This window comes from Cucurbita pepo, chromosome LG03 (assembly GCF_002806865.2).
Source record: "Cucurbita pepo subsp. pepo cultivar mu-cu-16 chromosome LG03, ASM280686v2, whole genome shotgun sequence".
Lineage (NCBI taxonomy): Eukaryota > Viridiplantae > Streptophyta > Magnoliopsida > Cucurbitales > Cucurbitaceae > Cucurbita > Cucurbita pepo.
The window spans coordinates 7,690,197-7,762,285 of record NC_036640.1 but is presented as its reverse complement, the minus strand read 5'-3'; the positions used below and the strand labels follow the sequence as shown (position 1 = coordinate 7,762,285).

The window sequence follows — 72,089 nt, the reverse complement described above, 5'->3', positions numbered from 1 at the left end:
ACTAGCAGTCATGTTTTAAAAATCTTGAGGGGAAGTTCAAAGAGGTCTGTTAGCGGTGGGCTTGGGCCATTACAAATGGTATCAGAGCAAGACACGAGTGGTGTGCGAGTGAGAACGTTGAGCCACAAAGGGGGGTGGACACTAGGTGGTGTGCCAGCGAGAACGCTAGGCCCCAAAGGAGGTGGACACCAAGCAGTATGCCAATGAGGTACTGGGCCTCGAAGGGGGGTGGTCACCGAGCGGTGCGCCAATGAGAATGTTGGGCCCCTAGCGGGGGTGGATTGTTAGATACCACATCGATTGGAGAGAGGAGCGACATCGATTAGAGAGGATAATGACGCTGGACCTAAAAGGGGTGGACACCAGGCAGTATGCCAGCAAGGACGTTGAGCCACGAAGATGGGTGAATTGTGAGATCCCACATCGATTGAAAGAGGAATGACATCGATTGGATAGGGAAACGAGTGTCAATAAGGATGCTAGGGGGGGGGGCNAAATGGGAAATAAAAATGATATTGATCGGAGGGCAATCAGATTATTTTTTTTCTATGGGATAGCAACTTCAAAATAAATCAATAAAAAAATTTAATTTTGAATTCAAATGTTTGCTTAAGAAACCTTTCTTAAAAATTATTAAGTCATTTTCAAATGTTGGCAGAATGTTGTCGATTGAGGTGGAAGAATGTTTGAGAGCTACACATTTATAGATAGAAGGGGTCATACGGCAGTCAATTTTTATAATTTGAATCTTTTCTATTTATTGTTAGAATTGTATCACAATCCGATTTTCTCATTTGTAATGAATTTTAGCAATACGCCCAAAATTTGGATTTCATTTAGTATTTTACTCTATTTTTATCTTTTATTTTTATTTTCTTTTAATCTTATCTTTTTAGTCATATTCCAAGATTTGAAACATCAAAATTCGGGTCACAATAGAAATTAATTTATGTATAGTAGAAAATTTCATCATGAATCCATTATCAAAAGAGGGTTGAGATGTGACTAAAAGTTATCAAAAGTTAGTATAAAAAACTATTGTAGGAAAAAAAAATCGAAAAATATTAGCCTTGGGCCCATACCTCAAGCTCAGAATCCAAATATAAGTCGACAGTTAGGTCACCTAAATTGGAGATCCCTGATTAAACCAAGTGAAGTTGAGATCTCAACCTATCAACACTCACAGCAGATATCTGTTATTTTAAGAATAATACAATCAATTTTAGTAGTTTTAACCTCGTATTTCATGTTAATACGAGGGTAGTAAGTAAGAAAATCTTCAAATCCATGACAAGGTAATTGAATTTAGATGAGAATAGCTTTCTCAAACAGTTCGGGATGCACTCTTCAACTTCTACCTTTCAATGTCCAAATCAACATTTGCACATGGCAAGCAAGTAGAAGGCCTTATTTATTTTCAAATTCTAAAAATTGTCTTAGATCATTAAATCTTCAATTTTGTGTTTAAATGAATCCTTGAAATTTAAATGTCATGTCCATCTGAGTTCTTGAAAGGTCCTCATTTTCCTATTTGACAGACCTACCCAATACTAAATTCAAATTTAGAAGTCTTTTAAATATAAAATTTAAGTTATATCTAATAAATTAATGTTAAATATTTTAAATATTTTAGAGAAAGAAATTGAACCTGTAATGAATAAAGAACTTTGTGAATCTAAATTTGGTATTTTTACAAACATAAAGAGTAACTAAATCTTAATCAATGCATTCTTCTCTTTTTGGTTAATGGTGAATAATTTTATTTTGTTTGTTCCTATTTTTCTTTCAATTTGTTAAACTTACTGCATTGGAATTCATATTTTGATACTTTTTCTATGGATTTATACCGAGTACCCGAAAAGAAAATTTAAACTTTTGACTTTTTGTCGATTAGAGCTCAATTATTTTATTTTGGCTTTATCTTCATATAAATATATTTTCATAATTTATTAAAATCATTTTTACCAAACAAAAAGATTATCGTTGCTAAAAGTAATTTTCATTCTTCTTTTATGAAGTTTGTTGTTGGCAATATGATAAAATAATAATAATGTTTTTCTTTGAAAAAAGAACGAATGTGTATAGATTTTTAGTTGTAAGGGATAGTTAGAAAGTTCAAAGGTATTAAATTTTCTCTAAAAAAAATTAAATTCCTTGAACTCCAAATAGAGAAGAAAAAGAATATTTACCACACAAATAATTAACTTTTGCAAAGAAAGATTCATCAAAACTTAACTATTTTCCTTTTTCATATTGCCCATGGGAAATATTTATTACGCGCTCAATGGAGTAAAACAAATTTATGACCTTATAAAATAAAAATATATCGATTGATGATCACTTTTCACCATTCAATGTGACTTGATTTGATATATAGATAAAAAAGGCGAAACTATTTTTAAGAGATATGAAACAAAATGTGAGAGTTGAACACTATGCGATGTTCCACATTGGAGAGGCTAACCACATTGATTTTTTAGGGGAACGAGTGTCAACGAGGATGTTGGGCTCCGAAGGGTGATGAATTATGAGATCCCACATCGGTTGGGGAGGAGAACGAAACATTTTTTATAAGGGTGTGAAAACCTCTCACTAGCAGTCATGTTTTAAAAATCTTGAGGGGAAGTTCAAAGAGGTCTGTTAGCGGTGGGCTTGGGCCATTACAAATGGTATCAGAGCAAGACACGAGTGGTGTGCGAGTGAGAACGTTGAGCCACAAAGGGGGGTGGACACTAGGTGGTGTGCCAGCGAGAACGCTAGGCCCCAAAGGAGGTGGACACCAAGCAGTATGCCAATGAGGTACTGGGCCTCGAAGGGGGGTGGTCACCGAGCGGTGCGCCAATGAGAATGTTGGGCCCCTAGCGGGGGTGGATTGTTAGATACCACATCGATTGGAGAGAGGAGCGACATCGATTAGAGAGGATAATGACGCTGGACCTAAAAGGGGTGGACACCAGGCAGTATGCCAGCAAGGACGTTGAGCCACGAAGATGGGTGAATTGTGAGATCCCACATCGATTGAAAGAGGAATGACATCGATTGGATAGGGAAACGAGTGTCAATAAGGATGCTAGGGGGGGGGGCACTAGGCGGTATGTCAGCAAGGATCTTGGGCTCCAAACGGGAGTAGATTGTGAAAACCCACATTGGTTTAGGAGATGAAAGATATAGATTGGAGAGGAGAACGAGTGTTAGCGAGGACTCCGAGCGTGGACACTGGGTAGTGTGATAACGAGGACGCTAGGTCTCAAAAGGAGTGAATACTGGGAGGTATGCCAGCGAGGATGTCAAGCCCTAAATAGAGGTGGATTGTGAGATCCCACATCGATTGGAGAGGGGAACAACATTGATTGGATAGGGAAACGAGTGTCAGCAAGGACACTGGCCTCCAAGGGGGTGGATACTAGAAAGTATGCTTGCGAGAACGCTAGGCCACGAAGAGGGTGGATGTGGGACAATATGCTAGCAAGAACATTGGGTCTCAAAGGGGAGTGAATTTTGAGATCCCACATCTACTAGACAAGGTAGAACGTCAATTGTAGAGGGGGACGAGTGTCAACAAGGAGGCTAGAGGTAGACGCCGGGAAATGTACTAGCAAGGACATTAGGCCTCGAAGGTGGTGGACACCAGGTGTATACCAGCGAGGATGCTAGGCCTCGTAGGGGTGTGGACACCAAGCAATGTGTCAGAGAGGATGCTGGTCCCAAAAGGGGGGGTGTATACCAGGCGGTATGTCAGCAAGGTGTGGATTGTAAGATCACACATTGATTGGAGAGGAGAACGAGTGCCAGAGAGAACGCTGTGGGTGGACACCAGACGGTGTGCTAGCGAGGACACTGGGCCCTGAAGGGGTGGACATTTGGCGGTATGCAAGCGAGAACGCTGAATTTCGAACGAGAGTGGATTGTGAGATCTCACATCGGCTAAAGAGGAGAACAGCATGGATTGGAGAGGAGAATAAGTGCACGCAAGGACGCTGGGCTCAAAGTGAGTGGACACCGAGTGGTATGCACTCGAGGATGTTGGGCCTCAAAGGGGCTGGGCACCAGGCGGTATGCTAGTGAGGACGTTGTGCTCCAAAGAGAGGTGGATTTGTGGACACCTGGCAGTGTGCCAGCGAGGATGTTGTGCCCCAAACTAGAGTAGTCACCAAGTAGTATACCAGCGAGGATGCTATACCCTAAACGGTGGTAGATTGTGAGATTCCGCATCGATATGATAGGAGAACAACATCGTTTGGAGAGGAGAACAAGTGCCAGCGAGGATGCTAAGCCTCGAAGGGGGTGGATTATGAGATCGCACATCAATTTTAGAGGGGAACGGGTGCTAGCAAAGACAATGGGATGGACATCGGGTAGTATGTCAGTGAGAACGTTCATAATCCGTCCGTCCAGATTTTGAATATGATCTAAATTTAACTTGATTGAGGACCTACCAACAAGCTTTCAAGAAATTTGGGGCTTCCAACTAGCAGAAAAGCAAACTTCGAAGGGCATGCTTCATTTCAGTAAGTAACCACTTGGACTAGGACAAGCTTCGTTCTAGTAAATAACCACCTAGACTTTAGACATGTTTTCTTCTTGTTTTAAATTTAATCATATTTTTAACATCTATTTTATTTTATTTTTAATTTTATTTGTTTTCACTTTCATCTTTTAAGTCTCCATTCGATTTCTGAAGTCTCGAAAATGGGATCGTGACATCTTATATATGAGTCATAGTTAAGATATTATATCATTTGGAGGTTATTTTGACCCTAAAATATGATAAGAAAATTTTATGGGCATTTTGGCCTTTATATCCTTAATTCTTGGTCATAAGTTAATGACTTTAAATATCTCATATCCTTAAAAATATGGCATATAAAAAATATTAGGTCATTTAGTGTTTATTTGCTCCCTGAAGTAGCACATAAACATGGTAGATGCATTTTGGTCATTGTTCACTTGTCCGAGATTTAGTCCATGAACAAACTCATGTGACCACCAAACATCATATTATTCTAACATGTCTTATTAAGTCCCCATTATATTTTAATGCACAAAGGAGTTCATTAGATATGTTATTTAGAAACTTCTTAAATCTCGAGTAAAATGTTCCGTTTGGGTATTTAAATTACGGTTCTTGGTTTAATTTTTGCATAATCCATAAACTCTAACTTAAGTCAATGTTTATAATGGAATAAAAGCATATAAATATATCTTAAGAAATTTTCATCATGGTTACTTAGCTCGTCACTGAAATTTGGATCCTTGGTTCTTGAGCTTTCAATACTCGGATTGCTCCAAATTTTCTTCTACAAAACCCTCAAAAAGTTTAGTTTTGAGAACCAAAAAGAATCTGATGAGAACTCATCTAGAAGAAATTTTATTTGAAGAAAAACTAAGGTTGGGTTAAATTTGGATTGGTGAGGTTGGCTCAATTGGATTGACCACGTCATTATCTTCTTCCACAAAATAGAGGAATAAGATACCTCAAAATGACCTTTACATCCCTATAGAGTAGTTATTTGGCTCCTATTGCTTTATGAAACTTAAAAGTTTGGGTTGCTAGGAAGGAGTAAGGACTATTTTCATACATTTTTGTGGACGAGCTCAAGAGACCAACCTTGAAAAACCCAGATTTTCCTTATTTGTTGGGGTGATCTAGACCTTATCTCATCATGATTCCTTCATGAAATCTCTTCATCGTCTTCCCATCAAACTAAAAAATCTATTTTGGAAGGATGACTTTGCATGGATGCTCCAAATTATTACTCTAAGTCTTATTCTGGTTTCATAAGACTCTCTCAGCTCTCTTATTTATAGGCTTCGAGTTAAAGTGTTGCCAACTACATTTACTCGAGTTATTAAGAAAAGTCCGTAAGAAAAATCTACTCGAGTTAAGGTGTTTCCAACTACATTTTTTAACACCAAAAGTTAGATTTGAAGATATTTAAATCTTTTAGATCATATGAACTTTTTGGACCAATTCAAGGTACTCATATTTAGATATGATGAATTTTCTAGGTTGGGTCGTGTTCTAGAACAAAATATGGGCTCAAGATTTGGTGCAAGAGTAGCATTTTGTAATAAACTTATCTTGAGAAGTATTTTGGTAATTTGTCACTTTTGAATACTTTATTATAAAATTATTTACCATTTTTATTCACTTGTTCCTTCTTGATCCTTGAAATTATGTCTCCACAAGGAGTTAAATATGTAACAAGTATACTAAAAATTGAAAAACTGACCCTTCCTACGGTGTCTTAAGCTTACTTAGGGTTTTGGAGTTGAGTTCTTGAAATTTTAATATCTTGTAGATGATACCATTAACATATTTGATGTTCTATAAAACTATTGACCTACTGGATACTAAAACTTTAGAATTATATTAAATATAAATTTTAATATTATACTTAAAGTTTAAAAACTATTATATAATTTAAAAGTTTAGCGATAAGTTTGAAATTTGCAACACCTTAGAGATTGAATTTGTGGTCTAAAGCTAAATTGTTTTGACTTAATTTTCTTTATTCTTCAATGAATGTGAAAAATGCTCATTATCTAGTTTATTGGTTCTTCAGGAGTCCGGTTCATAGACTGAACTCATCAATGAAATTCAATTAAGGTTGTACTCTGCTAACAATGGGTCAAAGACCAATGGAGACCACAGAACCTAAATTTAGTATCCCTACAAACATATATAGTAACAAAATCAATGGATTCTGTCTTTGCTTTTGGTCAATGAATAATTTTATATTGTTTGTTTTTAATTTTCTTCTTATTTTCTCTACTTACTATATTCATGTTCATATTTTGTCGGTTTTCTCTCCGTTTATACTTATATTAAAAAATAGTACAATAAGTAAATAAACTTTTAATTTCAAGAGAATGAGTACATGTCAATTAGCCGATGTGGGACTTCCATTTTGGCACGACTAAGTTTAGGGCATGGCTCTGATACCATGTTAGACGAACACGACTCTCCACAATGGTATGATATTGTTCACTTTGAGCCTAAGCTCTCATGGCTTTGCTTTGGGCTTCCCCAAAATGCCTCATACCAATGAAGTTAGTATTCCTCACTTATAAACCCATGACCATTCCCTAAATTAGTCGATGTGGGACTTCCATCATCCAACAACTGTATCCATAACATCGTTGTTATGAATATAGTAAAATAATAATAATAATTTTCTCTTGAAAAAAAAAACAAATATAATTATATTATTATTGGTAGAGGTAAGTAAGTTGCTGGAAATTTCTTGAACTCCAAGTAGAGAAGGAAGAGAATATATAGACACCAATAATAAACTTGTAAAAGAAAAATTGACAAAGTATTGTTTTTGTTTTCATAAATCGAAATTTACCTCTTTTCCTCTCTTAGACATTTTTAGCGCCTTGAGTAAGGAGTTGAAAATATTTAAGAAATTCTTCAAATCACAAGTTTTTTTAACTGAAGCCAAGTCATCAGCAGGAATATGTTTGAAAACTTCCGGTGAACATTCGTTCAAATGAGAAATAGCTTTGCAACAAGAAGGATGATCACCAGTTTGAAGCTTGATCACATTTACCATACACGTTGCTACCTCTGTAATAAAAGATTCACAATTAGAAAGAGATAAATTGGAAGGAAAAGATGGACCAAGTGCTGTCGCCATTATTGATGGTGCTAAAATGACTATGCAGGCAATGAATCCAAGGGCTAACTTCACCATGGATGCGTTCAATGACTTTCCTGCCATTTTCGGTTGAAAAATGAGTATGATGGTCTAAAGAATGGGAGAAGTTTTGCTTTGTTTGGATGAGAAAGTAATAAATGGTAGAGGTTCTTATATAGGAGAAGATATAAGGAAGATATGAATCTGGAATCTTAACGTTTCTATGGCAATAGAAAACTACAAACCTGGCTGATATAACATTATTTTGCAAGGAAATCCTATCGCCATATATGTTGTCGAGCTCCGTTATTTTAAGTTACGAAATTGAAATTTAATTTCAAAATATTTTGATGCATTCTAGAATTTAAACTTAATTGCATAGACTAATTCAATCTAAAAAAAATATGGTACTCATTGCTTCACGTTTTTTTAGCTTGAAAATTTTGATAAAAGAGGATCAAATTATCAAATTTTGAGATATTATTTGCCTAACTATTCTTAATTTGGTAGGTGTTTATTACTTTCTCTAGTTAAAAGTCTGACTTTTTGCACTATTTTATATTATTTTTTTTTTATTACATATTTAGTAATAAGGAATTCAATCTCAATGTTAAGGAATAATTATATTTACATCAACTTAAAAGTATTTAAAGTATTTTACTCTAATAAGATAATAAGCAACAATTGAATATTAAACTTTCATTTCATATAAAGATTATATGTAGCATGAGAATAGATTAATATTATTTGTTTATTAGAAAAAAGTATTGTTAACGTAAATTAATTGACTAATAGGATGTGAGGGAAGAATGTAATAAAAATAATTATTTAAAGAGGTTTTTGCGATGTAAACCCAGAGATATCAATTATAGAATATACTTTAATGAAGATGCGAAGAAAATTTTAATTTAAATTATCAAAAGATATTTCGATTCATGTCACATTGAAAGTTATCGTTATAGTGTTTATTTAATGTATTTTAAAGCTTATGCACATAATCGATAGTTATGGCCATAGAATACACATAGTGACTAATTATAGTCATTAAGTATAAATGTTACCCACTCTTTAAATGTCTGATATAAGTTGAAAATTTTATTTTTAGGCTATATAAAGTCATGTATGTTATTAGTGTAAGACAGACTTGGAAATATAGTAAAACAAGCATTTGTGTTTTTCTTTAGCCAATGACTAAGTTTTTTTGCAATTATACGTAGTTTAAGTTGCATGTAGAATCATTCAAGCTACACATGATCGAAGAAATGGAAAAGAAGGCAATCAGTAATGGAAGCACTCATTCAAAATATAAAATAAAATAGTTAAAAAAGAAAGTTAAAAGTCAAAAGGGTGTATTTTAGTAATTTTTATTTTCATCCAGATTTAGTATCTGCTCTATGACTATTTCAGAAAAGAAAGAAAAAGAAGAAAAAAAAAAAAGAAACTATTTGAAAATAAAAAAAAAATGGGGACTCTAAACCACGTACACGAAGAGACTGCACCGCTCATTTTGGTGCATAACAAGTTGTGCATGGTTGCATGCGTATGACTCTTCTTGGTTGAGTGTGAGGCTCGTGCCGAGTTATTATTTTACCTCTCGTTCGACTTTTATTGGACATTTTTCAATCCAATTTTAATGCTAATCATATTATAACCGCAGTAACACTCATCACCCCAAAACTAGAAAGGAAGGAAGTTGTCTCACATCGCTTAAGTCGAGAAAGTGGGAGTTGGACTCTATTATAAAAGAGAGGTTTCTTGCTTCCCTTCATCCCACTTGAACGATTTGAAGCTAGACAGAGAATACCTTTTTTACGGCTCTAGGCCGACATTTTGGTTGATTCGGCTTGAGTCTGATACGCTCGGACCTTTTCCTACTAATTTCAACTCTTGGAAAGCAGTAAGATTGATAGGACTACTTTTAGTGAGTTTAAATCTTTGTACTCAATTTTAAATTATTTTATCGAAAATTAGATTTTGCTAGTTTATATTATTTGGAGTAAAGTTTAAATTATTTTATGAAAAAAAAATTATGTTTATCTAGTTTAAATTATTAGGATTGCGTTTAAATTATTTTATGCAAAATTATGTGAGCCAAGGGACTCTTGTAGTAGAATTAAATTTCAGAGAGCAGTCTTATGCTAGCATTAAGGGGTCGTAGTTTTTGTCTAGATCAACCATGTAAGTGGCTCTACTATCGGTTGGTTGGAAGAATTGCTTTATCTATGATGACATGTGCCCAGTGGCCCTGCACGTGTCGTATTTATGATATGTTTGATATGTTCGATTGTTAAGGATAGCTGACCGTTCATTATAAGGCAAATATCATTACAGCTTACCATATTTGTCCTTTTATTAAAGGTAAATATATTATATTCATTTATTATTCTTTCCATTTATTGTTATTTCTATATTATTTGTAATTTACCATATTTTTATATTCTGCAAATGATTATAAATAAGAGAACTCTCACCACCATTTATGTGGGGTGGATTCAGCAAACATTCACATGGTATCAAAGTTCTTTCGATTTAACAACTCTATTCTTTTCTTCTCCATGGCTTCTGAATCCTCTTATCATCTTCTTCCTTTCAACACTCTAATTCATATGATCACCATCAAATTTTCTTCCTCCAATTATCTTCTTTGGAAAACTCAACTTCTCCCTCTCCTTGAGAGTCAAGACATGCTGGGCTATGTTGATGGAAATATGGTTCCACCACCTCGTTTTGAACTAGAAACCTCCTCAACACTCAACTCTAAATATTTGGCGTGGAGAGCAGCCGATCAACGACTTCTCTGTCTCATGCTCTCCTCTCTCACCGAGGAAGCCATGGCTGTTGTCGTTGGTCTCTCTACTACACGTGATGTTTGGCTTGCGTTGGAAACTATGTTCAGCCATCATTCGAAAGCTCGTGAACTGAGACTCAAGGATGACTTGCAGCTGATGAAACGTGGCACCAAACTTGTTGCTGAGTATGCCCGTGCCTTCAAAACAATTTGTGACCAACTTCATACCATTGACAGATCCGTCGAGGACATTGATAAAGTGCACTGGTTCCTTCGTGGACTCGGCACCGAATTTTCAGCTTTTTCTACTACTCAGATGGCTCTCACCCCTATCCCCTGTTTTGCAGATTTAGTCTCTAAAGCTGAAAGTTTTGAGTTGTTCCAGCGCTCCCTTAAGTCCTCTGACTCCACTCCTACAGCATTCACAGCCACTAATCGTGGTTGCACCCATGGAAGTCACCCTACTTTCTTTAGCAACCAGCGAGGTTGTTCTTATTCCCACAAAAAACTCTTCCAATCGAGGACGAACCCACTCAGGTCAGGGTCGTTGACCACCTCACTGCCAAATATGCCGTAAAGAGGGCCATTATGCTGACCGCTGAAATCAACGGTATGTTCGACCTGATTCTTCTCATGCTCACCTTGCTGAAGCCTTTAACACGTCATGTTCTATTGCTGGACTCGATGCTGCTGATTGGTTTCTGGACACTGGGGCTTCGGCTCATATGACTGCTGACCCATCTATTTTGGATTAGTCTAAAAATTACATGGGTAAGGACTATGTGATTGTAGGAAACGGTGCATCCCTACCCATTACCCACACCGGTACTCTTCCTCCTGTTCCAAATATTCACTTTTTAGATGTCTTGGTTGTCCCTCATCTCACTAAAAATCTTCTTTCCATAAGTAAATAACGTCTGATTTTCTTCTCTCTTTTATATTTACTAATAATCTTATTACTATCCAAAATCGTCAAACAGGAAGGGTAGTGGCAACCGGTAAAAGAGATAGAGAGCTATATGTGCTGGAGCGCGACAACTCTACTTTTATTTTAGTCCTTAGAAAAAAAAATTTACGTGCTTCATATGATTTATGGCATTCTCGCCTGGGTCATGTGAATCATTCTGTTATTTCTTTTTTAAATAGAAAAGGTCATCTTTTCTCTTACGTCTTTTATTGTCTTCTCCATCATTATGTAATACTTGTCAACTTGCAAAAAGTCATCGATTGCCTTATTCCCGCAATGAACGTAGGTCGTCTCATGTGTTAGATCTTATTCATTGTGATCTTTGGGGTCCTTCTCCCGTCAAATCAAATTCGGGTTTCCTTTATTATGTTATTTTATTGATGATTATTCTCGATTCACTTGGCTTTACCCTTTAAAATTTAAATCTGATTTCTTTGATAATTTTTCTTCAATTTCAAAAATTTGTCGAAAATCAATATTCTTCTCGTATTAAGGTATTTCAAAGCAATGGAGGTACCGAATTTACTAGCACTTGTTTCAAAACTCATTTACATAATTCTGGCATCCACCATCAACTTTCTTGTCCATATACACTTGCTTAAAATGGTCGTGCTGAGAGAAGACATCGTCATGTGACTGAGACTGGCTTGACCCTTCTCTTTCACTCTCATCTTTTTCTTGTTTTTGGGTTGACGCCTTCAGCACTTCAGCTTATATTATCAACCGGTTGCCTACTCCACTTCTTGAAGGTAAGTCACCCTTTGAACTCCTTTATGGCTACACTCCACATTATGACAATTTTCATCCCTTTGGTTGTCGTGTTTATCCTTATTTGCGTGATTATATGCCTAACAAGCTTTTTCCCCGCAACATTCCTTGTACTTTTTTGGGTTACAGTCCTGCTCATAAAGGGTTCCACTGTCTTGATCCCGCCACCACTAAGCTATATATCACCCGCCATGCTCAATTTGATGAAACTCACTTTCCTGTTATCCCTAGCTCCCTGGCCCAACCTCTTTCCTCTATTCCTATTTCAAATTTCTTGGAACCACATCTTTATCATATTGATTCATCCCCCCTACCACTTCATCGCACATTCCTCGATTCAGTTCATCCCCGTATGATATTTGTTCTGACCTTGTGGATGAGTCTGTGCAGGTTGATACTTCTCTTGCAGGTTTCACTTTGCCACCCTCGACTTCTAATTCGATTTCTATTGAACCCACTGTTGATTCTTCTTCTTTGGGCACTCATCCTATGATCACATGATCCAAAGCTGGTATATTCAAGACTCGTCATCCAGCAAATCTTGGTATTTTGGGCTCATCTAGACTTCTTTCTGCTCTTCTTGCATCCACTGAGCCAAAAGAATTCAAATCTGCGGCTAAGAATCCTACTTGGGTTGCTGCCATAGATGAAGAAATTTGAGCGTTACAACAAAATGATACTTGGACTTTGGTTCCTCGCCCTGCCAACACCAACATTGTGGGCTCTAAATGGGTGTTTCGTATTAAATATTTGCCTGATGGATTCGTCGAGCGTTTCAAGGCTCATCTTGTTGCCAAAGGTTATACTCAGGTTTCTAGTCTTGACTACACTGACACTTTCAGTCCAGTTGTCAAAGCTACCACTGTCCGTGTTGTGCTTTCTATTGCAGTCACAAATAAATGGCCTCTTCGACAACTTGATGTCAAGAATGATTTTCTCAATGAAACTCTTATTGAACGTGTTCATATGGAACAACCTCCTGGGTATATTGATCATCGATTTCTCACTCATGTTTGTCTATTAAATAAAGCCCTCTATGGCTTAAAGCAAGCTCCTCGCGCCTGGTTCCAGCGTTTTAGCTCATTTCTTCTCACACTTGGGTTTTCTTGCAGACGCGCTGACACGTCCCTTTTTGTCTTTCATCAGCAATCTAACCTTATCTATTAGCTTCTTTATGTTGATGAAATTATTGTTACCGGCAACAACTCATCTCTTATTGATAGCTTTACTCGCAAGCTTCATTCTGAGTTTGCTTTCTTGGTCTTGAAGCTTCACCCACTCCTGGTGGTCTCTTTATTAGTCAGTTAAAAAATGTTCGAGATATTCTTACTCGTGCTCAGTTGCTCGATAGCAAACTAGTCCACACTCTCATGGTTGTTTCTCAACACCTGATTGCTAATGGTTCTCCTTTCTCTTATCCTACTCTCTATAGATCTCTTGTTGGCGCCCTTCAGTACTTGACTATTACGCGTCCAGATATTGCCTATGTTGTCAATTATGTCAGTCAATTCTTGCATGCCCCTATTGCAGATCACTTTCTTGCTGTCAAACTTATTCTTCGCTATGTTAAAGGAACACTCCACTTTGATCTTACCTTTCGTCCATTCACTGTTCCTAATATGCTAGTCGCTTATTTGGATGCTGACTGGGCTGGTTGTCCCGATACTCGTCGTTCTACATCCGGTTATTCTATTTATCTTGGTAACAATCTCGTTTCTTGGAGTGCCAAAAAGCAGCCTACTATCTCACGCTCCAGCCGTGAATCTGAGTATCGTTCTCTTGCCCAACTGCTGCTAAACTTCTTTGGGTTACGCATCTTTTGCATGACCTCAAGGTCTCTATTTCACAACAGCCCTTACTCTTATGTGACAACAAAAGTGCTATTTTTTTTTAGCTCTAATCTCATTTCTCACAAGCGGGCCAAACATGTTGAACTAGATTATCATTTCCTTCGAGAACTTGTTATCGCTGGCAAACTTCGCACACACTATGTACTTTCTCATCTCCAAGTTGCTGACATCTTCACAAAAAGTATTTCTCGGCCTCTCTTTGAATTTTTCAGATCCAAGTTTCACGTTCGTTCAAATCCGACGCTTAGCTTGCGGGGGGTGTTAAGGATAGTTGACCGTTCATTATAAGACAAATATCTATATATTTTTCTTACATTACGGCTTACCATATTTGCCCTTTTATTAAAGGAAAATATATTGTATTCATTTATTATTCTTTCCCTTTATTGTTATTTCTATATATATATATATATATATATATATTTTGTAATTTACCATATTTCTGTATTCGGTAAATGATTATAAATAAGAGAACTCTCACCACCATTTAGATGTGGGGGATTCAGCAAACATTCACATCGATGATATAACATGTGTTTTATATGATATGTCTAGATATGCCAAATAACATTATGTTATAAATGAAATGACAATTTATCTTACGATAAATTATTTTATGATATGAGATGTCATGATGTACTATGATATGAATATGTTTGGCCAGACACGTGATGACATGCTATGATATGTATTGAAATGAGGAATTTTACGATGCACAAACCCTAAACTATGAGTTGAAAGCAATGCTATGAATGAAATGATTTATAAATGTTACATATGCATAACATTTTTGTCTACTCTAAGTTGTGCACATTCTTGCCCTGAACTTTTGCAACGCCACATTCGTAACTTACTAATTTAGGACCACCAATTCACATTCCTCTACCTCATCCCCGCATAGTGGAGTCCTGCACTGTTTTCCATACAACGCCTCATACGGTGCCATGTCAATCATCTTCTAGAAGCTGTTATTATAGGAAAATTCCATGAGGTGATTTCAAATCCTAGCTACCTGTGAAATCTAACCACATTGACATGTAGCATATCCTCTAGAATTTGGTCCAAATGTTTCATCTAACCATCTGTTTGTGGGTGGAATGTCGTACTGAAATCTAAGAAAGTACCTAATGCTTTATGAAGTCTGTGCCAAAATGCCGATGTAAAATGTTGGTCTCAGTCTAACAATTTTCTTCATGTATAGTTGTGCCCAATTTTCTACTGTGAAGGTGGCTTTACCAAGAAGAAAATGAGCTGACTTTGCCAATTTGTCTATAATCACCCATATGATTAGGTAACCTTTCAACGTTCTTGGTACGTTCTTGGTACTCCTACTATGACTATATTCTCTCATTTTCGTTCTCATACATTGAGGGGCTACAATAATCCCGATGGTCTTTGTCTAGTTTCCTTAACTTGCTCGCATACCAAGCATTTACTTACAAATTTTGTTATATTCTTCTTCATACCACGCCACCAAAAAAGTGTGGCTTTAAGTTTTTATACATCTTGGTACTACCAGGCTGCATGACGAATGGGGAGTTATGCATCTCGCGTAATATCTCATTTCTCAGCTCTTCTACCATCGATACACACAAACGACCTTAGTACAACAATCTGCCAATAGACAAATCTAAATATTCGTTAACTAGCTCTGTCGCCAACTCATTAAGTATCTTTTCTAGTATAGGGTCTCCTACTTGAGCATCAATGATTCTCTATCGAAGTGTTGGTTGGACCGTTAATTGGACTAGTTGTGCTCTAATTCCTTCCATTGCCACCGTTATTTTGGCTTGTTCGAAATCTTTCTATACTCGAGGCTCTCTCGTGATTAATACTGATGAATGGGTCGTCTTTCTACTTAGGGAATCTGCAACCAGATTCGCCTTTTTAGGGTGGCATTGGATGTCAATGTCATAAGTTTTTACTAGTTCCAACCACCCCCACTGTCTCATATTCAATTCCTTCTTAGTGAAGAAATACTTTAGCTTTTGTGGTTAGTGTAAATTTGAGTTTTCTCCCCATATAAGTAGTGTCGCCATATCTTTAATAGAAAAACTATCGCCGCTAGCTCCAAGTCATGCATGGGGTAGTTCTTTTCATAATCCTTCAGTTGTCGGGATACGTACGCAATGATTTGGAAGCATCACTATAAATCACATAGTTTTCTTTGCCGTCGGGCATTGTGAGTATTGATGCAGTCACCAACTTATCTTTTAGATCCTAAAAACTCACCTCGCAATCGTCAACCCATACAAATGGACACCCGTTCGAGTCAATTGTGTAACCAGTGAGGCTATTTGGGAACAATTTTGTACGAAGCGTCGGTAGTAACATGCAAGACCCAAGAAGCTATGTACCTCAATAACACTAGTTGGACAAGCACATTTAGTAACTGCTTCCACCATGGCAAGACCTCCACGACATCCAAGAACAACAAAAGTAGCTCTCGAGGAAGATAACAGTTAGTATAGTGTCCGCAGAGCATCCACTTCCCTTTCCACTGTACTACGATATTGTTGAACTAAGTATGATGCTTGTTAGGGATATATGACTTGAAAGATTCTTAGATTACCCAGCAAAGTGGATCCATCAAGTGTGTGGAAGTTTATCATGCGGATAGTTAGTCGTTACCTTACACGGTGGATCCATCTTGTGGGTGGACATTGATCATGCGGGTAGTCAATTGTTACTCTACACGGTTGATCCATTCGGTGGGAGGACATTGATCATAGGGTTAGTTAGTTGAGCTAGCATGTATAGAGGGTAGCACCCTCAACCATTGGCGACTACATGGCCTTTTGGATAAGTTTACAAGCTACCTCTCATGAGTGGCGAGAAGGCTAGCACTCACCATGTTCTCCCCACCTGATAGAGATAGTTCGTTAAGATAGCACCTCAATATCATATACTAGTTACAGGTGCCTAGGCTAAACAATCTACCTTAAGTCAAAGAACAAAAGAGTAGTTCAGCCCAAGATGAAATTTGTCGTTCGAAAAATCCACGACGCTAGAAAAGGGTGAACCACCTCCTTCTAACCAAAACTGGGTTCGTGAGCAGCTTCAGCGCAACTCAAAACTTCGAGGCACCCAAAATGCTTATCTAGTAGTAGAGGCCAGACCCAAAACTACTTAAAATCCAAAGGAAAGCCTATGGATAACTATGATGTTAAGGATTAGATGGGAGACTACAAGTAGATTATTTACTCGGTATATTTCTATACTTGCCCTTTTCACTTTTTTTTAGGTGTTCGCAGATTATCGATCAAGGTAGAGGAAGGTTGAGAGCTCTGTGGTGATAAAGGGTTTGTATTTTATTGTGATGGTTTTTTTTTTTTTTTTTTTTTTTTTTTTTTTTTTTTTTTTTTTTNATTTTACTTTCTTTTTTTATTTGTTTTCGCCTTGTCTTTTTAATTTCGATCCAAATTTTGAGACCTCAAATTTTTTTATCGTGACATTATCGATATAGTGCATCAAAGCAACTAGTTTCCCAACCGTGTATAGTGCCAAGGCACTAAACTCATCCTGAGAGAGGGCGTAAAACTACACAGGATGACTTAGTAGCTAGCTGCACACTAGGGTCGCACCCCCCAAACTAGGGTGTCTTTATGGTCATGTGAAAAAGGTTGGCCAAATAATCTTCTATGGATGACATGCCGACTAACAATCACCATACTATCCCACGGGAACTTTATGAGGTAGCGTCTCAACCTATGAAACTTGTCTTTCACTGTAAGGTAGCGTCTCAACCCATGAAACTTGTCTTTCACCGTACCTAAGTCAAAGAACAAAAAGGTTGAAAACCTTAGCAATCCCCTAAGGGGTAGAATTTAGATTGGAGACTTATTCGAAACTTTGAAGCATCCTATATGTTGAGATAGCAGTAGAGAGCCCAAAGAAAAATCTGAAAAATACTTACTAGTTAGGATGCCATAAGTACCTATAAATACGTTACATATTAAGAAATCGTAGCTAAAACATTACACAAAGAGTTGTACAACATGACTTTTAGGCATCATTGATAGTAGATTTAGAAAGAAGAAACACAAAACAACATGTAAGGATGAAAAAGATGATATCTTGCCTCCAATTTTTTCCAGACCATATATATTAATTGAATTAATTGATTTAATAATACAATAAACATATTTTTTTTAATATACCTAATATAAATTAATTTGAACTCTTCTAATTAATATTTCTTTTTATAAATCTAATTAATATATTTTTTTATATTTATATTTTTAACCTCTTTAGCATATTAAATATTAATTTGAATACTTTAAATTAAATATATTGTTATCTCTTTATTTAATATATCTAATATATTAAATATTAATTGGAATATTTACCATTAAATTTTTTTCTCTTTTTTATTTAACATATCCAATATATTAAATATTAATTTGAAACTTTCAAATTTTTCTTAATTGAACATTTTGGTGTTACTAAGAGCTAGTAAGGAGACCTTATAGACCTACCAATTATAAATCTCATTGATACAAAATTAATTAATCTTTAATTAATCAATGAACCTTGTGGTTATTTATTAACTATACGCCACTCCATTATAGACTTAGTGTTCAGTTATATCCATTGATATAATCATTACAAACAAGTCAATCCTTCACGAGTTGTTCATAATTATAGATGGATCAAAAGTCCGTTTTACTCCTGAAATTACATCTTTCACCTTCATTCTCATTGATTCTCTAATGAACAATTTGTTTATGATTCAATCAGAAACCAAGTCTCTCTCGGGTTAATGAAAAGGTGGGGCCTCATTGTTTAAGTCATCAAATCAGTACTTAAGAGAACAAATGTTATTATGTTCCCAACTTTGTTAAGTCCCCAAAATGGTAGGTATATTGAATCGACTACAAGAGTCATTCTGACCCATGCAAATTAAAGAACAAGCCCTCATAAATAAGATTTCATAACCAACTCAAGATTAAGATCGAGTCGCGTATGATCATCATGTGTAATATTAATCTTCTAAATTAACGGACATAGAAAGAGATATTAAATATTTTTTGTTCAGTTTTATACAAATTCATTGTATAGGATACCCCATTCACATGTCTCCACATAAACAATTTGGATCAAATCATTTGTAACTATTGCAAATTTGGCCGTATCAATACTGTTACCAAGATAAGGCACCCAGCCTTATCCATATACTATAGACCCTTTAGGTTATTACTTTAGGTTATTATTTGAACATGATTCTCTTGTATGTCAACCACATAGTGTTCAAGATTACATTAATAATTTTGAATTTTCATACCATGGATAATATTGAATTGTAAATAAAATATTAAATTTTAAATAATTAATTACATGGCTTTAGAACATAAATCCTAACATGGTTAGCTACTACCAAGTATTTAGTTATATTTTCTTTGTATGTACGCCTAGCCATCTATGTAGCAAGTTTGACAAGAAACAATTGAGATGTATATTTGTTAGATACATAATTAATGAAAAGAGTGAAAGTGTTGTGATCGAAACAAGTGAAAGATACTACACTTCAAAGGACGATGTTTTTTATAAAGCATCTTTTGTGGTGGACATTAGAGACTCTTACCAATCTTAAACAATATTGAATAATTTTTACATAAAAAAAAAAAAAAATGAGGGAGCAAACTGCACACATTTTATGAAATGTTGGTGCACTTGAAGATCCAAGTGACATTGATTTTAGTGAGCAAGAAGTGACTCAATCAAGTAAACCTAATGAAAAGAAAATGGCACATCAACAATTGAGATGTGTTAGGATTAGATTACATTAGATTTGGTTATTTGGATTAGATTTGATTTGGTTATTTGGATTAGATTTGATTTAGTTATTTGAATTAGATTTAGTCAAACGAGATTTAGTCATATCGGGATTTGATTCTGTAACGCTATATAATAGCCAATTTTATTCTTGAAGAGTATGTGAGATTTCTCCCAATCCTTTTGATATTTCTAGTTTTCCTTTTCGGTTCCTAACATTTGGTATCAGAGTCATGCCCTAAACTAGTTAAAACTAGAAGCAGCAGTCTTCTACGTGTGTCATAATAAAAGTATGTCGATGGAGAGTCCAGTTGTGCAGTCTGCTGGAGGAAGGAGTCAAGGTCGTGGAAGCTTTAGAGGCAGAGGAAGGGGACGAGACAAACAAACCTTCAACAAGGCCACAGTGGAGTGTTGTAACTGTCACAAGCTAGGACATTTTCAATGGGAATATCAAAGCAATACCAGACGAGGTAGACAAACCTTCAATAAGGCCACAGTGGAGTGCTATAACTATCACAAGTTAGGACATTTTCAATGGGAATGTCAAAGCAAGGAGGAGACAAACTATGCAGAGACTCAAGAAGAGATGTCGTTGATGACTTACGTGAATATGAATAAGGTCAATAGATAAGATATATGGTTCCTTGACTCGGGATGTAGCAATCATATGTGTGGGAAGAAGGAATATTTTTCAGATTTTGATGGAAGTTTCAGAGATTCAGTGAAGCTGGGCAACAACTCAAGCATGGATGTAATGGGAAAGGGTAATGTACGGCTCCAAGTGAATGGAGAATCATACTGATAATCACAGGAGTGTTCTATGTGCCAAAGCTGAAGAACAATCTGCTGAGTATTGGGAAATTGCAAGCAAATGGGCTTAGCATTTTATTTCAAAATGAAACATGCAAGATGTTTCATCCTAAGAGAGGCTTAATCATGGAGACGAAGATGTCTTTGAATCGAATGTTCGTATTGCATGCTATATCTCAGCCTGTAGCAGCTGTTCAAACTCAATTGAAACTTAGGGGAGAAGTGGTTCAAGGTCTCTGTCGTACACTCACCGCTCCAATTCCTATCGCCATAGTCGGAGAAGTAGAAGGGATCCAAGTCCTTCACCCTATCATTCCACTACCCATTCCAGGAGAAGCAGCCGTTCAAGTTCCCTCAGCCGCCAATGCAGAAAGAAGCTTAAGAGAGAGGAAGAAGAGAAGAAAAGGCGTGATGCAGCTAGGAGGATGGAAGAAATAATTCAGAAGAATGTTGAAGAAAGGCTAAACTCTGAAGAGACTAAATTAGAAATACATATTCAAATAGAGGAAGGTCGCAAGAAGTTGTTTGATGATGTTGATGTGCAGCTTGAGAAAGAGAAAGAAGCTGCTCTTACTGCTACAAGACAAAAAGAAGAACAAGCACGAAAAGAGAGAGAAGAACTAGATAAAATGCTGGAAGAGAATAGGAGAAGGGTAGAAAAAGCTCAGCAATGATTAGTTCTGGAGTTGCAGTGGAAGGAAGAAAAACAATATTGTGAGCTCGAGTTGATTCAGAGACAAAAGAAGGAGGCAACTCGGAGAACTAAGCTAGATGATAAGAGTTTGAGTTATGTTTNACACAAAACAACATGTAAGGATGAAAAAGATGATATCTTGCCTCCAATTTTTTCCAGACCATATATATTAATTGAATTAATTGATTTAATAATACAATAAACATATTTTTTTTAATATACCTAATATAAATTAATTTGAACTCTTCTAATTAATATTTCTTTTTATAAATCTAATTAATATATTTTTTTATATTTATATTTTTAACCTCTTTAGCATATTAAATATTAATTTGAATACTTTAAATTAAATATATTGTTATCTCTTTATTTAATATATCTAATATATTAAATATTAATTGGAATATTTACCATTAAATTTTTTTCTCTTTTTTATTTAACATATCCAATATATTAAATATTAATTTGAAACTTTCAAATTTTTCTTAATTGAACATTTTGGTGTTACTAAGAGCTAGTAAGGAGACCTTATAGACCTACCAATTATAAATCTCATTGATACAAAATTAATTAATCTTTAATTAATCAATGAACCTTGTGGTTATTTATTAACTATACGCCACTCCATTATAGACTTAGTGTTCAGTTATATCCATTGATATAATCATTACAAACAAGTCAATCCTTCACGAGTTGTTCATAATTATAGATGGATCAAAAGTCCGTTTTACTCCTGAAATTACATCTTTCACCTTCATTCTCATTGATTCTCTAATGAACAATTTGTTTATGATTCAATCAGAAACCAAGTCTCTCTCGGGTTAATGAAAAGGTGGGGCCTCATTGTTTAAGTCATCAAATCAGTACTTAAGAGAACAAATGTTATTATGTTCCCAACTTTGTTAAGTCCCCAAAATGGTAGGTATATTGAATCGACTACAAGAGTCATTCTGACCCATGCAAATTAAAGAACAAGCCCTCATAAATAAGATTTCATAACCAACTCAAGATTAAGATCGAGTCGCGTATGATCATCATGTGTAATATTAATCTTCTAAATTAACGGACATAGAAAGAGATATTAAATATTTTTTGTTCAGTTTTATACAAATTCATTGTATAGGATACCCCATTCACATGTCTCCACATAAACAATTTGGATCAAATCATTTGTAACTATTGCAAATTTGGCCGTATCAATACTGTTACCAAGATAAGGCACCCAGCCTTATCCATATACTATAGACCCTTTAGGTTATTACTTTAGGTTATTATTTGAACATGATTCTCTTGTATGTCAACCACATAGTGTTCAAGATTACATTAATAATTTTGAATTTTCATACCATGGATAATATTGAATTGTAAATAAAATATTAAATTTTAAATAATTAATTACATGGCTTTAGAACATAAATCCTAACATGGTTAGCTACTACCAAGTATTTAGTTATATTTTCTTTGTATGTACGCCTAGCCATCTATGTAGCAAGTTTGACAAGAAACAATTGAGATGTATATTTGTTAGATACATAATTAATGAAAAGAGTGAAAGTGTTGTGATCGAAACAAGTGAAAGATACTACACTTCAAAGGACGATGTTTTTTATAAAGCATCTTTTGTGGTGGACATTAGAGACTCTTACCAATCTTAAACAATATTGAATAATTTTTACATAAAAAAAAAAAAAAATGAGGGAGCAAACTGCACACATTTTATGAAATGTTGGTGCACTTGAAGATCCAAGTGACATTGATTTTAGTGAGCAAGAAGTGACTCAATCAAGTAAACCTAATGAAAAGAAAATGGCACATCAACAATTGAGATGTGTTAGGATTAGATTACATTAGATTTGGTTATTTGGATTAGATTTGATTTGGTTATTTGGATTAGATTTGATTTAGTTATTTGAATTAGATTTAGTCAAACGAGATTTAGTCATATCGGGATTTGATTCTGTAACGCTATATAATAGCCAATTTTATTCTTGAAGAGTATGTGAGATTTCTCCCAATCCTTTTGATATTTCTAGTTTTCCTTTTCGGTTCCTAACATTTGGTATCAGAGTCATGCCCTAAACTAGTTAAAACTAGAAGCAGCAGTCTTCTACGTGTGTCATAATAAAAGTATGTCGATGGAGAGTCCAGTTGTGCAGTCTGCTGGAGGAAGGAGTCAAGGTCGTGGAAGCTTTAGAGGCAGAGGAAGGGGACGAGACAAACAAACCTTCAACAAGGCCACAGTGGAGTGTTGTAACTGTCACAAGCTAGGACATTTTCAATGGGAATATCAAAGCAATACCAGACGAGGTAGACAAACCTTCAATAAGGCCACAGTGGAGTGCTATAACTATCACAAGTTAGGACATTTTCAATGGGAATGTCAAAGCAAGGAGGAGACAAACTATGCAGAGACTCAAGAAGAGATGTCGTTGATGACTTACGTGAATATGAATAAGGTCAATAGATAAGATATATGGTTCCTTGACTCGGGATGTAGCAATCATATGTGTGGGAAGAAGGAATATTTTTCAGATTTTGATGGAAGTTTCAGAGATTCAGTGAAGCTGGGCAACAACTCAAGCATGGATGTAATGGGAAAGGGTAATGTACGGCTCCAAGTGAATGGAGAATCATACTGATAATCACAGGAGTGTTCTATGTGCCAAAGCTGAAGAACAATCTGCTGAGTATTGGGAAATTGCAAGCAAATGGGCTTAGCATTTTATTTCAAAATGAAACATGCAAGATGTTTCATCCTAAGAGAGGCTTAATCATGGAGACGAAGATGTCTTTGAATCGAATGTTCGTATTGCATGCTATATCTCAGCCTGTAGCAGCTGTTCAAACTCAATTGAAACTTAGGGGAGAAGTGGTTCAAGGTCTCTGTCGTACACTCACCGCTCCAATTCCTATCGCCATAGTCGGAGAAGTAGAAGGGATCCAAGTCCTTCACCCTATCATTCCACTACCCATTCCAGGAGAAGCAGCCGTTCAAGTTCCCTCAGCCGCCAATGCAGAAAGAAGCTTAAGAGAGAGGAAGAAGAGAAGAAAAGGCGTGATGCAGCTAGGAGGATGGAAGAAATAATTCAGAAGAATGTTGAAGAAAGGCTAAACTCTGAAGAGACTAAATTAGAAATACATATTCAAATAGAGGAAGGTCGCAAGAAGTTGTTTGATGATGTTGATGTGCAGCTTGAGAAAGAGAAAGAAGCTGCTCTTACTGCTACAAGACAAAAAGAAGAACAAGCACGAAAAGAGAGAGAAGAACTAGATAAAATGCTGGAAGAGAATAGGAGAAGGGTAGAAAAAGCTCAGCAATGATTAGTTCTGGAGTTGCAGTGGAAGGAAGAAAAACAATATTGTGAGCTCGAGTTGATTCAGAGACAAAAGAAGGAGGCAACTCGGAGAACTAAGCTAGATGATAAGAGTTTGAGTTATGTTTTGCTGGAAGCCAGTGAAGAGTCAAAAGCTTACAGACTCTATGATATAGAAGCGGCCGATGAAAACAATGATATAGAAGTGGCAGATGAAAATAATGATATAGAAGCGGCATATGAAAATACTGTAGAGGAAAATATTTCCTCTGGCTCTTTGGCTGAAGCAAGCTCTTCTAGCTCGAATAAGGCGAGGAATAAGAGACCACTAGTCTGGATGAGAGACTATGCAATAGAAGAAAATTTTTGTGAAGATGATGATGAAGCAGTCTGGATGAAAGACTATGCAATAGGAGAAGTTTTTTTTTTGTAAAGAAGGTGATGAAGCTCACTCGGCCATGTTTACCACTACTGAACCTATAAACTTTGAAGACACATTGATTTAAAGATGCATTGAAGAGTGAGAAATGGAGGCAAGCCATGGACCTGGAGCAATAAACAGAAATGGCACATGAGAATTGATGAAGTTACATGGTGGAAGTAAGTTATGAGGTCGTAGATATAAACTGATTACTATTTGTGTTCAGTTTAAGGGAGGGATTGTTAAGATTAGATTAGATTAGATTAGATTTGGTTATTTGGATTAGATTTGATTTGGTTATTTTGATTAGATTTGATTTAGTTATTTGAATTAGATTTAGTCAGACGAGATTTAGTCCTATTGGGATTTGATTCTGTAACGCTATATAATAGCCAATTTTATTCTTGAATAGTATGTGAGATTTCTCCCCATTCTTAATTTTCTTTTNGAGTCATTCTGACCCATGCAAATTAAAGAACAAGCCCTCATAAATAAGATTTCATAACCAACTCAAGATTAAGATCGAGTCGCGTATGATCATCATGTGTAATATTAATCTTCTAAATTAACGGACATAGAAAGAGATATTAAATATTTTTTGTTCAGTTTTATACAAATTCATTGTATAGGATACCCCATTCACATGTCTCCACATAAACAATTTGGATCAAATCATTTGTAACTATTGCAAATTTGGCCGTATCAATACTGTTACCAAGATAAGGCACCCAGCCTTATCCATATACTATAGACCCTTTAGGTTATTACTTTAGGTTATTATTTGAACATGATTCTCTTGTATGTCAACCACATAGTGTTCAAGATTACATTAATAATTTTGAATTTTCATACCATGGATAATATTGAATTGTAAATAAAATATTAAATTTTAAATAATTAATTACATGGCTTTAGAACATAAATCCTAACATGGTTAGCTACTACCAAGTATTTAGTTATATTTTCTTTGTATGTACGCCTAGCCATCTATGTAGCAAGTTTGACAAGAAACAATTGAGATGTATATTTGTTAGATACATAATTAATGAAAAGAGTGAAAGTGTTGTGATCGAAACAAGTGAAAGATACTACACTTCAAAGGACGATGTTTTTTATAAAGCATCTTTTGTGGTGGACATTAGAGACTCTTACCAATCTTAAACAATATTGAATAATTTTTACATAAAAAAAAAAAAAAATGAGGGAGCAAACTGCACACATTTTATGAAATGTTGGTGCACTTGAAGATCCAAGTGACATTGATTTTAGTGAGCAAGAAGTGACTCAATCAAGTAAACCTAATGAAAAGAAAATGGCACATCAACAATTGAGATGTGTTAGGATTAGATTACATTAGATTTGGTTATTTGGATTAGATTTGATTTGGTTATTTGGATTAGATTTGATTTAGTTATTTGAATTAGATTTAGTCAAACGAGATTTAGTCATATCGGGATTTGATTCTGTAACGCTATATAATAGCCAATTTTATTCTTGAAGAGTATGTGAGATTTCTCCCAATCCTTTTGATATTTCTAGTTTTCCTTTTCGGTTCCTAACATTTGGTATCAGAGTCATGCCCTAAACTAGTTAAAACTAGAAGCAGCAGTCTTCTACGTGTGTCATAATAAAAGTATGTCGATGGAGAGTCCAGTTGTGCAGTCTGCTGGAGGAAGGAGTCAAGGTCGTGGAAGCTTTAGAGGCAGAGGAAGGGGACGAGACAAACAAACCTTCAACAAGGCCACAGTGGAGTGTTGTAACTGTCACAAGCTAGGACATTTTCAATGGGAATATCAAAGCAATACCAGACGAGGTAGACAAACCTTCAATAAGGCCACAGTGGAGTGCTATAACTATCACAAGTTAGGACATTTTCAATGGGAATGTCAAAGCAAGGAGGAGACAAACTATGCAGAGACTCAAGAAGAGATGTCGTTGATGACTTACGTGAATATGAATAAGGTCAATAGATAAGATATATGGTTCCTTGACTCGGGATGTAGCAATCATATGTGTGGGAAGAAGGAATATTTTTCAGATTTTGATGGAAGTTTCAGAGATTCAGTGAAGCTGGGCAACAACTCAAGCATGGATGTAATGGGAAAGGGTAATGTACGGCTCCAAGTGAATGGAGAATCATACTGATAATCACAGGAGTGTTCTATGTGCCAAAGCTGAAGAACAATCTGCTGAGTATTGGGAAATTGCAAGCAAATGGGCTTAGCATTTTATTTCAAAATGAAACATGCAAGATGTTTCATCCTAAGAGAGGCTTAATCATGGAGACGAAGATGTCTTTGAATCGAATGTTCGTATTGCATGCTATATCTCAGCCTGTAGCAGCTGTTCAAACTCAATTGAAACTTAGGGGAGAAGTGGTTCAAGGTCTCTGTCGTACACTCACCGCTCCAATTCCTATCGCCATAGTCGGAGAAGTAGAAGGGATCCAAGTCCTTCACCCTATCATTCCACTACCCATTCCAGGAGAAGCAGCCGTTCAAGTTCCCTCAGCCGCCAATGCAGAAAGAAGCTTAAGAGAGAGGAAGAAGAGAAGAAAAGGCGTGATGCAGCTAGGAGGATGGAAGAAATAATTCAGAAGAATGTTGAAGAAAGGCTAAACTCTGAAGAGACTAAATTAGAAATACATATTCAAATAGAGGAAGGTCGCAAGAAGTTGTTTGATGATGTTGATGTGCAGCTTGAGAAAGAGAAAGAAGCTGCTCTTACTGCTACAAGACAAAAAGAAGAACAAGCACGAAAAGAGAGAGAAGAACTAGATAAAATGCTGGAAGAGAATAGGAGAAGGGTAGAAAAAGCTCAGCAATGATTAGTTCTGGAGTTGCAGTGGAAGGAAGAAAAACAATATTGTGAGCTCGAGTTGATTCAGAGACAAAAGAAGGAGGCAACTCGGAGAACTAAGCTAGATGATAAGAGTTTGAGTTATGTTTTGCTGGAAGCCAGTGAAGAGTCAAAAGCTTACAGACTCTATGATATAGAAGCGGCCGATGAAAACAATGATATAGAAGTGGCAGATGAAAATAATGATATAGAAGCGGCATATGAAAATACTGTAGAGGAAAATATTTCCTCTGGCTCTTTGGCTGAAGCAAGCTCTTCTAGCTCGAATAAGGCGAGGAATAAGAGACCACTAGTCTGGATGAGAGACTATGCAATAGAAGAAAATTTTTGTGAAGATGATGATGAAGCAGTCTGGATGAAAGACTATGCAATAGGAGAAGTTTTTTTTTTGTAAAGAAGGTGATGAAGCTCACTCGGCCATGTTTACCACTACTGAACCTATAAACTTTGAAGACACATTGATTTAAAGATGCATTGAAGAGTGAGAAATGGAGGCAAGCCATGGACCTGGAGCAATAAACAGAAATGGCACATGAGAATTGATGAAGTTACATGGTGGAAGTAAGTTATGAGGTCGTAGATATAAACTGATTACTATTTGTGTTCAGTTTAAGGGAGGGATTGTTAAGATTAGATTAGATTAGATTAGATTTGGTTATTTGGATTAGATTTGATTTGGTTATTTTGATTAGATTTGATTTAGTTATTTGAATTAGATTTAGTCAGACGAGATTTAGTCCTATTGGGATTTGATTCTGTAACGCTATATAATAGCCAATTTTATTCTTGAATAGTATGTGAGATTTCTCCCCATTCTTAATTTTCTTTTTCTGTTCCTAACACGAGGGTGAAAAAAGAATCTAAAACCAAATCCTAATTGTATCAACTAAGCTATTTTAGAAGAAAATAACCCGATGGATAGAGTATCCAATCTTTTAGCCCCTACTAAAAATTTTAAAATGGTTGATAACATATATATATATATATATATATATATATATATTTTTTTTTTNTATTGCAAATTTGGCCGTATCAATACTGTTACCAAGATAAGGCACCCAGCCTTATCCATATACTATAGACCCTTTAGGTTATTACTTTAGGTTATTATTTGAACATGATTCTCTTGTATGTCAACCACATAGTGTTCAAGATTACATTAATAATTTTGAATTTTCATACCATGGATAATATTGAATTGTAAATAAAATATTAAATTTTAAATAATTAATTACATGGCTTTAGAACATAAATCCTAACATGGTTAGCTACTACCAAGTATTTAGTTATATTTTCTTTGTATGTACGCCTAGCCATCTATGTAGCAAGTTTGACAAGAAACAATTGAGATGTATATTTGTTAGATACATAATTAATGAAAAGAGTGAAAGTGTTGTGATCGAAACAAGTGAAAGATACTACACTTCAAAGGACGATGTTTTTTATAAAGCATCTTTTGTGGTGGACATTAGAGACTCTTACCAATCTTAAACAATATTGAATAATTTTTACATAAAAAAAAAAAAAAATGAGGGAGCAAACTGCACACATTTTATGAAATGTTGGTGCACTTGAAGATCCAAGTGACATTGATTTTAGTGAGCAAGAAGTGACTCAATCAAGTAAACCTAATGAAAAGAAAATGGCACATCAACAATTGAGATGTGTTAGGATTAGATTACATTAGATTTGGTTATTTGGATTAGATTTGATTTGGTTATTTGGATTAGATTTGATTTAGTTATTTGAATTAGATTTAGTCAAACGAGATTTAGTCATATCGGGATTTGATTCTGTAACGCTATATAATAGCCAATTTTATTCTTGAAGAGTATGTGAGATTTCTCCCAATCCTTTTGATATTTCTAGTTTTCCTTTTCGGTTCCTAACATTTGGTATCAGAGTCATGCCCTAAACTAGTTAAAACTAGAAGCAGCAGTCTTCTACGTGTGTCATAATAAAAGTATGTCGATGGAGAGTCCAGTTGTGCAGTCTGCTGGAGGAAGGAGTCAAGGTCGTGGAAGCTTTAGAGGCAGAGGAAGGGGACGAGACAAACAAACCTTCAACAAGGCCACAGTGGAGTGTTGTAACTGTCACAAGCTAGGACATTTTCAATGGGAATATCAAAGCAATACCAGACGAGGTAGACAAACCTTCAATAAGGCCACAGTGGAGTGCTATAACTATCACAAGTTAGGACATTTTCAATGGGAATGTCAAAGCAAGGAGGAGACAAACTATGCAGAGACTCAAGAAGAGATGTCGTTGATGACTTACGTGAATATGAATAAGGTCAATAGATAAGATATATGGTTCCTTGACTCGGGATGTAGCAATCATATGTGTGGGAAGAAGGAATATTTTTCAGATTTTGATGGAAGTTTCAGAGATTCAGTGAAGCTGGGCAACAACTCAAGCATGGATGTAATGGGAAAGGGTAATGTACGGCTCCAAGTGAATGGAGAATCATACTGATAATCACAGGAGTGTTCTATGTGCCAAAGCTGAAGAACAATCTGCTGAGTATTGGGAAATTGCAAGCAAATGGGCTTAGCATTTTATTTCAAAATGAAACATGCAAGATGTTTCATCCTAAGAGAGGCTTAATCATGGAGACGAAGATGTCTTTGAATCGAATGTTCGTATTGCATGCTATATCTCAGCCTGTAGCAGCTGTTCAAACTCAATTGAAACTTAGGGGAGAAGTGGTTCAAGGTCTCTGTCGTACACTCACCGCTCCAATTCCTATCGCCATAGTCGGAGAAGTAGAAGGGATCCAAGTCCTTCACCCTATCATTCCACTACCCATTCCAGGAGAAGCAGCCGTTCAAGTTCCCTCAGCCGCCAATGCAGAAAGAAGCTTAAGAGAGAGGAAGAAGAGAAGAAAAGGCGTGATGCAGCTAGGAGGATGGAAGAAATAATTCAGAAGAATGTTGAAGAAAGGCTAAACTCTGAAGAGACTAAATTAGAAATACATATTCAAATAGAGGAAGGTCGCAAGAAGTTGTTTGATGATGTTGATGTGCAGCTTGAGAAAGAGAAAGAAGCTGCTCTTACTGCTACAAGACAAAAAGAAGAACAAGCACGAAAAGAGAGAGAAGAACTAGATAAAATGCTGGAAGAGAATAGGAGAAGGGTAGAAAAAGCTCAGCAATGATTAGTTCTGGAGTTGCAGTGGAAGGAAGAAAAACAATATTGTGAGCTCGAGTTGATTCAGAGACAAAAGAAGGAGGCAACTCGGAGAACTAAGCTAGATGATAAGAGTTTGAGTTATGTTTTGCTGGAAGCCAGTGAAGAGTCAAAAGCTTACAGACTCTATGATATAGAAGCGGCCGATGAAAACAATGATATAGAAGTGGCAGATGAAAATAATGATATAGAAGCGGCATATGAAAATACTGTAGAGGAAAATATTTCCTCTGGCTCTTTGGCTGAAGCAAGCTCTTCTAGCTCGAATAAGGCGAGGAATAAGAGACCACTAGTCTGGATGAGAGACTATGCAATAGAAGAAAATTTTTGTGAAGATGATGATGAAGCAGTCTGGATGAAAGACTATGCAATAGGAGAAGTTTTTTTTTTGTAAAGAAGGTGATGAAGCTCACTCGGCCATGTTTACCACTACTGAACCTATAAACTTTGAAGACACATTGATTTAAAGATGCATTGAAGAGTGAGAAATGGAGGCAAGCCATGGACCTGGAGCAATAAACAGAAATGGCACATGAGAATTGATGAAGTTACATGGTGGAAGTAAGTTATGAGGTCGTAGATATAAACTGATTACTATTTGTGTTCAGTTTAAGGGAGGGATTGTTAAGATTAGATTAGATTAGATTAGATTTGGTTATTTGGATTAGATTTGATTTGGTTATTTTGATTAGATTTGATTTAGTTATTTGAATTAGATTTAGTCAGACGAGATTTAGTCCTATTGGGATTTGATTCTGTAACGCTATATAATAGCCAATTTTATTCTTGAATAGTATGTGAGATTTCTCCCCATTCTTAATTTTCTTTTTCTGTTCCTAACACGAGGGTGAAAAAAGAATCTAAAACCAAATCCTAATTGTATCAACTAAGCTATTTTAGAAGAAAATAACCCGATGGATAGAGTATCCAATCTTTTAGCCCCTACTAAAAATTTTAAAATGGTTGATAACATATATATATATATATATATATATATATATATATTTTTTTTTTTTTTTTTAAGATAGGACAAAATATAAATACATTTTATCACCTAAAAACACGAGAGAATTAGAATGAGTACAAGATTTGGTAAGTAGCTTACATGTAGACTCTTAATTCTATCCATAGTGGATGTTAGGGTACCACACTCATTTCTTGTTCTATTTCTTGTCCTGAGAATTTAGGTTCGTATGTTTTGTTCTTGAACCTTGCGTTCTTATCATGGATCTAACATGAGGACCTTGGTTTTGGGTTCCGAGTTCTTCAACATGGCTTTAATCTAAAGACCTTAATTTTAGATTATGAGTTCTTCAATTTGGCTTGGCTTTAATCTAAAGACCTTAGTTTTTAGGTTATGACTTCTTAGTTCTAAGAATTTAGGTTCTTGGTTCTTGTTCTTGATTTTTGTCCTTGATTCTTCTTTTTGGTTCTTAGTGTGCTTGTTTTTTAAAACACTGCCCCTAAGATTTATACCTATATCCAAAGTTTATTATTATTATTATTATTATTATTATTATTATTATNGAAATGTTGGTGCACTTGAAGATCCAAGTGACATTGATTTTAGTGAGCAAGAAGTGACTCAATCAAGTAAACCTAATGAAAAGAAAATGGCACATCAACAATTGAGATGTGTTAGGATTAGATTACATTAGATTTGGTTATTTGGATTAGATTTGATTTGGTTATTTGGATTAGATTTGATTTAGTTATTTGAATTAGATTTAGTCAAACGAGATTTAGTCATATCGGGATTTGATTCTGTAACGCTATATAATAGCCAATTTTATTCTTGAAGAGTATGTGAGATTTCTCCCAATCCTTTTGATATTTCTAGTTTTCCTTTTCGGTTCCTAACATTTGGTATCAGAGTCATGCCCTAAACTAGTTAAAACTAGAAGCAGCAGTCTTCTACGTGTGTCATAATAAAAGTATGTCGATGGAGAGTCCAGTTGTGCAGTCTGCTGGAGGAAGGAGTCAAGGTCGTGGAAGCTTTAGAGGCAGAGGAAGGGGACGAGACAAACAAACCTTCAACAAGGCCACAGTGGAGTGTTGTAACTGTCACAAGCTAGGACATTTTCAATGGGAATATCAAAGCAATACCAGACGAGGTAGACAAACCTTCAATAAGGCCACAGTGGAGTGCTATAACTATCACAAGTTAGGACATTTTCAATGGGAATGTCAAAGCAAGGAGGAGACAAACTATGCAGAGACTCAAGAAGAGATGTCGTTGATGACTTACGTGAATATGAATAAGGTCAATAGATAAGATATATGGTTCCTTGACTCGGGATGTAGCAATCATATGTGTGGGAAGAAGGAATATTTTTCAGATTTTGATGGAAGTTTCAGAGATTCAGTGAAGCTGGGCAACAACTCAAGCATGGATGTAATGGGAAAGGGTAATGTACGGCTCCAAGTGAATGGAGAATCATACTGATAATCACAGGAGTGTTCTATGTGCCAAAGCTGAAGAACAATCTGCTGAGTATTGGGAAATTGCAAGCAAATGGGCTTAGCATTTTATTTCAAAATGAAACATGCAAGATGTTTCATCCTAAGAGAGGCTTAATCATGGAGACGAAGATGTCTTTGAATCGAATGTTCGTATTGCATGCTATATCTCAGCCTGTAGCAGCTGTTCAAACTCAATTGAAACTTAGGGGAGAAGTGGTTCAAGGTCTCTGTCGTACACTCACCGCTCCAATTCCTATCGCCATAGTCGGAGAAGTAGAAGGGATCCAAGTCCTTCACCCTATCATTCCACTACCCATTCCAGGAGAAGCAGCCGTTCAAGTTCCCTCAGCCGCCAATGCAGAAAGAAGCTTAAGAGAGAGGAAGAAGAGAAGAAAAGGCGTGATGCAGCTAGGAGGATGGAAGAAATAATTCAGAAGAATGTTGAAGAAAGGCTAAACTCTGAAGAGACTAAATTAGAAATACATATTCAAATAGAGGAAGGTCGCAAGAAGTTGTTTGATGATGTTGATGTGCAGCTTGAGAAAGAGAAAGAAGCTGCTCTTACTGCTACAAGACAAAAAGAAGAACAAGCACGAAAAGAGAGAGAAGAGCTAGATAAAATGCTGGAAGAGAATAGATATTATTATTATTATTATTATTATTATTATTATTATTATTATTATTATTATTAGTACTACTACTACTACGATACTTACCTCCTTATATCCCAGTTTTTTTTTAATGAAAATTCTTCCTCTCATTACCAGGAAGATGTTAGCATTGATAAATTTGAGTTTCATTAACCATGGGTGAAGAATGTGGAGTTTCTCTCAATTATATCCATTTTGAACCTGTTTTTTTTAACTCCAATTACCCTCGACCTTCTTTCCCTTGTGCTCTTCATGAAAAGTCATGAATTAGTTTAGGGCAACTTGATTAATTATAGCTCGTGAATTTTGAAAAGAAGCTCTATTCTCACCATTTAATTACTTTCAAGTCTCCATTTTTATCTTAAAAAGTCTCTTTATGCTCTCTTATTTATAGGCTTCTAATTCACCACGATTGAAACAGGTAGAATAATACTGAGGGCTTAAGATTATACAAGACTATTGGAGGAAAGGAAAAGTCCCGCAGACTAATTTAGAAAATGATCCTGAGTTTATAATCTAAGAATACTATCTTCATTGCTATAAGGCCTTTTGGGAAGCAAAAAGCAAAGCCATGATATATATATATATATATGACAAATATCATACCATTGTGGAGAGTCGTGTTCATCTAACATGGTATTAGAGCCATACACCATCCATCTTTACTTCCCATACTAACAATGGGGCCAAAGACCAAAGACCAATGGATACGACACAAAACACAAATCTAAATTTAATATCTCTACAAACTTATTTTGTTTGTTTCTATTTTTCTTCTTCTTTGCTCCGCTTACTACATTGATGTTCATATTTTGATGGTTTTCTCTTCATTTATATTTACACTAGTACAATAAGTAAGATGAAAAGATTTAAACCTTCAATCTCAAGAGAACGAGTATACGAATATATGTCATTGGTTAATTACTTTATTTTTGCTATATCTTCATTTTTCTTCGTGATAGTTTAATGGTTTAGTAAAGTCATTTATACGTATCCATATTTTCAACATAATATGTTTTCATTATGATATCATTCTTATACCCAAGTTTTTTTGAATATTGTTGAACAACGGTAAAATAATAATAATAATTTTCTTTCAAAAGAAAAATGTAATTATATTATTATTTGTAGAGAAGTTGAAAGGTACAAAGTACTTTTTATAAAAATTTAAAAATAAACTTTGATCCAGTTATTGTTTTTGTTTTCATAAATCAAATTTTAACTCTTTTTCTTTTTAAGTTGGCTATGATAAATTTTGATCCCATGGATTAAGGAGCTAAAAATATTTATGACCATTAAATAATTATAAACAAAAATATATTTATTAAAAATCACGTGAATAAACTTTTTGGAGTCCACAAAAAGTAAAATTCCTTACCTACCACAAAGTTTATTAGCTTCATCCATGTCATGAGCGGGAATATGTTTGTAAAGTTCATGAGAACATGTGTCCAAATCAGAAATAGCTTTGCAACAAGAAGGATGATCACCCGTTTGAGTTTTGATCATGCTTACAATACATGTTGCGGAGTCTCTAATAAAAGATTCACAACCAGAAATAGATATATTTGAAGGATTAGGATCAGGTGCTACTGCCATTATTGATGGTGCCAAAATGACTATGCAGGCGATGTATAGAAGTGCTAACTTCACTCTGGATCCGTTCAATGACTTTCCTGCCATTTTTTGTTGGAAAATGAGTATGGTGCTCTAAAAAATAGGAAAAGTTTTGTTTTGTTTGGATGAGAAAGTAATGAATTGTGGAAGTTCTTATATAGGAGAAGATGTTAGGAAGATATGAATGTGGAGTTTCAATGTTTTTAGGGCCGAAAAAAGCTACAAATCTTATTAATAACAATATTTTGGTTACAAATCTTTCTAATGTAACATTATTTGGTAAGGTACCAATAAAAGTAAAGGTTAAAATATAAGACTTCAACGAAGAGGTCATATATTTGAATTTCTACCTACCATATATTATTCTAACTCAACACCACAAAATATTTGTCTTACAAAAGAAAATTATGTCCTGCTGAACTCAACACCACTCACACCAGTGCCTAACAAGTTGAGGTTCGTAGATGCATGTGAGGTTTGTGGTGAGTTATTTTTCCTCTTAAGATCTCTGTTTGACTATTTTTTTTTTTTATCAAATTTGGAGCATTGAATGAATACTGAATTTCTTTCAAGTAGTATAGGTAAGGATCGCTACGAGCATGTGAGTATGAACTATCTTACATAGTTAAAGAATGCATATTTAAAATATTTGAATGAGCTAATCTATGAGTATTATATATGTAATATGAATAAAGGATTGAAATGCACTTAAAAAAAAAGTACTAAAAAAAAAAGTACTCTCAAGGTAAGATTTTCACTCTGCTGGAAACTCTTGTTTGAGTTTTAAGTACTAAGTGATTGATAGATTTATTTCCCTGTATCACAATGTGCAGATGAACTAAGTTAAGCATAAGGCTCTAGAGCTAGTACAGTTCTACGATAACCAAAGTCTGGGCATTTTCGATAGACTGAGCACCCATAGATCGTGAGAGGCGATCAAAGATCTGAACCCTAGTGCTCCAATGAGAGTTGAAGATATAAATTGTCAGCCTAGAGAACCTAGTTTATCACAACATCATTCAAGAAAGACTATGATAGCTTCTTAGGCCTCTCTGTGGCTATGAATAGTATGAATCATATAACCTATATCGTCAAGCTTGACTTACATCAGTTAAATAGGATAATGCATTGATGTTACATTAGATTAAACTATCATGTGCAAAAATGAAAAAAAAAGCTTTCGAATAAGGTCGTTGCCCATAAACCCATACTTAAAATGTATAAGAGACCACACCAATAAACTTAATAGTTGGCCAATACATAGGGTTGCTCTCCTGGATTTAATGTATCTTTATGGTCTTGTGGGAAGGTCGCCAGCTAAATTTACACATATTATAGTCAAGACATATAATACCATAATGTCTTTCATGATATGATTTATAATGAGATCGGCCTCCAACCCACTCTCCACTAATACCTCACCGTCTCCACCCAAATCTCCTCTAACACACCTCTCTTTTGTTAGCCTCCTATTTTCTTTGAGACTTTAAACCTTAAATTTTAAAATGTAATTGAAAAGATAAATACAAAAACAAATAAAGGTAAAATAAAAAATTTTATAAATATGATAAAATTTAAATTAAATTAAAATCCAACAACGCCACTATTACAAATAAAAAATCTAATAATAAGGGGTGCTGTTCAAGTTTAGTACAAATAGGGAGCTAGTTTAGTTTACATTTTATAAGTAAAATATAAAAGACTCAAAATTCAAACACTAATAGGCTCACAAGGACAACCTCCTCTTTGACCGCACATCTCTCGAATGCTCCTTACTTCGACTAGTAGCCAGATAACACTTGAAAAAAAATGGAGAAAGGAGTGAGTATTAAAATACTAAAACCTACTTGTAGTCTCTCATTGCATCCCCAAGTAAGTTACCAAGATATTTTCTCTAGGCTCTAGGAAGTGTTAGCCCAGTTCTATAACTATCTGAGCTTTTAGAAAGGCCTCAAAAGTTATCTAGCTACACACAAACCTACTATTGGTTTGGAGGCAGTTCACTCATTCTTGACTTCGTGGATATACCGGATGATGATTCTTATTTTTGGGTGAACAAACTTTTCAAATCTTAGATATAATCAACTTACCTGGCCACAATAGTGAATGACTCATATAACCTCACCCATTAAAGGTTAACTGGTAAACACTTCCACAAGGGCAACTAGTAGACCATTCCACCGGGGCATAAAGTCACTTTGAGTGTGGAATGCAATCTTGTGTTCACTTTGAGTGTGGAATGCAATTGTATGCATAGTCCCATGCACTCTCTCAAGATGAGTATACAGCACAAAAGTCATATTCAAGAAAGGTCCTATTCAAGAGATCTCTAGCCATTTTCTACCAAATATGGCACCTTATCACCTTCGACGCACTACAGTATTTGACCTATGGTTGGCTCACGATGTTTGAACTACTACCGTTTGGTAGGGTATTGTTAGCGCTTAAGACGTATCAGACGAGATAAGAGGCATAGACTGATGATACTGTCACACTGCTAGTAGACTAGTTAAGCTTTCTTAACGTCTTTGCCATGGAAGTCTACAAGATTCTTAGGGGTGTTTAGGTGATTTAAATCCCATCTCTCATTTTCAACATTTTCGAGACTAGCTCTTAGAAGTTAATCCAATCTCTATGCCAATTTAGATCTAGACCTCTAATCACCGCCACAATCTTAGTGTCACATTCGAAGTTCGAGGCGCCAAAATACTGAGTGTAACTCGAGGAGTATGCAGGACATGGTGAAAGTAAGAGAAGACAGAAGGAAGAAGAAAAATTACCAAAAAATTTTGCCCGAACTGAAACTTTACAAATAAGCCATAATGGTTGAAAAACAAATCAAGTGAATGTGTAAGGAGTGTCCATTTAAAAGGGGAACGGGGTACGGGTACACTATGTTAAAAGGAACATGGGATATGAATTTATGGACTCTACAGATGCCCCGAGCCGACATTCCTTTGTGACCGTTGAGCTCCCAAGTACCACTCAACTCGACCACTGTCCTCATTTATCTAAAAAAGAAAAAATAGTAAAAAGTGAGTATATGAAAATATATCCAAGAAGCAATCTATTAAACTCTCATCGCATCCTTGACCTAACAAATAACTACGGATTATTCCTAGGATCTAGGCTTTTCACCCTTGTTGGGTTCATATTTGTATCACTTGAGGCTTCAGAAGGGTGTTCGATGCCTGGAGTTGAGATGCTATCTCAAGTACACTCTCACAAATTAGGTAGGAATAACATGTTGAGTGCTAGCATGCTCGTCATCTATGGGAGGTAGGTTGCAAACCCATCCCATAGACTATTAAGGCACCACCCTCTATACATACTAGCTCTGCTAACTACCTACGTGATCAACGCCTCTCATAGGTTGGATCCTCTGCTCAGGGTAGTCCATCTAAACTCTCTCACTTAGGTAATACAATCGTAACTGACCTTACGCCTAGCTCAATGGTATGAAATCGGAGTGGGAAGAGGTATGGAGACTCCTCGACACCACACTGTCTACTACCGACCTACATAATACGTTAATGTTTTAACTGCTCTAGTGTCTGCTCTAGTTTATGAATCAACATTCAGTACACACGTGAGATGATTCTTGACTATTCTAGGAGTTCTTTTACACCTAAAACAATGGACACAAAGTTGGATCAAGTAGAAAATTAGTTTCATTAGATCTATGTAACCGTTGAAAGATATTGTTCAAAATTGATAGAGGTAATTACAAGTTGTAATTTATTTATTATCTCTTTGGTGCAAACTACCGTATATTATTATATAACAATTCATATTTTTTAGATTTTTCAGATAATTTAGAGCCATCGAGCTTTATGAGTGTCATGCATAAAGTAAAATACTTTTAATAGTACTTTTTCTTTTTTTTTTTTTTTGGGCATAATTTCACTAATTAATTAGTTTTATTGTTTTTTAATTTTAGGATCTATCTTTGTATTTTCTTTTTTAGAGTAACGAATTGATGAAGAAGAGCCCGTATTTAGTTGTCTTTAGTTATATAGCAATCTTGAACAATGTTAGCATATAGCGTTTGTTTGTAAAATTTGTGAAATTTCAATACATTTTATCCATGATGGTATTGAATAATTATGAATTGTGTATAAATAAAAGTTCTTTTAAACATAATTTCTTTTAACAACCCGACAACTGAACCCAAAACAAAGAGTTGGGTTAGGTTAGGTTAGGTTGTGAAAAATTTCGAGTTGGGTTAGGTTGCCAATCCAACCAACTAAAACTGTTGGGTTAATCCAAAACATTTCCTCAACCAAACACAACTCGGCCAAGGTACACCCTTATTACATTGAAAAGTTTAGATATCTCTTAGATAGAAAAGTATAAGTTAGGGTATTTGTTGACAATTTTTGAAGTTTGAAATCTCTTAGACATAAGGTTGAAACTTAGAATTTGAATATGTGGTTTGACTTAAAGTTTTTATTCTTAAATCACTATAAAGCATGCTAGTTGTTTGATTTATTGCATGTAATGTAATGGCTAATTAAAGAGTACAATTCATAGGGTATTAACAAATTTAGAGAATTAGAAGATAGTTTTGGTAGTGTCTTACTTTCCATATTTATAGAAAGAAATTGAACTATTACAAAAGCAATTGAACTCAAATAAGGTTATACCAGACTACTGTTAAGGATAGTTAACAGTTTATTATAAGGCAAATATCTAGATATTTGCCTTACATTACGGGTTACCATATTTGCCCTTTTATTGAATGCAAATATATTGTATTCATTTATTATTCTTTCATTTTATCGCTATTTCCATATTATTTGTAATTCTATATTCTGTAAATGATTATAAACAAGAGAACTCTCACCACCATTTAGGTGTGGTGGATTCAGCAAATATTCACATGGTATCAGAGCCCTTTCGGTTTAACAACCCTGATTCTTTCTTCTCTATGGCTTCTGAATCTTCTTATCATCTTCTTCCTTTCAATACTCTAATCCATATGATCACCATCAAACTTTCTTCCTCCAATTATCTTCTTTGGAAAAGCCAACTTCTCCCTCTCCTTGAGAGTCAAGACATGCTGGGCTATGTCGATGGAACTATGGTTCCACCACCTCGCTTTGAACCAGAAACCTCTTCAACACTCAACCCCAAATATTTGGCATGGAGAGCAGCCGATCAACGACTTCTCTGTCTCCTGCTCTCCTCTCTCACTGAGGAAGCCATGGCTGTTGTCGTTGGTCTCTCTACTGCACGTGATGTTTGGCTTGCGTTGGAAACTACGTTCAGCCATCAGTCGAAAGCTCGTGAACTGAGACTCAAGGATGACTTGCAGTTGATGAAACGTGGCACCAAACCTGTTGCTGAGTATGCCCGTGCCTTCAAAAATATTTGTGACCAACTTCATGTCATTGGCAGACCCGTTGAGAACATTGATAAAGTGCACTAGTTCCTTCGTGGACTCGGCACCGAATTTTCAGCTTTTTCTACTGCTCAGATGGCTCTCACGTCTATCCCCTGTTTTGCAGATTTAGTCTCTAAAGCTGAAAGTTTTGAGTTGTTTCAGCGCTCCCTTGAGTCCTCTGACACCACTCCTACAGCATTCACAGCCACTAATCGTGGTCGCACCCATGGAAGCCACCCTGCTTCCTTTACCAACCAGCGAGGTCGTTCTTATTCTCACAAAAACAACTCTTCTAATCGAGGACGAACCCACTCAAGTCAGGGTCCTCGACCACCTCACTGCCAAATATGCTGCAAAGAGGGCCATTATGCTGAAGAGGGCCATTAGATCCAAGCTTCACGTTCGTTCAAATCCGACGCTCAGCTTGCGGGGGGGGTGTTAAGGATAGTTGACCGTTCATTAATATTTGCCTTACATTATGGGTTACCATATTTGCCCTTTTATTAAAGGCAAATATATTGTATTCATTTATTATTCTTTCATTTTATCGCTATTTCCATATTATTTGTAATTTATCATATTTCTATATTCTGTAAATGATTATAATTAAGAGAACTCTCACGACCATTTAGATGTGGTGGATTCAGCAAACATTCACAACTACAACCAACTTTGTCGCCCTTCACTCCCCATAAAATCAACAGGAGAGACTACGAGAATCTAAATTTGGTATCTTTACAAACATAAATAGTAACAAAATCTTAATCAATGGACTATTCTCTTTGCTTTTTGGTCAAAGGTGAATAATTTTATTTTGTTTGTTTGTATTTTTTTTCCCATTTGTTCCACTTACTACATTGTGTGTAATGCCTTTAGACTGAATGAGTGACGTAGTCACATGCTTGCTTTAATGCCTTAAGACCGAAACTTTAAAATGAAGCAAAGGAGTTACACATTTAATTCAAAACAAAAATTTGAAATACTATGGTCTTTTAACATCAATATGAAAAAATCACGGATCAACTACTAAATGAAAATCAATGCTAATATTGGTCTATCTTGACTTCCATGACCTTTCTAACATTCATCTTCATCCGTGCAAGAGAACTTTACCTTAACCTAAAACATAAAAAGGTAACACGTGACTTGAGTATTTTAAGAAATACTTGGTACGTCACGACACTGTTGGTGTTAGTAATGCAATCACACACATCACATGATTGAGACTTATCTTTTAAAACCGTAACATGGTTTTGGACTCTCCAAGTTCCGGACAAGATTTGATGTGTGGTACTTTCCCACATACGGCCCACGCACGTGCATATGTATCCACCAGGCGAGCTCGTATAGGTACTGCTTGGGCCTGACTTAGTCGAGCACAACTTATTACACGTCGCCGGACACCACAAAAAAGGAGAGGCCCGCATGATGTAATGGTGAACATAAATATTGAAGGTACGCGTCCATACTAACATAACATAACGGGGAAGTATCCCGATGCACATGACATACATACATGCATGAGGTTCCCATGATTTACATTCAAAACATATCATTCACATCATTCCCCTTCTCTTTTCATCCATGACATATTACATATATGCATCATGTATATATAATAGTCACCACATAATCTATCACTATGTCAAGACATAATATGACATACATAACATTTTATTTCATTCACAGCATGGTATAATGGATATCACATATATACATAGCATAACATCATGTCACTACATAGAACAAATAAGCCTAGCATAAAATAATATTGTGCATGGCAGTAAAGTCACTTCCTTAGATGAGGTTGGTGTCACCAATTTATCCTTACTGAAAGTTTCATTTTGTAACAACCCTAAATTTTCTATTTAATCTAAGGTCGCTACTGTATATATATAACGAACATTAAATGCAGAAATACTTGATTTAAACTTCTTCATAAAACATACACTTCATCTTAAAACACTATCATAGACTTACCTGTTCGAAAACATCTTTAAGACAACACAATGAATAAATAAATAAAAATAAATAAACATTTAAATTTAAAACATCTTATTCTAGTTTAAGTTTAGGAAAATGAATGCATCTACCCTATGCATGCATATGTCATGTGTGGTAAATTGTCATAAGTTTTTTTATTTAATTTAGTTATTAACTCTCATCAATTTATAACCCTCGATTAAATAAGAATATTATTAATTTATTTATTAATTTTGTAACCATTTTAATATTAATCCTTATTTAATTCCATAAGTTTGATGATTCAAACAATTGTGCCTGTATAATGGGCTTGTTTAGGAGGTTGTTGATATCAAAATCTGATAGAGTTTTGTGTGTCACATTACATTTCTTGAGTGACATTTTGGTGAGATTCTTTGTAGTGTAAGAGTGAGGTATTCACTTGTAACACTTTGATTACTAGTGATTGTTTGCTACCCGTGGATGTAGGAAAATTTCTTCTCTCCAAACCACGTAAATATCTTGATGTCTCTTTGTGTAATTCTGTTCATTGGTATTGTGAGTACATTCGTTCCACTTTCGCTACAACAATCAGTATCATAGTTTTGTACTTGTAAAATTTGGCGCACAACAAGTGGTAACATAGCTTGATTGTATTTGGGGTATTGTGAAAGTTTTGACCTCATGGACCACTAGACGTGCTCACAATCATGCTTATTTTCTTCAAAATCAATTTTCAAGAATTATGTTTTTCTACTTTCATCTAGATTACTTATCACAAATGGCAGAGTCATCTAGAATTAAATCATGACGTGGATCGAGAATTTTGAGTTCTAATCTCGAAGTAGAGAAATTTGATGGAACCAATAATTTTGGTATTTGGCAAGGCGAAGTTAGCGATTTGCTGGCCATGCAAGACCTTGATGCTTCTATTGAAGAGGAGATGCCTGAAGACATGACAGAAGCACAATGGAGGAAATTAAATTGACAAGCTTGTGGAATTATTCGATCTTGTCCTGGCAAGGATAAAAAATATCCATTTATGAAGGTGACCATAGCGAGAGAACTATGGGATAAGCTTGAGGTGAAATATATGCTGAAGAGTGGAAAATAAACTCCATTTGAAGAAGAAACTCTTCCGTTTTGATTATAAGAAAGGTATCTCAATGGCTGAGCACTTGGATGATTTTAACAAAATCATCACTAATTTGCTCAATCTTGATGTTAAAATTGATGACGAAGATAAAGCGTTGTTGCTATTGAATTATTTGCCGAAGTCCTATGAGTTTTTAGTAACCACCCTACTACATGGAATCATTGATCTTGAATTTGAAGATGTTTTAAATGCCTTGATGAATAATGAGGTGCGAAAGAAGGACGAGGAGGCATATCAAGACTCAAGCTCAAATGTTCTCACTCCTCGTGGAAGGACTTCTACTTGGAAAAGAGTAAACATGGAAAGTCCCAATCAAAGTCGAGAGGTAGATATGAAAATTGGAGAAAGCTTAATAAAAATGAGTGTACATATTGTCGACACAAAGGCCATTGGAAGAAAGATTGTTCGATCTTAAAAGAGAAGGGGTCAAAGTCCAAATGTGGTTAGAGATGACGACACTAATACAAATAATGCCTTGACGATCTCCTTATCAGTCAGCCAAATCAGTGAATGGATTCTTGATTCTGGGTGCTCCTATCATATGTGTCCCAATAGAGAGATGTTCTTGGACTTCAAAGAGTTCAATGGTGGAGTTGTCTATATGAGCAATGACAGTACTTGCAAGATGATGAGAATCGGCTCAGTACAAATCAAGATGTTTGATGAGGTTGTACGAAAACTCAATGATGTGAGATATGTCCCTGACTTGAAGAAAAATTTGATTTCCCTTAGCGTTTTGGATGCGAGTGGTTATCGTATCATTTTGGAAGGAGAGAATTTGAAAGTAGTCATAGAGCTTTGGTGGCAATTAAAGGGACTATAAGAGGTAGCATATACTACCTCAACGAAACCACAATAATTGGGCATGCTGCTATGTCAAGTTCAAAAGAACAAGATATATCGAAATTATGGCACATGCAACTCGGGCATGCTCGTGAAAAGGTGCTCCAGACATTGGTGAACCAAGGAGTTCTTAAGGGTGCCACATTTGGTAAAATTAATTTTTTGTGAACATTGTGTATTTGGTAAACAAAAAAAATGTGAAGTTTGGTACTGCCATACACCAAACAAAGGGCATCTTGGATTATGTTCACACTGGTGTATGGGGTCCCAAGAATGTCTCATGGGGAGGAAAGAGGTGGTTTGTCACCTTTATTGATGACTACTCGAGGAGAGTTTGGATGTATTGCATGAGGAACAAAAACGAGGTTCTTCAAATCTTCCTAGAGTGGAAGAAAATGGTAGAGAATCAGACGGACAGAAAAATCAAAAGGCTGAGATCAGATAACGGTGGAGAATATACTTATGGTCCATTCCTTAAAGTATGCGAAGATGAAGGGATCGTTCGACACTTCACTGTTCCTGGTAAGCCACAACAAAATGGAGTTGCTGAAACAATGAACCAGATGTTAATAGAGAAGGTTCGATGCACATTGTTTCAAGCAGGATTGAGTAAGACATTTTGGGCTGAGGCTCTCAATTAGGCAGTTCACTTGGTGAATCATTTACGTGTTTGTGGAAATGGTGGAAAAGCTCCGCTTGAGGTATGGTCAGGTGCTCCTATTAGAGATTATGATAATTTACATGTGTTCGGTTGTCCTGCTTATTATCATGTGACAAGACTCAAAGTTGGATCGTAGAGCAAAAAAAGCTAAGTTTATGGGTTTTTAACAAAGGCGTGAAGGGCTACAGGTTATGATATCCAAAAACAAGTAAGATTGTTAATAGTCGAGATGTGACATTCGATAAGTCTGGAATGTCTTTGCAAAAAATTGAAAATAATGACGAGGCATCGAAGCAGGTGGAGAAGGTTGTGTTCTCTCCCAATGTGGTTGCTCCTACTAAAGAACCTATGGATCAAGTAGATAATAACTTTGATGTCTTAGATCTGGTGGAGCAAAGCCTCCTAAATGAAAGATTGGAGAAACCTGAGGCCATCGTTAGGAATAGACCCCGAAGGGAAATTTGAAAACCTGCAAGATTTGATGATACAATAGCATATGTTTTCTCTTTAATTGATGAAGTAAATTGGTTATAAATGGGTTTATGAAGAAAAGAAAATTCTTTTTGATATAGGTAACGAGGCTTGAGGTGGTGGCAACCAAATCAATTATGGACTTCGAGATCTTAGATAGTTGTAAATTGTCATAAGTTTTTTTTTATTTAATTTATTTATTAACTCTCCTTAATTTATAACCATTCATTAAATAAGAATAATTTTATAACCATTTTATTATTAATCCTTATTTAATTCCATAATGTTAGATGATTCAAACAATTGTCCGGTGTAATGGGCTTGCCGAGACATTTTTGTGTAATGGGCTTGGAGAGACATTTTGGTGAGAGTCTTTTGTTGTGTAAAAGTGAGGTATTCACTTGTAACAATTTGATTATTAGTGATTGTTTGCTACTCGTGGATGCACGAAAATTTCTTCTCTCCAAACTACGTAAATATCTTGTGTCTCTTTGTGTAATTCCGTTCATTAGTGTTGTGAATACATTCGTAACGCTTTCGCTACAACAATTAGTATCATAGTTGTGTAGTTGTAACATTTGGCGCATAACATCATGGTTTCGAATTGGGATATCGTTGTCAACCGTATAGGGATGTTTTGCCTTTACCTGAAGTAAAAGTAGTACGCTGGTTAAGTATTTTAAGAAATACTCACTAAGTGACTCCACTATTGGGTTAGATGCAAACACATACAATTTTATGGATGAGACCTATCATAACAGTCTATTTTTCTACTGCAGCTATCCTAATAAGCAATTTGGATGTGTACTTAATTTCCTTACACACGGTCCACACGTGCCAGTATGGACCCACCAGTCAGTTCACACACCTCCTGGGCCCCTTTTTGGTTGGACAAACATTCTCTGATAGCTATTGATGTTGGACACCCGTTAAGAATAGTGACCATCATGGCAGCATTATGATATACATAATGATCGTTCTCCTACCTTATAATATACACGTCCGTACTATCGTGAAGGATAAGAGGTATCCCGATGCGTGAGCCTACAATGATGCATGAGGTCCTAGACTGGAAGCCAACCCGATTGGAGGAGAATTTAAGGGTTAAAATGAAGGAGATGGAAGGAGAGTGAGAAGCATTAGTGGAGCCGAAGAGTGAAAGAAATGAATGAGCAAAGACAGATCCGATTGTTGTAGAAAAGATTGGCATGTGGGGAGCTGAGAGAGAAGGAAATGGCCGGGTGGAGCATAGTGGCAAAGCATTCGGATTGGGCTCGAAATTGAAAGCCACGAACTATCGCAAATCAGATAGGATGGAATTGGTTATTTGCGTGCAAAAACATACACGTCTCACATTTTTTTTATCATCTTCCCAGGAGTAGGAGACTCTATTCATGCAAAAATTCTAATGTTCGCAAAAAAAAAAAATATCATCTTCCTAGGAGTAGGAGACTCTATTCATGCAAAAACTAATGTTCGCAAAAAAAAATCTAACATGTGACCATTGTAAATTTGATATATATATATATATATATATATATATATACACGGTAAGTATTTTAGGGATCGTACTATCTATTAGATATTAGGATTTGTTTGAGAATTATTTATAGAAATGAAAATATATGTTGGTTGTACTATTATTTTCCTAAAAACCAATTTAACGATTTAACAATTTTTAGAGATTTCCTTCTCTTTCTACATGTGTTTCCTCTTTCTTCTTTTAATTCTAGCAAATTTGAATGGATTCTTATTTTTTTATTTTTATTTTCTAAAAAAAAAAAAAAAAAAAAAAAAAAAAAAAAAAAAAAANATTTATTAGAAAATTAGTATTTAATTTCTAATTAAAATTTAAATAATTACCATAAAATTAGGATAAAAGAAAAGAAAGATGACTTTGAACACATGAATTTGGAGGCTTTTTATTTCTGTTTGCAGGATAATGGTGTTGTGGTTGGTATCTTACTGAGAGTTGTGAGAGGTTAATAAATAGACGAGATCAATTATTTTTCTTTATTTTGTTTAATGTTTATTACACGGACTAAAAGTGGGAACATCCTAGAACTAAGTGGATGACAAGTAAAATTCCAAATGAATCAGCCTAATTAAGCACACAAAAATAATGCAAAAAAAAAATAATTAAAATGGAAAGTGCCATTATTTTCAATGATAATGAGAGGATGCCTAACAAATTAAAAATGTAGAAGTAGGGATCATCCTTACTATGGTGGTTGTAAGGAAATATAGTGGAGGGAGCAAGCTCAATTAGAATATTAGTTGAATAGAGAGGAAAGTAATCCACAAAACAAGAGGTATCACTAGGAAATCTAGCTCCACAATATAATAAGAGATAGAGCGGCATATTGTCACCCAAGAATAAGGAACAGCAACGACTTAAGAAAAATGTCTCTATTTAGGTTATCCTATTTTTTAGATAAAAGTTCAAGAATTATTTAAATGAGACACTTGTTAGGTTGAAATATCATTTGTAAATTATATAAGTTTTGATTTGATTTGGTTATTTGAATTAGATTTAGTCATACCCAATTTAGTTCTATCAGACTTTGATATCTGGATTTGGGAATGTTTTTGGATGACATATGGGTGAGAGTCTATATAGTTTGATAGTGAGATATTCACTTGTAACGTTTGGTTTTTAGTGATTGGTTGCTACCCATGGATGTAGGGAACTTCTTCTCTCCGAACCATGTAAATATCTTGGTGTCTATTTGTGTAATTCGGTTCATTGGTGTTGTGAGTACATTTGTTCCGCTTTCGGCGCATAACAAGTGGTATCAGAGCCTGATTGTGGTATTTGGGGTATTGTGAAAGTTTTGGCCTCATCGACCACTAGACATGGTCACAATGGTGCTTATTTTCTTAAAAATCAATTTTCAAGAATTGTGTTTTTAGTTACCTCCAGATTACTTATTGCAAATGGCAGAATCATCTAGAATTAAATCACGGCGTGGATCAAGATTTTTGAGTTTTAATTTCGAAGTAGAGAAATTTGATGGAACTAATAATTTTGGTGTTTGGCGAGGCGAAGTTAGCGATTTGCTGGTCATGCAAGATCTTGATGCTTCTCTCCAAGAGGTGATACCTGAAGACATGACAGAAGCAGAATGGACGAAATTAAATCGGCAAGCTTGTGGAATTATTTGATCCTGTCTTGGCAAGGATTAGAAATATTCATTTATGAAGGTAACCATGGCGAAAGAACTATGGGACAAGCTTGAGGCGAAATATATGCAAAAGAGTGTGGAAAATAAACTCTATTTGAAGAAGAAACTCTTCCGTTTTGACTAGAAGAAAGGTATCTCAATGGCGGAGCATTTGGATGATTTTTACAAAATCATCACTCATTTGCTCAATCTTGATGTTAAGATTGATGACGAAGACAAGGCGTTGTTGTTATTAAATTCTTTGTCGGAATCCTATGAGTTTTTAGTAACAACCCTATAACATGGAATCACTAATGTTGATTTTGAAGATGTTTCAAATGCCTTAATAAATAATGAGATGCGAAAGGAGGAAAAGAGACATATCAAGACTCTAGCTCGAATGTTCTCACTGCTCGTGGAAGGACTTCTACTTGGAAAAGAAGCAAATGTGGAGAGTCCCAATCAAAGTCGAGAGGTAGATCTGGTAATTGGAGAAAACTTGATAAAAATGAGTGTGCATATTGTTGACAGAAAGGCCATTGGAAGAAAGATTGCCCGATCTTAAAAGAGAAGGGGTCGAAGTCCAATGTGGTTAGAGATGACGACACTGATACAGATAATGCCTTGACGATCTCCTTATCAGTCAGCCAAACCAGTGAATGGATTCTTGATTCTGGGTGCTTCTATCATATATGTTCCAACAAAGAGATGTTTTTGGACTTCAAGAGTTCAATGGTGGAGTTGTCTATATGGGCAATGATAGTACTTGCAAGATGACGTGAATCGGCTCAGTACAAATCAAGATGTTTGACGGGGTTATATGAAAACTCAATGATGTGAGGTATGTCCTTGACTTGAAGAAAAATTTGATTTCCCTTGACATTTTGGATGCGAGTGGTTATCGTATCATTTTGGAAGGAGAGAATTTGAAAGTAGCTCGTGGAGCTTTGGTGACAATTAAAGGAACTAGAAGAGGTAGCATATACTGCCTCAACAGAACTACAATAATTGGGCATGCTGCTGTGGCAAGTTCGAAAGAACAAGTCATATCGAAATTATGGCACATGAGACTTGGGCATGCTGGTGAGAAGGCGCTTCAGACATTAATGAACCAAGGAGTCCTTAACGGTGCCACAACGGGTAAAATTGATTTTTGTGAACATTGTATACTTGGTAAACAAAAGAATGTGAAGTTTGGTACAGCTATACACCAAACAAAGGGCATTTTGGATTATGTTCACACTGATGTATGGGCCCCACGAAGAATATCTCATTGGGAGGAAAGAGGTGGTTTGTCACTTTTATTGATGACTACTCGAGAAGAGTTTGGATGTATCCCATGAGGCACAAAAACGAGGTTCTCCAAATCTTCCTAGAGTGGAAGAAAATGGTAGAGAATGAGACGGACAGGAAAATAAAAAAGTTGAGATCAGACAACGTTGGAGAATATACTTATGATCCATTCCTTAAAGTATGCCGAGATGAAGGGATCGTTCGGCACTTCACTGTTCCTGGTAAGCCACAACAAAATGGAGTAGCTGAGAGAATGAACCAGACATTCATAGAGAAGGTTCGATGCATATTGTCTCAAGCAGGATTGAGTAAGGCATTTTGGGCTGAGGCTCTCAGTTATGCATTTCACTTGGTGAATCGTTTACCTGTTTCTGGAAATGGTGGGATAACTCCACTTGAGGTATGGTCAGGTACTCCTGTTGGTGATTATGATAAATTGCATGTGTTTGGGTGTCCTGCTTATTATCATGTGACAGACTCAAAGCTGGATCCTAGAGCAAAAAAACCAAGTTTATGGGCTTTAGCAGAGGCGTGAAGGGCTATAGGTTATGGTGTCCAGAAACAAGTAAGATTGTTAATAGTCGAGATGTGACATTCGATGAGTCTGGAATGTTTTTGCAGAAAATTGAAAATAATGACGAGGCATTGAAGCAGGTGGAGAAGGTGGTGTTCTCTCCTGGTATGGTTTCTCCTCCTGAAGAACCTATTGATCAGGTAGATAATAACTCGGATGTCTTAGAACAGGGGGAGCAAAGCCTTGTAAATGAAAAAGTTGAGGAACCTGAGTCTATCGCCAAGAATAGACCACGAAAGGTAATTCGAAAACTTCCAAGGTTTGATGATACGATAGCATATGCTTTCTCTATGATTGATGGAGTTCCCAACAGTTACAAAGATGCTATTCAGATGCATGCAGGATAGCTTACACTGGCAAGAGAATATGAATCAGCCAATAAATCAAATTTGGGATTTAGTACTTGGGGAAGGTAGAAAGGAAATTGGTTATAAATGGGTTTATGGAGAAAAAGAAAATTCTTTTTGGTATACGTATTTAGGCTTGAGGTGGTGACAACCAACTCAGTTATCAAATTGGAGATCTTGTGACAAGATGGAGATTATTGTAAATTGTCGTAAGTTTTGATTTGATTTGATTATTTGAATTACATTTCATTATTTGGATTAGATTTGATTTGGTTATTTGAATTAGATTTAGTCCTACTAGTCATATCGGAATTTGATATATGAATTTGATATCGGGAGTTGGAAATGTTTTATGTGTCACCTTGTATTTTTTGAATGACGTATTGGTGAGAGTCTATATAGTTGATAGTTTGGTGAGAGTCTATATAGCTGATAGTGAGGTATTCACTTGTAACGTTTGGTTTTTAGTGATGGATTGCTACCCGTAGATGTAGGGGAACTTTTTCTCTCCGAATCATGTAAATATCTTGGTGTCTCTTTGTATAATTCCGTTCATTTGTGTTGTGAGTACATTCGTTCCCCTTTCGGCGCACAACAATATCCTGTTTTGCAGGAATCATGTGCAAACGAGCAATCGTCGAAGATAATGGTTAAACAGCGATGCATGCTAGAACAATCCTTTCCACAAAAAGTACATTCAATGGTCACCACAAAAGGTACATTCAATTGAGGAATGACCATAGTAGAAGGGAACCACAAGCCAGCGAATTAATGTAAGCTAAATGAAGAACGCATGGAAGGAGGCCATCTTAACACCAAGGCAATGGAGGTGCTATTTAAGGAATGTTACCCTAAAAAGGAGATTATCTTTTGGTGAGGATCATCTTCCCCAGGGGAGACACTCTCCTCAAGGGGTTGGTCGAGAGGAGTGCTCCTAGTGAGTGTTGAAATGACTTTGTAGTTAGCCAACATAGAGGATTGCTCCCCCAAAATTTAATGTGACACTCTGGATATGTGACACTATGGATCTGTGTTAAGGGATTTTGGCTAACCGTAGGAGATGATAGTCAGAAGAGATGATATTATATAATACAAACAGATATTATGAGGCCGTGTCTCAACTCAGTATATCGATTGTTCACTATCGTGGCTATGAAAGCTTACTAAGTTTGAGAATCAAATAAGTTGATTCACCACGAGTTGAAATACACCTCTTGATAGACCTACTTCACTAGAACCTAATAAGGGCTCGAACTTCCTAGAATCTAAAGAAAAGTCAATGAAAGCTCAAAGAAATTGGATGCGAGTAGGATGCTTATCGAATATTTTTATACTCATTCTTTTCTACCTTTTTTTTTTAGGGGTTTACTACCAGTCAAGCTGGAGACATTCGAGAACTACACTATCACTAATGGGTGTCATCTCATGTCATTAGTCCATTTTGTGTATTTTGGGTCCTTTACATTATCCTGAACTCATTCTCGATTTGTAATAAACCGAATATCATCTCGCATTATTGGATTTCGTTTTATTTTTAACTGTGGTGTTATTTTCTTTTTAACTTTTTTTATTTTATTCTGTTTTACTTTCATTTTATTCGTCTTCACCATTTATCATGTACATCGAAGTCTCCAAAAATCGAGTTGTGACAATTTAAGCAATGACAAGAAAGTATCTTATTAAAGATCTCCAAACCGAATTGAAAAAAATTGACGATCCACTAAAATATGTGGCCTAAAATCAACTTATATAAATAAACATCATTCACTTTTTTATCCACGGCCTTTTAGTTTTATAAAATTTAGTTGTCCGGGTGAGGTAGCATCAAGCTGCATGTTCATGTTTAGAACATGCAATATATAAAAAGAAATATAACAAATTTTAATCAAATCGAATAACTAAACGAAAAAAAAATTCATATACAAAATTGAGAATTTTAAAATATGAAGTATCGTATCAGAATTATCCAAATAGCTCATCATGTTTGGCTGAATAATCTTTATAAATGTGCCTTACTCCAATTATAATTAAACCGTGACAATCAAGTTGTTCTTATCTTTGATCTTACTAATGATTATAATAATATGTAACTTGGTGTAAAAGATGATTAGAATATAATGCAACTTGGTATAAATAATATTGTTCGTAGTAGTTCTTTCATCCCACCAATCTTCATATTGTCACCCATAGTTTTATGTGAAATCCTCGTCCTAATTATGTTTGTAGGTTTGTTATTGACGTAAAACGTACTATATGACTTAAAATGAGATTATACACAAATATATATATATATATATATATATATATATATATATATATATATATATATATATATACGCGATAATAAGAATCATAGTGTTCCAAATGTTCCAACTCAAACTATTATTGATATAAGGTCAAAAAAATTCAACAAGCATTCATTCTTTATTTACACAATTGAATAGATTTGGTTATCCTTTATTTTAAGACTGGGTTATCTTTTATTTATCGGTTACAAGTTGATTCAATTGAGGAAGGACCGTTTAGAGCTTCGATAGTGAATATTTGCATGGTTAAAGTAGCGCATATAACTAGCTACCAGCACTTAATTGACAATTTATTAGAAAACTTTATTTATTATTTTAATTTCATAGATTGTTAGGGTGGGCAAAAGAATGAGAATTTACTCGTGAAAGTGGTTCATAACTTTTATTTCACAACTTTTATTTTTCTGTGTGTAGAGACTACAAACACTCCTAAAATATTGTGTCATAAAAAAATTTTATCAATGAAATTAAGCTCTTAAGTTGAGACTTTCAATTTTAGCAAAATTTTTTTTTTTTTTTTTTTTTTTTTTTTTTTTTTTTTTTTTAANTTTTTTTTTTTTTTTTTTTCATTTTTAAATTTGCAATTCTGGTAGATTGCATGGGAGTCAATCAAATTTTGATCAAAGTTCAAAGTTGAGAAGGACTGAATTTAGAACAAAATTTTAAACCTTTGATCTGATAATCTAATTCTAATTATATATGGGTTAATCCAAATTTTGTAGGAAGAGATTTAATTTTTTTGGCTTAAGAGTTCTTATTTAAAAAAGGTTAGATTGTTATGCGGAAGATTAGATTAACTTGTCAGTATATAGATATGGAAATTGGATGGTCTAACTGAAGTACATGTTAGCTAGACTCAATTTTAACGCGAATTAAGTGATACATTCTCAAAATGATCTAACCATTTTGTTCTGTATTTTCTTTAAGCTTAACAACAAAATTTTACCATTTTCAACAATGAAACGTTTTTATAATGTCCGACCTTCAAGTAAGGGCAAAATTATAATTTTTCTCTCAATTTTTAGACTAAGTTTTGATTATTTTTAGAATTTAGTTTTGAGTTGACCGAGCTCGTTAGGCTCGTCCACTTGAAGTCGGAACAAAATTTGGGTTTTGATTGGATGATAATTGAGAGCTTGACTTAGTCAAAGGATGTCAATTTAGATTTTGACCAAGTGAAAATTAGGTTGTTGAAAAAGTAACACCGCACAAACCCATAACTGTTATTTTCGTCGGTTACCATCATTCGCCCACTGGCAGCCCATCTCAGTTGTCTCGCCAACCACTTAATATCCTTGATGGGTTTCTCGATCATTCTCGTCGTGGTCACGACCGTTGGTCATGTATTTTTGTGGCTTGGCCTTTCTAGTACATACCACAACTATCATGACTAATTTTCTAGGATTTAGTGACGACTACGATGACGATTATAAAAAAAATAACTAGGTGTTCGTACAGATTTTCAACCTTCTGATCCTTGACTTGGGTAGCTTGTTATGCCTACACGGTGAGGGACAAACATTCTAGGTTGAGGAATTATCTCATAAAGTTTTGTTGGGACAATATGACAATGGCTAGTCTGGAAGATTTGTTCGCGAACTTTTCAATAGGAACATAAAGTTACCCTAATTTAAGAGTACGATACCATATGTCGGTCAGTTATTAAATTAACCTACGTGGTTTCACACCCTCTATGAGTTTATTAGCTTGGCACTTCCACAAGGTTAGGCAACAAGGTGCCTTGACACAGTACTCTTACCGGCCTAAGCCTAGCAAAAAGTATTGGCATCAGAGTGGAAAGGGTAGTGGAGATTTTGATGGCACCGTTAATAGCTAACAACCTAGAAAGCGACTAGCAGAGGTTAAAGTGATACGGTACATATTGCTAGCATCATAGAGAACTACATTTTTCATTCTTTGGTGTCATGGCGGTCTATTAGGTTTTTAAGGGTGTTTAGGCCGTTTAAATCTCATCTCGCATTTTTAATACACATAAGGTTAGCTCCTCGGGGCTAATCTAATCTATGGGTGCACTCAGGTCTAAACCTTTTATTGTTGCTCATGATCATGGGGTCCATAGTCTACTAGAAACAGACTGACCTAGGTCAACATGTAAACCGTTTTAGTTGTAGGGCCTAATCTTAACTTGGTTCACTCACACATGGTTATTAGAGAGATATTTCTATTGAACACCTAAAGTATGAAAACACATATTCTAAATATGACCTTGGTCATCTCAAGTGTTGAGGAGGTCTACTAGGTTTCTAATATGGATAGTTGGCTTAATGTGAATTTTTTATTCTAGGGTATTTTGTTCTAACTTCTTAAGTCTTTCCTAGTCTGGGAGCACTAGGGTCTAGAACCTCTAATTGTCGCTCATGATCCTAAGGGGCTTAATTACTGGAGGTATCTTGACCTAGGATATCATCTAGTCAACCTAACTATAGCACCCTAGTCTTATCTCGGTAAAGATAAACATGCTCTATAGGGAGAAAGGATATCATATAGTCAACCTAACTATAGCACCCTAGTCTTATCTCTGTAAAGATAAACATGCTCTATAGGGAGAAAGGATATCATCTAGTCAACCTAACTATAGGACCCTAGTCTTATCTCTGTAAAGATAAACATGCTCTATAGGGAGAAAGGATATCATCTAGTCAACCTAACTATAGCACCCTAGTCTTATCTCTGTAAAGATAAACATGCTCTATAGGGAGAAAGGATATCATCTAGTCAACCTAACTATAGGACCCTAGTCTTATCTCTGTAAAGATAAACATGCTCTATAGGGAGAAAGGATATCATCTAGTCAACCTAACTATAGCACCCTAGTCTTATCTCTGTAAAGATAAACATGCTCTATAGGGAGAAAGGATATCATCTAGTCAACCTAACTATAGCACCCTAGTCTTATCTCTATAGGGAGAAAAAACAATCAACCACGTAGAGTTAGACAATCTATATCATGTATTCATACAAGCTCAATAAGGAGATAACATCCATCGATCACCCATAGCGCATATCATAATAATTCATTCTCGAATATAACACAGGGGAAAGCGCATAAAACAACATAATCCTCAAAATCTCGGACCTATGGACATTTCGGTAATTATCCACATCATCCATAGCTTACTCAACCAAATAACCCTACTTGAGTTCTACCATGCATAATCCCTTTCTAACTTGGCACAAACCATAAAATTCAGCATGCAACTCAAAATCTCAATTTAGGGGCATATCGATAATTTTTCATATCATACATACTATGCATTCTTATTCAAAATTACCGTTCTTAAGTCCTATACATCATATTCTAACCACCAAAGGTAAGGAATACTCATATGTTAGGACATCCTAGCGATCCCTACATGTATTGTTTGAAAAGGTCTGAATGGCTACTTTACATGGATGATGCTTGACTTTGTAAGCTAGCTTTTCTATCGGTTAGGAGCTCCAAAATTTCTAAAATTTATCTGTAGATCCTAATTGAAGTATAAGTTAGAGTTATTATCAAAATGAAAACAAAAAATAGTCGAATGGGACAAAAAGTGGGCTTACACTCTTGCGTCATGCGCTTACATGCGCCTTAGAGGAGTCTTTATGCCCATTTCCATACACACTTTCTAGGGAGGATACTCACGCCCTTTGCATAACACATGGTGCATCTAGATAGGTCACACTGTGTCAAGTTGGGTCAGATGAGGGGTTTGGTCTAGTGCAGTTATACCGGGTCGAGATGGAGCAGGTCAGACACGTGTCGGGGCAGAGTATGTCGTGGACTTGGGTCCTCCTTTAATGTCGCAACGTGTGGCAGTCGAAAATGCCAATCGCATACCTCTGTCATTTGCTGACATGTATCTCATACCCAGTTGTGCTCTATAGTTGGACGCTCACACATTTAGCCTCTCTTTCTCTTACAATTAAAAACTCTCCAAAATTAGAGTTATACCAAGCCTTTTATGAACAATTTTGCATTTATACTCACCAATTTTTCAATAATTATTCTATTTGTTATAAGCATGAAATAGTTAATTGTGGTCAACAATTTACATAAATCAAGCCTAACTATAACTATACATAGAATTGAATTATTTTATAAAAAGGTAAAATAATTATATTGAATCATGATGTTGTAGCAAATTTGAAAACAACTCTACTGACGATTCTAGCCCCAAAATTATTGAGAATGACATGAAAATTTTAATCCAAATCAGCAAGTCACGTGGATGGTTGACTACCCAATAAAAAGCTACCTAGGTGGACGAACTACCCCTTCTCAACCCTAAATCCTAAATGGGAAAAAAGAAACAAAATAAAAGGGGAAAGGTTTCCAAAAAAAAAAAAAGAAGGAANAGACATAAGTGGAAAGGAAGAACACGAGGTGGTGGTGCTGCTGTAGAAACGGGAAATGAAATGAAAAGAAGAACCCTAATTCAGTCGTTGATGACAACATAAGGAAAAATAGACTAAGAAAAATATATAAAGGCAAAGAGGTAGACAAGAGAGCTCCAAAGAGGAAACTTCAACCAGCAACAAAGTTTGACAACTCTCTAATCCCTTCCTCTATTTACTTATTGTATTAATTTTATATGATTAAAATGTTGATTTCTGTTTAAATTAGTTCTATGGAGAACTAAACCTTATAGGGAGGCAAGAAAGTTGTATGTAATTCAAGCATGATGATGGTGTGATTTTAGCTTCTTATTATTATTAGTTTACATGTTTATTTAGTTGGCAACTTTCCATACATAGTTGCTCTCTTATTCGAAAGTGATATGAACCATGACCAAGGAATTTTCATACCTCAAGGTCCAATTACAAGGACGAGATCCAAGAAGCAACAACAAACCTTGTACACTTATATTCAAGGTATGATGAGCTCATCAAAGGAAATTCTTGAATACATTGAAAACCTCCCTTATATGTTATGCAAAGTTGAGCTTCAAAGAAGAGATGCATTAAATGTATTTTAAGTTGCATTTAATGAATTCAATTGAATTTAAATATTTGTTGGTCATATTTAAGCTGGTTTTTAATATAGGAGTTGTTATATTGTAACCCACATATGTTACCATATTTCTCATTAGCCAATTTAATTTGGGAGTTATGTGTCTCATAGGTTAAGGTTGTAAAAGTTTTTATTTTTTATTTTTTATTTTTTTTATTTATTTATTATTAGAGACATCACATTTTGGAATTAAAAAGAATAAAATTTTTATTTTAGCTTTCTTGAGAGCTAAGTTTTTTCTTTGCAAAATCTTGTGTTTAGAACTTGTATGTTATAGTCATTGATGGTATTGATCAAATATCTTGTGGAGTGATTCGAATTATGAGTTTAGAAATGAGTTTTCTTTACTCTTGATCTTGATCATCAAGGTAATCCGTTCCATACTTTTCTTTGGGTTGATTCCATATCATAGGTTCTCTATGGAATCGATAATTTACTTATTAGCTACTTGTGACAGTGTATACTTGCACTTATTCTTATGATCTTCACACTATTTTACTATATACCTTCATAAGCAATCAAGTTTTGGGTGTCACGGATGGAAAACCGAATTTAGTTACTTTACTTGTAGATTATTATGAGTTGCAGTAGAAAAGGAGTCATAGAAAGTTGATTTTTTTTTTGCTGCAGAATTTGGTATATGAATCCACCTACAGATTTAAAATTTATTTTTGACCCCGAAATAGGAAGAACCTTTAGGCAAAAGTTGAAGGAGCAAAGGTTGAGAATGGGGACAAAATATACAACAAGGAGACTTTTGAGCCCAACCAAATTAGAGTTTGAAAATCGAGCCGTGATGGCTAATCCAGAGAAAATCTTTGCTAATGCTATTTATTTAACAATCAGAGTATATGCACACCCAGTTGTGGAAGAGCTAAATCCGTGGATTATCAGTCTTTAAATGCATGCTACTACTTTTGAGCTAAAATCCGTGATGTATTATCAGTCTCTAAATGCAAGCTACAACTTTTGAGCTAAAACCCATGATGTTTTAAATCATGTGAATCATTGGCCAATTTCATGGACTGCCATAAGAAGATCTCCACCTACATCTAAAGTAAGTTTTGGGAGTTAATGACTCATTTCGATTCCAAGAAGTGGATAAAAACGTAATTAGACTGAGTTTGTTCCCTCGTTCTTTGAGGGATGGTGCTAAATCATGGTTCAATACCTTAGCACTAGGAGCAATTGATTCTTGAAATAGTTGAGTAGAGAATTTTATCAAGTATTTTTCACACACTAGAAATGCACGGTTTAGAAACGAAATTCTTGCATTTCTATAGTTTGAAGATGAAACACTAAGTGAAGCATGGGAGAGATTCAAGGAGATGCTTAGAAAATGTCTTCACCATAGACTATTTCATTATATCCGATTGGAGACTTTCTACAATGGACTAAACATTTCTACTAAACAAGTGGGGGATGCTTCAACCAATGGAGCTATCTTGTGAAAGACGTACAATGAAACTTTGAGATCCTAGAAAGAATAGCAGCTAACAATTGTCAGTGGGCGGATATGAAGAGCAATTCAGGAAAGAATACCCAATGGGTACTCAAAGTTATGCTTTGACCTTTATCAATGTTCAATAACTTCGTTGGCTAATATTCTACCGACTCTAGCGTTGCGACTAAAGCACCAGTCGAAGTTGTAGTTGTAATGACTCAACCAATAGTTGGATCTTGTGTATATTGTGGAGAGGAATACACTTTTAATCAATATTCAAGTAATCTAGTTTCAATTTTTATGTGGGGAAATCAAGATGCTGAAGACAACCAAAAGAATAACTCATTCTCAAACAGGTAAAATCAAGGTGGAGAAACCATCCAAACTTCTAATGGAAGGGACAGAGCTCATACAATCAACAAATGTCATTTAAGGTAAATTAACCTCCCGGCTTTGGACTACAAAATCAAATAAAATATGATCCTCAACAAGCCGATACATAAGCAAAAGAACTAGTCAAGCTCAGCATATACTAAGGACATCACTTGCGAGCCGTGCATATATCTTTTAAATGACTTTCATCTTTCAAGTAACGGTTTTTACCAATTTCTACTATACTCCTTAATTTTATGTATTTGTTTGATGGAACTTATAAAGTCTTAATTAATACTTCAATTAAGAAGAAAAACAAGAAATGTGAAATCAAACTCAAATTCTAAATTAAACAAACGGTAAAAGTATGGCCTTAACCCTTTTTTTACTCCTTATTGGACTTATTCTTTACCCAACAAATAGAGATACAAACAAATATCAAATGATGATGATGTCTTTTGAACACGTCAATCTTTAGAAAATTATTAAATACCATGAATTCATATATTTGAAAAGATCAAATGTGTCAATTAGTCAAATTCAAATAGATAAACCAATTAGAAGAGAACAAAAATAAAAACCAAACAAATATATTTTTTTAGAAATCAAAATAGGTAAAAAAAATTTGTTCTAATCACAACAAGCATATTTTTTTACGTTCATAAACTCGACATCGAATTGATATTTTACTAGATTTTATGAAATAAATAATAAATAAGAGACATTTTAAAGAAATAAAAATGGGATAAATGCAAATGGAAGAGAGAGGGAAAGAAAAAGAAAAAGAAATAAGCATGGAAAAGGAGGAAGGAAAGGTCAATGAAACAGGAGAATTAGCCGCTGGTTTTGGTATATTCATGAATGCACACAGCCCACTGAATTCGCGAACAAACAAAGCACAAACCAACAACCTATTTTTGGGGCCTTTTCTTTGTGCATATATAATGCATTAACAAACCATCCAATCACACACCAAATTTCTTCAACCATTTCTTCCAATGGCGCGTTGGGTGAAACCAGAGGTCAGCCCCCCAAAACTTCTATTTTTCCTTTCTTGCAACAATAATTCTTGTGTTTTTCTTTTCCAAGTTCTCTTCCAATGTAAATGTTTCCCTAAATGGGTTAATTATATGATTTGAATATGGAAGGTTTATCCGCTAATGGCAGCCATGGGGTTTGTGACCACTATGTGCGTGTTTCAACTTACCAGAAACATTTTGATCAATCCTGACGTCAGGTACTTCCTATTTTATTATTCCGGTTTGGAATCCTCTCCATTGGTAGAAGCTTTTTTAAAAAATAAAAGGAATCAATTTTTTTTTAAGGAATGTAATTTATTATTATTGTTAGGGTGAATAAAGAGCACCGTAGAATGGGAGTGTTGGAGAACGGAGAGGAAGGAGAGAAGTACGCACAGCACACCCTCCGGCGGTTCCTCCGGACACGGCCCCCTGAAATCATGCCCACTATTAATCGCTTTTTCTCTCAAGACAAATAATTTCAATCAACATTTTGCTTTTAATTCTTTTTTCTTTTATTTATATTCTCTACTTTTTAATTTGTTTCTATGAATGTAAGATGGCTTTACCTTACCGCACCACTTCGTTGTCTTAATGATGTTGGATAATAACACCAATACCTTTGTTCTTGTGGTTAAAGCTTTATTTAATCTTTGATATTATACAATGAATTTGAGAAAAGAATGGTTTGGAGTGAAACAATGAAATGGTACTTACTTGACCCGACCAGAAATGCTATTTTATACATGTTCTAAAATTATAAAATGACATAATATCGTATAACTTTATTATAGTTTTAAAAAGTTTATCTAATGTTGTTAAATTAAACTTACCATCACGACAAAGATTAGTGTGGTTTCAAGGGACACCGCACAGTGTCATAATCGCACTTTTGATGGCAGTAGACTTGCAATTGTGCGGCACTCACTTTCCAGCAACAGTCGCCTACAGCCAAGCGACGTATGCTCGAGCCTCTGGCTCCGGTTCAAGAAGAAAGTTTTAGAAAACGGGAGTAGAGAGATTTCGAAGGAGAGTTTTGAAAGCAAGATTTGAGAGATTGAAATTGGTGTTATATGTGATGCAAGCAAAAAGGCTATTAAGGGGAGGCGTACTTTGTTCGATTTCATGTTAGATAAAGGGGAGGCGTACTTTGTTCGAGAAGAGGTGTTGGTGGATAAAAGTCCCACATCGGCTAATTTCAGAAATGATCATGGGTTTATAATCAAAGAATAGTGTCTCCATTGATATCAGGCATTTTGGAAATGATATTGAATATATTAAATAAGTATAGGATGAATAATACATACATTTACGAAATTCTACAAAATTAAAGGGATCCATACGTCATAAAATGGATGTTTAAAAAAAAAAAAAAAAAAAAAAAAAAACCAGCCGTTTAAAGTTAATTTTTTTTAACATCCAAGTCATAAATTAATTCTTACTTAATTACAAAGAAATATTTAGATAAGTTCAATTTATTTATCCTTAAGCTAATCCTAAATTTGTTAAGGATAAGAATAAAGTCCATTTCTTACTAATAGATAAGTATTAGAAAAATCCTTTACTTAATTGTTAAATTACATGGAATAACAAAAATTGGACTAATTATTATTTTGACAATGACAACTATTTCAAACAACATTAATGAACTTTAAGAACATAGATTCAAAAATGAAATGGCCCGATTTGTAAATATACTCAAGTACGTGATTGATTGTTTTCCTGTCGATCATTAATGGATAATTGAAGGACATATCAGCCTGACAGGAAGAATTGGTGAAGGTGACTCTTTCCCTCTCCCTGTCTTTTTCTGATATGCGCAAAAGGTGTTTCTACGTTGCTAAATCATGCCCATTATCATGCCACCTTCCTTTCTGACGTGCACGCTTATGGGACCCTTCAATACTCTGCCAAGTCCAAGCATTTCGTGTCTTCTATCTGCTGATGATGGCTGTCTTTTTTAAGGTTAATTCATGTATGCGTTTCCTAATATTGCCATGGATCGCCAAGAGTAATTGCAATCCATTCCTCTGTGACTGCCATTGTTGTAACAACCGAAAATTAAAAGAATAATTAATAAATAAATAAAAATGAAAAATAATTGTTCCACGGAGTTAGACTCTAATACAGAGGTGAGGTTCCTTGACTTACGGACTCACTACAATGGCTCCGTTGCATCTATCGTTAGCAATTCAGATCCATTTATTGAATCTATATTCTGACGGCTCCATTTTAACTTCTCGACTAATTCGACTTGGATTTGATATGTTTGATTCATTTTCTTTGATTTTCAACAATTTAGGAGTTTGTTATGACATTTTTGGAGGTGTTTCAGGTCAATGTGACTAGTGTTTAGCAAATTTAGATTATTCAGATTTTATGTAATTAGATGAGTCAATTTATATGGGAGAATTCTATTTTATGATTGTGCTTGCTTCTAGGTGAAATTAGATCTCAAGGGGCAATTTTAAGCTAACATCAAGTGAGTGGCTTTAGTGTTGACTTGGTTGAATGACTTGTATGTTGGTTGAATGGTTTGTATCTAGTGACCCTTGTACATATCATGTTTTATGATTGTTTGATATGTTATGTTATGTGAACACTTATACTATGATATAATGTTCACTCTATGCCTATAAAATACTGGTAAGCCATGTATGTTAATCTTGAATGATATGACGAATATTATGTATGTATGTATCATAGGGACTCAATGTCAAGAAAATACTGGTAAGCCATGCATCATAAGAATATGTCATGACTAAAAGCTACGAGGACCCGATGCATTTTGTATGCCACATGCATAAGGATACTTCCCCATAAAAATTAATACGAATGCGTACCTTACAATATTTGTGTACAACATGATATTATGCAGACTTATTTCCCTATGTAGCTCCAGCATTGTGAGTATGCACTAGTCAAAGTCCAGACCCAAGGGATACATATACGAATTTGCCTAGTCGGTCCATGTGCACGTGTATAGGTTGTGTATAGAGATGTACGACACATTCTATTTCGATCATACTTGTCACGACCCTATTTTTAAAGCTTCAAATCTCACATCGTGACTTAAAGATAAAAGTGAAAGCAAATAAAAGAAAAAGTGAAATAAAATAATAGATGAAAATATGATACAACCAAAATTAAATACAAAATAAAGTCCAGTTATAAAATGGTGTTATGTTTATTACGAAAGGAGAAAAAGGGTCTGAGATACAATTACAAAACGAAATAGAAAAGACTCAGACTCGAAACGAATTGATGCTCCAAAATGACTCCTTTATGGTTGCACAGCTCTCCAACCCCGTGAAGACCTAAGTTTTTTTTTTTTTTTTTTTTTTTTTTTTTTTTTTTTTTTTTTTTTTTTTTTTTTTTTTTTTTTTTNTATACTATTATTATATTAAAGTATAATTTATACGGACATAGTTCAAATACAAAATAAGAAACCAACTAAAAAAGAACCACTCAAAATATACTAAGTTTAAAATGAAGGTTAGTCTATGGCCCTAGCTCCAAAGTCTGCTCTCGTCCTCCCTTCAAAAGGAGTAAAAATTTAATAAATAGCCTACTCATAGGCTTTTGATTGCAACCTTAAACTAGGATGTTGAATCTTATTGGATTTTCATGTGCTTAGCACTTAGAGCTCATCTTGTTACATGCCACTTACTCATCCTCAAAACTTCCCCTAAAGTGTCCCTTAATTTTCTCCATATGAACACATGAATTGTACAATCATGATCATATCATCCTGCTAGTAAATTCTGGTGCAAGGCATCTCATCTAGGTGAGAGAAATAGGAGACTCTTCATAATATCCCGTCCGTGATATATAGTGTAGGGCATCCCGCCTAAAAGAGGAATATGGCTACGTAGCACACCACATGGCGAGAGATAACCGATACTTTTGGACATGAATCCTAGCAACTTATTTACCATGAGTATGATATTCAAATGACTCCAAATATATTCTTAGCACATGGTTTATTAATGAACCTAGGCTCGTATATTATACCTTGAGGTAGTCCTACAATTTATTAGATTTAACTTACATACATATTAGAGAATAACCTAACATGATTTCATGGGAGTGAAAACTTACTAGTACTTTGGTAACCTCATTTCAAAGTCATAAAGTTTCACATTACTTTAAGTGTCTACCCTTAAAGGTCATAAAAATGGGGTTATTAGGGTCAAAAGGTATTATGATCCCTTTACATTTTTTTCTTGGTTTACCAACTTACCCATGTCTAATGGCTACAAAATTACACGGTTGACTTTAACACACCATAATATGTCTAGTATTAAAATTTCAGAGGGAGCGGAGTTCATTTAGAAGGTCAATTTAATGTCACTTAATTTCCAAGTAAAATGTTCAGTTTAGGCCCTAAACACATGGTTTTTAATGTTTTTATTTCATAGATCATTCATTCATACTTGACCTAGGGTATATATGGTCTTCCAAGCCATTTTTATAAGTATTTTTTTTAAGAAAAGTCTAAGATGGCTACTTACTTCTTGTTTGGTGTTCAAGACCTCGTTTCTTGATTTTCTCCAATTTTTCTTTGGCAGCTTCTTTAGTGAGTCTAGTTTCTTTCCGTGGACTAGAGCGTATGTTATCAGCTTCCAATGTTGATAGAAAACACAATTTTTCGTTGGAGCAAACCCAGAGCATTTTGTTATTAGGGAGGGTTGTCAAGGCACTCTTAGGCCACGCTTCATATAATAGAAATCTTCCTTAAACTTCTCTCAAGCTAGAGGAATTAATTTGAAAGGGCGACTTGGCTCGGAAAAGGGTGATTTTGGGATCTCTTCTTCAGTCTACAACTCAACCCAGAACGCCGGGTTGAATTGCTTCTAGGTAGCTCGATTCGGGGCCAATTACTCATCGACTCTCGATATTGAATTTCTTCGATTACGCACTTTCTCGAGGTTAATTCTCTTTCTCTTTGTGGGCGAATTACTCGTCTATAGCCACGAATTTGATATAAAGCTCTTCTTCAAACTCCTTAAATGGCAGATAGGATTAGGAGAATAGGTTTGAGGCGTTTTCGCGCTTCCCTTCTTCACTAAACTTGTGGGTAATCTTGTTTAGAAGGTGTAGGATCAAGGTTGGAAAAGAATGATGGACTGTAGATCTCGAATTTGAGTTGAACTTGAGAAATCAATACTTAGAAATGGAAGGCTATAACTCTCGATTGAAGACTCTATAACGCTTAGGGAGGATCCACCGCCATTGAAATGTCCAAAATCGCCATAATTTCATCCTTGATCTTTTTAGATCTTTCATGGGAAAAACCTATTCCAATCAGAGCCTTGTCGACCTTTGTTTCAAATTCCAACCTTGGAGGAGATCCAATGATTGGATTTGAGATATGGTAGATTTATGCATAAGGATATTGTGAATATCTGATTTTGGTAAGAAGGAAGATTTTCGTAATTATCCATGTTTTCATGGGCAATTTGGTAATCTGGCTATTTCTAAATATTTTAATATTATTTTTTTCAAAAAATCCATAATTATTCTAAACATTCTTTACCCCTTCTGGAACATTTTTTCCTTCTGGCACACCTTAAAATTTTTCCTCTATAAGAAATTAAAAACTCGGAAAGTATTGTAATAATTGGAAAAAGTTCTATTTTCCCATGTTTTTCCAACTTTCCTTGTTATTTACATTCAAAACCATATAACACTCGGTGGACAACATACTTTGCCCTATTTTGGAGGCTTTATTGTTCTTGGATATTACAAACGATCCTCTACCTCAACCGGTCGCTTGTGAAAATTTAAAAAGAAAATGAGAAAGGGGTGAGTATATAAATATACCTAGTAAGCAATCTAGTTCTAGGCTCTCATCGCATCCATGATCTAACAGGTGATCACGGGCTTTACACTAGGCTTTAGGTTATTGCTCTTGTTGTGCACAGTCCTAGGTGACTAATTTTACCTACGCAACAGTAACCAGTATCTAAAGATGAGGCACTACTTTCATAAACTCTATACCAGGTGAGGACAATATGGTGAGTGCTTCTATGGTCATCAACATTGGAGGTTAGCGGGTGAACACATCCCATAGTCCATGAATTCACCCAAAGTTGGGCAGTGCTACCCCTTGATACGTGTCAACTCTACTGGCTACCCACATGATCAAAGTCATCCCATAAAATGGATCCTCTGTGCAGGGTAACCACTGATTAACCACATGATCAACGCCCTACCACAAGATGGATCCACTGTGCAGGGGTAATCCATTGACTACCCGCATGATCACTGCCCTACCACAAGACGAATCTACCGTGCAGGGTATCCACCACACCATCGAGTCACACATCCCTAACCAGCCTCATGCCTAGCTCCATGATATTGTACTAGAGTGGAAAGAGAGGTGGAAGGTCCTTCGACACTATACTGGTTACTATCAGCTTAGAAAGCTACATTTTCATTCTTAGATGTCAAGTAGGTGTGAGATCTCACATCGGTTGGAGAGGGAAACAAAAAATTCCTTATAAGAGTGTGGAAACCTTTACGTAGTAAATGCGTTTTAACAACCTTGAGGGAAATCTTGAAAGAGAAAACTCAAAGAGGACAATATTTTCTAGTGGTGGACTTGGGCTGTTACAAATGGTATCAGAGCCAAACAAGTGTGCCAGCGAGGACGCTGAGCCTCCACAGGGGTGGATTAGGAGATCGCACGTTGGTTGGAGAGGGAAATGGAGCATTCCTTGTAAGGGTGTTGAAACCTCTCTCTAGTAGACGCGTTTTAAAAACCTTGACGGAATTCCAAAAGAGGACAATATCTACAAGCGATGGATTTGGGATGTTATAAATGGTATTCAAGCCAGACATCAGGCGGTATGCCAGCGAGGATGCTAGTTCCCCATCGGGGTGGATTGTGGATCCCATATTGGTTGAAGAAGGGATCGAAATATTCCTTATAATGGGTGAAAACCTCTCTCTATTGGACGCATTTTAAAATCTTTCGGGAAAGTCCGAAAAGAAAAAAAAAAAAAAAAAAAAAAAAACAATATCTGCTAACGATGGGTTTAGACTATTACATATTATGGTAAAATCTATTTTCTTGTGAAATGAACTACTATCTAAATCTTGTTGAGTATTGTTACATCAAAAAATTTGTAGCTCAAGTAAATGGATGTAATATAGAGATCTAGTTTTATGAAAGGAAAATGTAGTGTGCAAGCTTAATGGAAGCTTGTATGGGCACCAATGGACTGACCAGCAAAGAAAAATGTGACTCAGCCAACAACATAAAATGACGAAGATGACTAAGAGTAGTAGCTGCACCAACAAAAAGGAAGTGTCCATCTCCAAATCCACTTTCATTGACGTGAATCGAACATGTTACTTTAATTCCTATGCTTATTGTTTGTTTATGTTCTTGTTCTGTTATTACAAAATTTCTGCTATGTTTAGAAAAAGTATGCTTAGTTGGGTAGTGAGAGTGAGGGCTAGAGGAAAAGAAAAAATCTACTAAAAGTACCATAACAACAATAAGCTTTGATTATGAATACTTAGAATGTGGTACCTTTCCTCTGGCTCAAAGTACTTAAAGTCATTTTTAGGTATCTTACTCGTTGTTTAGTATCTTGTCTGTTATCAAATATCATACTTAACTAACACTTATATGCTAGAATTAGTAGTAACTAGAAAGATATTTGTCACCTATCTTGTTAGAAGAACTTATATAACTTGTGTATTAATGAGCCCATTTACTACTAATACACAAGTATCTTATTCGTTACTACTAACATTTATAATTATTTAATTAATGAGCTCAAATTATTTATACGAAAAATGATGAAGTTACAAGTTAAATGGGATCATTAAATAATTTGGCCCAAAGATCAAATCCAATTGATTAGGTCCAAACATTATCCAAAAACCATGATACCTCTAGAAGACTAACTATGAGGGGGAGTTCTATTCCATTTTCAAGGTTAAGAAATTGAGATTTTTAGAGAGAATTCATAATCAATTAGAAAACTGTTTTAAGTGGTAAAAGTCTCCTTGAAGATTAAAAAAGGAAAAACAATTGAGATTTTAACTTTACACGAATACTTACTATAATTTATGGTTGAGTGAAGTACACTTCTAAGAGAGATAATTATAGTGTTAGAAATTGTACTATACTTCAACAAATTAACATTTTAGACGTTTCTACGATATTCAATAGATAAATACATTTTGTTTGAAGTTTAAATCCTATTCTTCGCTGGTTGAACTTTGATTTTATTATAAAATCTTAATAATTAAAATTATTGGTGTTAAACATCTTAAAAGACGAATGCAGAAAGCATTAATTTAAATTCTAATGACTCAATCCATTAATATATAAATTGATGGGAAAATCAATACATACATTCTATTAATAAATAGAGCAAGGAAAGAGACCTAAATTATAATAAATTCTTGAAATAAAAAAGTCGCATAAATTCAATATATAGATTCAAGGATAGCCCACAATCAATTTTTGAACCACCAAACTCACATCAATTCAATTTAAGTAATGTGTACGTTGAACAATTGACTTGCAATAAATATAAATTAAATTAGAGTGAGTGTATATGCCAAGTTTAGTCCATTCCATCTTATTGATGATTAATTAAACTTTGACCCTCTAGTTGGTTTCAAAACAAATTTCCCTTGTACATCTCTTTCAAATTTAGTTTCTAACACCCTCAAGTTTTGAAAATAAATAAGAATTCTCTTTCTTTAGAATTCTCAATAACTTCTAAGCTTACGTGGCTTTTGAGCTAGGGCGTTAAAAATTCTAGAGAATTTTTGTCCCTAAAAGTTGACTATTCTTGAAAGAGCTCGGGTAGAATCTCCTCATGTCCTCCTCCTCACTTTTTCAGGTCGCTTCATTGTCTCTATGGTTACCCCACTGGACCTTGACCAGAGAGATTTCCTTGTTTCACAACTCTTCACGACTCTTGACATCACTTGCTACAATCCTGATCGAGATTTTTTCATAAGACAAATCGTCCAAAAATGGGAGCGTCTCATGTTTTATGACGTGAGTAGGGGTTGAGGTGTACTTTCAAAGTATAGAAACATGGAACATGTTGTGCACAACAGCGAGGGTTGGTGATAGCGCTAACGTGTACGCCATAGGTTCTATCCTCTCAAGGATCTCGAAGAGACTTATCAACCTCGAACTCGGCTTACATTTTTTCTCGAAACTCAATACCCCTCTCATAAGTGCCACCTTCAAACTCGAGGCTCTTCCTGCGAGAGTTTGCATAACTCTTTTGCGAGTTTTGTGCAATGAGTATCCTATGTTAAATCTTCTAACTACTGTTTAGTACCTGAACCAATTTTAGCCCCATGAGATATTGCAGACTTACGTCTTCTAAGAAAATCGGTATCTGATACCTTCACCCATACAAAGCCTCAAATGGAGCCACTACATATTCGCTTGTTAGCTCTTATTATGGGCGAACTTCATAATGGGTAGCTACTCGTTCCAGCAACCTATGAAATCCACTATACATGCCTAGTGCATGACCTATAAGGCATGATTCGACCTTTCTGTTTGCCTTTTAGTCTGGGAGTGGAAAGTTGCACTAATCTGAAGTTGCGTACCAATCATTCTAGCATCATGTCGTGCTTCTGTGTGAACTGAGGAAACCTAGGCTATCTTTGCCCTTGAAACCCGCAATGAAACGGTCCATCATCATCTCTATTCTTACCAACTCTAGTGCAAACCTCGACAGTCTATCTAGCACTTGCTCGTATCTCTTCGATCGTCTTCTCGTTCTATTTCTTTTCAAGGATGTTACCTAACTCCGTTCTATTTCTTTTCAAGGATGTTACCTAACTCTTGAGTCTGGCTACCACTAGGTAATACTTCATTAGGTAGCTATTATTGAAGTAGAACTACGTTTCCACTCATTCCTCAATATCGAGTATTTTTAAGGTGCTCTTCTATTAAAAGTATGTGATGCCTCTTTGCATATGTGTGGCATATGTGTGGCACAATGTACTTGATGATACTCTCTTGGACAATCTAAATATTGAGAGGTCGTCTCTGTAACCTCCAACCATGCTTCTACTGCCACTGAATCAACTTTGCAATCCCTTCCTTGGTACCTTGTAATCCTAGTGAGCCAATTTACTCCAGCTAGAATTTGCACTTCAAGCATTTGGCGTACCTTCAAATGTTTGTTGTGAACACACACAAACTTGAAACTCTCAAATCAATTATATTATAAGATAGGACTAATTAATTATAAATAATTTTAAATAGTA

At 35.4% G+C, this 72,089-nt stretch overlaps 2 protein-coding genes, 1 non-coding gene and 3 pseudogenes across 3 annotated transcripts; 5 read left to right on the top strand and 1 right to left on the bottom strand.

The window, feature by feature from the left end:
* Nucleotides 1-20,089: 20,089 nt before the first annotated feature.
* LOC111789866 lies at nt 20,090-22,120 on the top strand (annotated as a pseudogene).
* A 4,551-nt stretch (nt 22,121-26,671) lies between these two features.
* Nucleotides 26,672-28,753, top strand: LOC111789862 (annotated as a pseudogene).
* Nucleotides 28,754-29,860: 1,107 nt separating this feature from the next.
* Nucleotides 29,861-31,942, top strand: LOC111789860 (annotated as a pseudogene).
* Nucleotides 31,943-40,867: 8,925 nt separating this feature from the next.
* On the top strand, nt 40,868-41,581 carry LOC111789853. Its single transcript, XM_023670564.1, has 2 exons — nt 40,868-41,096; nt 41,319-41,581. The coding sequence occupies exons 1-2, from the start codon at nt 40,868-40,870 to the stop codon at nt 41,579-41,581; spliced, it is 492 nt and encodes a 163-aa protein (XP_023526332.1).
* An 18,655-nt stretch (nt 41,582-60,236) lies between these two features.
* LOC111791920 lies at nt 60,237-60,342 on the bottom strand. The gene has a single exon (XR_002814708.1). It is a non-coding gene; the product is annotated as a small nucleolar RNA R71 (small nucleolar RNA).
* Nucleotides 60,343-61,742: 1,400 nt separating this feature from the next.
* LOC111791411 lies at nt 61,743-62,513 on the top strand. The gene is made up of 3 exons (XM_023672737.1): nt 61,743-61,823; nt 61,950-62,038; nt 62,152-62,513. Exons 1-3 carry the CDS (start codon nt 61,800-61,802, stop codon nt 62,297-62,299), a joined length of 261 nt encoding a protein of 86 aa, XP_023528505.1. The 5' UTR covers nt 61,743-61,799; the 3' UTR covers nt 62,300-62,513.
* Nucleotides 62,514-72,089: the final 9,576 nt, after the last annotated feature.

What these genes read in the sequence shown, in the direction of transcription:
- LOC111789853 (XM_023670564.1), top strand. Translation starts at nt 40,868, where the DNA reads ATGCTGGGCTATGTCGATGGAACTATGGTTCCACCACCTCGCTTTGAA. An exon ending in CAGCCATCAGTCGAAAGCTC is followed by an intron (nt 41,097 to 41,318) that starts GTGAACTGAGAC and finishes CCTGTTTTGCAG; the next exon opens with ATTTAGTCTCTAAAGCTGAA.
- LOC111791411 (XM_023672737.1), top strand. Translation starts at nt 61,800, where the DNA reads ATGGCGCGTTGGGTGAAACCAGAG. An exon ending in CGCGTTGGGTGAAACCAGAG is followed by an intron (nt 61,824 to 61,949) that starts GTCAGCCCCCCA and finishes TGAATATGGAAG; the next exon opens with GTTTATCCGCTAATGGCAGC. An exon ending in TTGATCAATCCTGACGTCAG is followed by an intron (nt 62,039 to 62,151) that starts GTACTTCCTATT and finishes TATTATTGTTAG; the next exon opens with GGTGAATAAAGAGCACCGTA.